The 72,089-nt window shown below is 37.5% G+C and overlaps 3 protein-coding genes across 3 annotated transcripts; all 3 read right to left on the reverse strand.

Moving 5' to 3' along the window:
* Positions 1-21,387: 21,387 nt before the first annotated feature.
* Positions 21,388-33,801, reverse strand: LOC140227121 (uncharacterized). The gene is made up of 8 exons (XM_072307553.1): positions 33,780-33,801; positions 29,140-29,355; positions 28,686-28,763; positions 26,159-26,380; positions 24,427-24,486; positions 24,080-24,089; positions 23,104-23,275; positions 21,388-22,089 (listed from the first exon to the last, which is right to left on the reverse strand). The coding sequence occupies exons 1-8, from the start codon at positions 33,799-33,801 to the stop codon at positions 21,388-21,390; spliced, it is 1,482 nt and encodes a 493-aa protein (XP_072163654.1).
* Positions 33,802-41,117: 7,316 nt separating this feature from the next.
* LOC140227123 (uncharacterized) lies at positions 41,118-53,628 on the reverse strand. The gene is made up of 9 exons (XM_072307555.1): positions 53,594-53,628; positions 52,033-52,103; positions 50,962-51,177; positions 50,535-50,612; positions 46,928-47,146; positions 45,608-45,670; positions 45,311-45,370; positions 42,725-42,830; positions 41,118-42,339 (listed from the first exon to the last, which is right to left on the reverse strand). Exons 1-9 carry the CDS (start codon positions 53,626-53,628, stop codon positions 41,118-41,120), a joined length of 2,070 nt encoding a protein of 689 aa, XP_072163656.1.
* Positions 53,629-60,003: 6,375 nt separating this feature from the next.
* On the reverse strand, positions 60,004-71,440 carry LOC140227472 (uncharacterized). Its single transcript, XM_072307874.1, has 9 exons — positions 71,419-71,440; positions 68,948-69,166; positions 67,786-67,869; positions 65,187-65,468; positions 64,048-64,269; positions 63,106-63,168; positions 62,572-62,643; positions 61,879-61,984; positions 60,004-61,279 (listed from the first exon to the last, which is right to left on the reverse strand). Exons 1-9 carry the CDS (start codon positions 71,438-71,440, stop codon positions 60,004-60,006), a joined length of 2,346 nt encoding a protein of 781 aa, XP_072163975.1.
* Positions 71,441-72,089: the final 649 nt, after the last annotated feature.

The raw sequence follows: 72,089 nt of genomic DNA on the forward strand, positions 1-72,089 counted from the left end.
GAGGTGAATCCCTGCGATATAAAACGTTTTAATGCGTAAAGAACTACATTATAGTTATAGAGAAAATTACCAATAGATCTTACTGCGAAACGTCAAAGCAGGAGGGTAGAATATCTAAAATAGAATAAGCAACTAGTGAATCGGGAAAGAGAAGAGGTAAAACTTATGTCTTGTCCATCTTCTAGCTAAAAACTGGGAAAGCCTATTAACAATAGCACGATGGCATGATCAAAGCTCTAAAATTAATCCATACATCGTTATTGTCCTCTTTTAAATTCATTTGTGTGTTTTTTTTTTGTCTCTTTATTGGGGGGGGGGATGAAGAATGCTAATTCTTCTTTTTTTTTTTGGGGGGGGGGGGGGGGGCGGGGGCATGAAGAATACAATTCAATTTTTCTACTTGATAACAATGTCGCTCCCTGACACACTTGCCGCCCCCCCAGAAGTATGTAGAAATACATATTTCATGACGTTCATAATTATGTAGATGGTCACCATCTTTCAATTGATAGGGTTACACAATTACACCCGCCAGTATGTTATTTTTCCGTTCATGGAACACCCTGTACAGGTGATTGACATGTAGATGGCGCTGTTTATCCTGTCGGTCTCGTGGGCCTTCTTTGCCTACTGTCGGTCTCGTGGGCTTTCTTTGCTTAGTGTCGGTCTCGTGAGCCTTTTTAGCTTAGTGTCTGTCTCGTGGGCCTTTTTTGCCTACTGTCGGTCTCGTGGGCTTTCTTTGCTTAGTGTCGGTCTCATGAGCCTTTATAGCTTAGTGTCGGTCTCGTGGGCTATGTTTGCTTAGTGTCGGTCTCATGAGCCTTTTGTGCGTAGTGTCGAACTCATGGGCTGTATGACTCCTGAGCCGTATAACTCGTGGGGTGTATGACTCATGGACCTAATATTGATGTCGGTCTCGTGGACCGTATGACTCGTGGGTGTCGGTCTCGTGGGATGCCCCCAAAAATTCTGGCTCCAATTCTTTGCAATATATTCCGGTTGTCATATGAATTAAGTGAAATACCAAATGATTGGCGTGAAGCAAATGTTGTACCAGTCTACAAGAAAGGTAATCGATCTACTCCTGTAAACTACCGCCCAATTTCGCTGACATGTATTTGCTGTAAACTAATGAAAAATTATGAAGCACGGGGACGAAAATAACATCATTTTCCCCCAACAATATGGCTTCCGTAAGAACATGTCATGTGAACAACAATTACTTGGTTTCACAAGCGATTTACAAAGGAACTTGGATGCAGGTCGTCAAACGGATGTTATAGTCATGGATTTTTCAAAAGCTTTTGACAAGGTTGGACATGAGCGGCTTTTACGTAAACTGGACTACTACGGTATCAGGGGGAAAAATCTGAAATGGATTCAAAGTTTTCTCAATGGAAGAAGTCAGAGGGTTGTTTTGGATGGTATTAAATCTTCTTCAGTAGCGGTAGGATCTGGAGTGCCTCAGGGATCGGTTCTTGGGCCTTGCCTCTTTCTGCTTTACATCAATGACTTACCTGATGGTCTCGCGTCAAAGGTTCGCCTTTTTGCCGATGATGCAATTTCTTACATGACCATCGACAATCAACATCATACGCAAAATCTTCAAGAGGACCTAAACAAAATTGGTGACTGGGCGAAAAAATGGATGATGGATTTGAACACAGATAAGTGCAAGGTTTTGACAATATCCAGGAAAAGAAGTAAGGTGCAACACGTGTATCATCTAAATAACGCCCCTCTTGAATCTGTTGAATCCGTGAAGTACTTAGGTGTAACCATTACTTCTGATTTGAAGTGGACCCAACACATCAATAATACTGTCAATAAAGCCAATAACGTGCTTGCATTTCTAAAACGCAATCTTCGCATAAAATCTTCTGATGTTAAAGCCACAGCTTACAAAACGTTGGTTCGACCAATTGTTGAGTATGCTTCTACAGTTTGGGACCCATTCACCAAGAACCTAATCCACCAAGTGGAAATGGTCCAGAGAAGAGCTGCGCGATTCACTTTAAATCGCTACCATAACACCTCAAGTGTCACCAAAATGCTACAAGAGCTTGATTGGACCACTCTGGAACAGCGCAGAGAAAATGACAGGCTAATTATGATGTACAAAATACACAATAATCTTACTCCTCTTTCAGCACAGGACTATATTATCAAACAGGCTACTCAGTTAACGAGAGCCTCGCAACCACACTCCTATCAGGTACCATATTCGAGAACTGAATCGCATCGCCATTCGTTCTTCCCAAGAACTGTAAGGAACTGGAATTCCCTGTCGTCAGACATTGTTTCTGCGCCATCTGTGGGATCATTTCGAAACCGTCTAACGGTTGATCACAGTGGCTAGTTGTTTTCGTCAAATTTTCTATGTGCTCGTAAATATCTGTAAATAAATTGTATTATAATGTAAATAGCACCAGTCTGCAAGAATCTTCAGGCTATTGAAGGAGGCAGACTTAACCAGAAGAAGAAGAAGAAGAAGAGGGCAGCAGACATTTTATGGCACTGGGCGCAGCCATGAGCTCAAATTGCGGTGTCTCAGCCGACCCCCCCTGCTCTCCCCCACCCCCGGGCAACATGTTAATCGCGCACTTCTGCCCCCCCACGGAAGAAAGCAGTAACTGCATAGCTGCTGAGCTGAGATAAATGCGATTTTGTGTTTTTTGCAGATTCTTTAAAAACACAGAAACATTCAAAAATAATTTTGTGGTATGATTATGCACCATACCTAGTTGTCTAACAATACCTAGGAAAAAATTATGTTTCCGTTATTTTTTAAATGTTATTTAGGAAAATGCAGTTACTGCGGTGGCTCACCCTTGATTCTGGGTAGTTTCCCCACGGAAAAAAGCAGTAACTGCAGACGGCCAGGAGTCTGCTGTTTTCACCATGGAAAAAAGCAGTAACTGCACATGTCACATGACCATAGGAGGAGAATTGTTACCACCACCAGGTTATAAAGTTCTTCTACTTTCTGGTTAGTCTAGATCTATAAGATCTAGGACCTATCGCTAGACCTAGACTAGGTCTTGTCGATTGAATGGCATTCTGTGTAAAAATAAGGTAGACACCTATGTACCCTAATTGAACTTTGGAGTGCCCGGCCTGGCCCCTGACACATGACCCTGGACTAGACAATAAAGTCAAGTCTCTTCGTCCTAAGATCCTAGTCGAACTCTGACGCTACACTTAAGCTAGACTACAGATCTATGCCCAATGTTAGTGCTAGACCTAGATCTATTACGTTAGATTAGGCCTACTGACATTTTGTCTAACACTAAACAGTTAACAATAGATTAGAATCTAGATGATATCTACTCTGTAACGTTAGATCTGGTAGACCTATTTTAAACTTTAGCCTTAGGGCCTACATCTAACATTAGACTAACGTTAGTGCATTAATACTAGTGCTCATCTCCCTTCAATATATTTTCAGCTCACCTAGATTTTCTGGTTCTGGCCAAAGCCATGGCTACCATGACTTTTCCTCTGCAATTCATGATAGATTTACAGGCATGCCTGGACCGCAGAAACTGTGTGACAGCATGGTTAGCACTGGCATGATCACTCAGACTGTACCAGACCTGCAATACTGTGCATGCAAGTGATGAGTGTGATGTGATGCAATGTTTAGCTAGTTACTGTATGCTGCAGAATTTATGCGCATGCAGCTGCTGCACGCGTATTCTGCACTCTGAGCGCGCTGAGTCTGCCAGGTTTGCTAGTCTCCAGAAAGAAGCTTTTTCTACAACTTGTCATATGATTCCCTGCGGGCAGAGTCAAGTTACTGGTGAAACAATCTTTTTATATCTACTCTCCTAAATTAATGGGAGAAACTGCTGTTTACATTGTTAAAAAAAAAAAATAGTAGAAAAAATAAATGGTATTAGGGAAAAAATATACAGGAAGGACTATACAGAGTCTGAATGATAAAGACTAAATTGTTAGTTACTGCTTTCTTCCGTGGGCTTTGTTAGTTACTGCTTTTTTCCGTGGGGAAACTTGCAAAGTTGAATCAACTGGATGCAGTTACTGCTTTTTGCAAAAGTGAAAAATTGCATTTTTGGTCACTTTCATTTTTCTTTTGGCAAAACTGACCTATTAACATTGGAGAGCATTGGGTAAACTATTCATTTTTGCAAAAAAGTAGACATTCATAAAAATGTCAGTTACTGCTTTTTTCCGTGGGGGGGGCAGACTTGTAACAAAGGTTCGCGCACTAAGCAAGCATTCGCGCACTCAGTACGAGACGCCCATTGGCTAAAGCAGTTTTTCATTCTGCGCGCGTGCTAATGTAGGGAGAGGGGTGGGGAGTGGGAAGGGGGGGGGGGGGGGGTCGGCTGAGACACCGCGTAATGGCGCTGCCCATGCCAAAACTACACATAGCGCGTCACAGAATCGGTCAATGCAGGTAATGAAAATAAATATATCGGCGGGAATTTGGCAAAAAAAAAAAACACATTTCAAATTGCGCTTAAAAGAGTAAAACAATGGAGATTTTTTTTTTTTTTAAAATTTCACAATTTACTTATAATGAATTCCAAAATCCAGGGCCGGTGTATATAAACGCATTCTGATCTAATAAGGTTCTCAGGAGGGGTAAGTGAAAGTCATTAGACCGCCTACTGGGATAATTATGAAAAGATTGATTTCGTAGAAACAAGGAATTAAAAATACTGGACAGCAAACTGGTGTTGTTGTTGAACATGTACTGACCCACTTGAAAGAAAAATAAATCTTGATTTTTACAATTTTATATTTAGTGAATAGTGAATCTGAATGAGAACGTGGCGGGACCCCACAAATAATTAATTAATTAATTAATTAATTAATTAATTAATTAATCCATTCATTCATTCATTCATTCTTTATTGGTCTATGTCGTGCATAGAAATTAAGCTTCCATTGACATCAAATTGTACCAAAATAACAACGAAGTTTTTTTTTTTTTTTTGGTAATAACAAAAATTTATAATAAAGTTTGATGGGCGATACCCAATGCTAAAATTCCGTGATTAAGATAAGGTTGTATTAAAGAAAAATACAACGTTAACAAAGAAGACGATGGAATGTGACAGTTTCTGTCAATATTACATGAAATTATTTTATTCATATTAATGATACGAGGCCTCCACGAAAGTTTATCATCTACTGTGATACCAAGAAATTTTATGTAAGATACAAGTTCTAATCGAATGTCATCAAAATGTTATCTGTGCTTAACGTTTCTATGGAATTGCAAAAAACAAAACAAAACATGTATTTAGTTTTCTGAAAATTGAGTGATAATTTGTTAGGTCTTATCCACTGAGACATTTTTTTTTTTTCAATTCAGAGTTGACGGTGTCTACGAGAGTAAATAGGATTTGATGGGAAAAGAAAACATTTGAATAATCAGCAAAAAAAAAGTATAAGTGAGAGTATGTCAGATGGTCTGCATAGGTCATTGATATAAACAAAAAGTAAAGGTCCTAATAAGCTACCTGAGGGACACCACACTTAATAAATTCGAGACTTGAGTTTTTCTCGTTCAGAGATACACATTGTTTTCGGTTTCGCAGGTAACTCCTGAACCACTCTAAGGCCTTCCCACGTATGCCATAATGAGACAATTTGTGAAGTAAAATTTAATGAATAATTGTATCGAAGGCTTTGGTGAAGTACAGGATGATACCAACAAGATGTGAATAATTATCTATGGTATGCGCGGCGTTATCAATAAACTTTAAACGAGCGTGAATGGTGCTGTTTCCGACGAAACCCGAACTGAGAATTTGTGAAAATGTTATGAAAATTAAGAAATTAACAAAATTAATTATTCTTGTGACTATTACCTTGTCCAAAATTTGAAATAAGGATGAAAGTAAATAAATGGGTCTATAATTACTTTTATAAAGATCATCTCCTTTTTTTGATAAAGAGACAACCTTGAAGATTTTCATATGATCAGGAAAAACGCCATATGATATAGACTTATCATAAATATGTGCAAGTAGATCCGCTATTGAAGATATACCTTATATCATCATAACCCGCACTATGTTTATTATTCATACCAGTAACGATATCTATTATTTCATATTTCGTAATGGGATCTAAAACAATAGAACTAAGAATAGATTTACCTTAAAAAGTAAAAAAAAAATGTGTTTTAGACTGCGATACTTCTTTCGCCATATTCTCTGTAATCATTGTAAAATAAGAATTAAGAATATTAACCATGTCGCCAGAATCTTCAAATTCAATCATCAAATCGGATATTTGTAATGCTTGATTTCTTTTATTTCATATATTTTCTTTATATCATGTTTGTATTTGTCTATCTAAATAGCATATTTCCTCTTTTCAGATGGTATAACTTTAGTTAAAACATTTGTATACGATGTGTATTTCTTTTTTGACTCTTCGTTGTTGTTTTTTTTTCATGTTGAATTTGTAATATAACCTGTTAGCTGAACAAAGAGGGAATTTTTAAATCCATGAAGCTTAGGGGATATTTTATAATTATCTGACTTATCTTTAAAGTTTGGAATATATTCATCTGAATATCTATTATCTCTAAAAATTATCAAATGACACGTTTACATCATCGTTGTCACAAACACTACACCAATCAGCCCTTTCTAAGCTGGCACCAAGGCTAGCTAAATTTTCTGGTTTGGCTCAACGTCTGGTCTAAGGAACATAAAACTTGATAACGTAATACTTAAGATTAAAACAAGCCATAATTGGGAAGTGATCAGTCATGTCGGATAGAATTATAGAAGAATCTAAAAATTGAAATGAATTGCCAAAAAATATTATCAAGGAGGACGGCGGAACGATTTGTAACGCGTGTGGGTTTCGAGATTAATGGATAAAAAAAAGAAGGTGACAAAAATATTTCAAGAAACTCTTGTGACGTATTATGATCAGTTTTTTAAAATCAAATCAGTACTAAAGTCACCCATTATGAAAATGTTTTTAATTAACACAAAGAGAAATTTTTGATAAATTTACAATACAATTCAAAAAATCTTCAGGATTAGAACTAGGGGGTTTAAAAACAAACAATACCGATAATAACGTTTTTACTTTGTGGAATGGATATTTCCACAAACAAAGACTCTATGATATCATTCATTGAATTCAATTCATCGCAAACTGTGAACTCGAATTCGTGAGATAAATACAACGCTATCCCACCTCCCGTCCTATTCAATCTATTATTAGCAATGAAATTAAAACCATTTAATACATACGGTAAATTGATATCAGCCAACAACCATGTGTCAGCTAAACATATTAATGAAATTTGTTGCTTATTTTGATTATGCAATGATATCTGTAATTCATCGAAATGCTTCTTAATAAGTCTAATATTTAAATGCAACATGGAAAATATACATTCTGAAAAAAAAAAACTTTTCAAAACACATTGATCAAATGTAACATACTTAGAAAAAATTGGGCCTAATAATATTTAAAATCAAAATCATTATATAAGTCTTTTGAAGACGAATTAACATTATTAGCAATAAAGTTATCAAAAGAAGCAGATGAGTGTAAATTATTCCGACTTAATTCTGTAGGGGAGAGTCTAAACAAATCGAAGAGTTCATCATCATCAAGGGAATCAAATGCAACGATGAGTCGATTGACCATGGAGAGAAACAAAAACTAATTGAAGGCATATCAACAGGGTTGCGAAAGAAATATATATTTTGGCATAAGCATGATAGGTGAAGCACTTGTTCTCAACTGAGGGAACAAAATACATGCACGTACACACAGATATGATTGACGGGAACTTCTGATAAGCCATTTCATCGAGGACAACACACTGGAAATATAACGAGATAGAAACGAAGTTGAGAGGAGAAAAAGGAAGTCGCTTCTTAAAAAGAGCACAGACAACGCGAAACTGAGCAAGATGATGCGAACATAAAACATCCTGCATGTGCGTTTGTCTACATAATATGGCTAATGGGTTTGACATTAATTTGTTTTGATTAGCACCGCTATTAACCTGTCTTCAAGTCTATAGACGGTAAGAAACTTTTTTTCCTTCAATTTTGTGAGGAGATCCTGCAGATCCTGAAGAAAGTCCAGTGTGAATTCATTGCATATCCCTGATACCAATAACACGGAGACAAATGTTTCTTCTAATGGAAATATATAATAAGACTTTTACAGACCAAGCAAAAAGTAGCTCAAAAAACAACAACAAAACACACACACACACACACACACAAATACACAAAAAAGAAAAAAAAAACAATTGTAATGACATGGGAAGTGGTGTGAAATGGAAGAAATTCCTCCTCTGTGCATGGAGCCATGACATAAGCGTTGCGTGTGTGTGTGTGTGTGTGTGTGTTTACGTAAACATGAACAGTTTAAAGTGAATTCATAAAATGCAAAACACAATTATCAAAACCCCATGAAAAAACCCCAAAACAAATCACAATCTCTGAAAAAAAAATCACAGAACTAAAATGATATTAGGTAGTTATACAGTTTATTTGATACTACAATTACATTGAAAAATTATGTAGAATCGTGGGGTTAATTGTGCAATAAAGCCAAGAAGAAAATGGCGTCAGCATACACTTAACAAACAATGACGAATCAATTTTAAGCAAATGTTGTGATCCATTATATTTGTTAAACTACGAAGAGTTGATGAAACGTCGCCATGATATTTTTTTTTTATTCTGTATAATGGAATTACAGAAACAAAACAAAACAAAACAAAATCAAACATAGCACTGGTATATCAAACAGCATCAGTGGACATGGTGGAAGTACAGCACAAATTGATATTAGCCAATTAGAAGTGAGAATCGAAGGTTAGCATGTTTATCTTATGCTTACCAAGTAGTCTACGTATATGTCCGGCGTTTGTCTGGCATTTACATGAAGACACCGACAACCATGAGCCTCTAGGAGAATGCGAACGGAAATATGATATAGGTCTGACCAATTAAAGTTCCAAACGGTGAGTCGAAGATAAAGTATACACCAAAGATGTGCGCATTATAGGCCTCTTGCAACTACTGAAGCCAATAGTTTTTCTTTTGGAGTTCCGCTAGACCAAATGTTGCTATAACACGAACATGACCAAAGGTTTATCAAATATGTTGAAAAACGCACGTAGGCACATGTTTTTGGGTTATTATTTTCATGTTAATTATCTCAACATGACTAAACTTATCTTACCTGGAACCACATGACTCCTTCGTCAAAAACCAAAGGCATGATATAACTAGATATATTTCTTTGATTTGTTAAATGGGAATACGATCCCGATTCTATTGTTAAAGTTTCTTCATCCCTCTATCATAACTAACTCGTGATAAGATTAAGTGTCAGTTATCTCTTTCATGTGCTTCATAAAACCTGTCCTATGAACTCTGCCAGTCCCCAACCCTAAGGAGCTTCACAAACAAACTGGTTTAGGCCTATAAAAAAAGGCTTTCAATTGGTTCTATGACAAACTTTCTCATATTATATGGAAATAGACAAATAAGTTGGACGGTGTGTAAAACACAGGGCAGCCACATAACCACAGAACCAACCTTCCGCTTTCCTCACACACAAAAACGCCCGCAAGCGCGCGCGCGCGCCCACACACACACACATATTAAACAATAAATCAGAAATTTACTCATTTGTGTGAATTCAAGAAAACAAAACAGAAAATTGATCTGAATAATTAACAACGCAGCCGTATTACTTTTCAATCTACTGCACGGCAACTTTTGATAAGTATGAAGAGTATGACTATTATCTGTAAGTTAATAAAAATTACAAACCCACGTTTGCAGACTGGAATAGCTAATATAATGACATTGAATCACTGCTTTGAACATAGCTGAAAGCTAAAGTATTGTTTGGTGGACATTTTGAGTAAAACTATATAATTCTGTGAAAACCAAATAGATATAATTTTTATATTGATAATCATTTTGAACTTATACTAAGTAGTGATGATGAAAGTTTTATCATAAAATCAATACATCATTCAGTAATAAACAATTCAAGTTAGGAAATAAAAAATGATATACATGCGGTATACATTCAAACCAAACTTATGCCAAAAATATTGTGATCGAATATTTTTATTAATATTTTTTAAACTGTTTACATAATTTTAATTACTTTTCTTTTTGGTTCCACTAACCCCTTTTATTGTATTCTAAACTCAGTTTTATTTTTGGTGTTTCATAACAGCAATTATCCAGTTTTTCTTTTTAATAATACACTTTGTCTACGCTGAATTTAGTATACATTTTTTGTCAGACTCCATGATCTAGTATCTGTTTTGTATCTGTATGTGTATCTGTATTGTTTTGTGTATATGTCTAATATTTGTATGTGATTTTTTATGAAGTTTATTGTAATTCAGTGTTTTATCATATATATGTACACAGGGCTCCCCTGGAAAGCAGTTGAGAAACTGAGGGGACTACCCTGTTTAAATATGACGGAATAAATAATATTAAAAAAAAGATATATGAAATCGAAATGTTTTAAACTACGAGCAAGCCTATGAAAACAAGGAAAATGGCAGCATAAGGAATTATGCATTGTTTTTGTTTTTTTTCGTGAGCCTACCTACGCATTTTCTACACGTCGCACTACTCAACTCTTCACGGTGGAAAAGGCCCTGCATGTCAATTAATGTACAACATACAATGTCTTGTAGAAGCAATGACATTTTTTCTGCTTTCTTTGTTCTTGCTTGTCATCGTGTTGCGTAGGTTAATGCACACTCTCCGGGATTCTGGAATCTGCTCTGTTTGTTGTTTTTTCTCCCTACATTGCATCACATACAGAATTTGATGGGAGTGTGTGTGTGTGTGTGTGTGTTCGTGTGTGTTTGCGTGTGTGTGTCTTTTAATATTTCCCTGGAGTCAGAAGGGACCTGAGCTTTCGATCCTTGCAGAATCTTCGTCAGAGGCAAAATGACAAATAGGTAGGGAAAGCTATCACATATACAAATTCTTAAACCGTTAATATTTCCCCAATATCTATGCAATATCCATTAAATAATTCTTCAAATTTATTGTATACATGTATTGCCAGATAGAGATTCTTTAGGGAAAGGTTTAAGTCATGGGATCAAAAGTCAAAGGTCAAATGTGAAGAGAAAATGCTAACATTTCACTTTTTTCCGTATCTCGGAAAAGGTATCTTCATGAAGCTTAGTATATGCAAATACTACTACCTGACAATGATTCTCTTTGGAAAATCTGGGATCATGGCGTCAAAGGTCAAGGGTCAAAGATCAGATAGAAATGCTAAAATTGTACTATCTAATGCTGAATTTACACTCTGTACTCCATACATTTGAAATTACTCAATGCATAAACTCACTCAATCCGTAACCCTTTACTGCACAATGATTCTGTAGGAAAAGATTTGGCAATACGGTCAAAGGTCAAGTGAAAGTCTTGAAATTTCAAAATTAATTTCAGAATATTATTAACACCCATATTTTGAAAATACAGGTAGCTCAAAATATTGTAATGAAAATCTATGTGAAATCTGTCTATCTATGGTCAAATCTCAAGGGGAAATGCTCAAATCCCCAAATATGTGCTCTCTTAACCCGTTTAAATCTGTGAAAGCATATCTGCGGCTTCTCCCCAGCACAAATGTCTGGCAATAGTCAGTCATTTGGGAGTGGATTTATGAAGGTTACTTTTTAATGTACGCAAGCCTAGCCCTAGCAGGAAGATATTGGGTATGTTAGGGCATCTTGCGGCTAAGTCCCACCACTTACAATAGACAGCAACGGTCAATAGGTTATTTGCTTTTTGTCCCCGCCGAACGAGTTCGAGCAGGGGACTATGAAACGGGCTCCGTACGTGTGTGTGTCCGTGTGTCCGTCCGTCCGTCCGTGCGTCCGTGTGTCCGTCCGTGTGTGCGTCCGTGTGTGATCAAAATCTTCAATTTGCTACTTCTCTGTCATTTATGAGCCAATTTTGATTCTGTTTGCTTTATATGATAGCACTACATGGGAGCTCTGAAACTTCTACACAGAATTTCAGTCGTGACCTTTGACCTTGACCTTTGACCTATATTGTACATTTTGCTACAAAATGCTACTCCTTCGCCATTTCTAACCCGATTTCGATTCCGTTTGTTTATGTGATGGCACTAGGTGAGGGCTTCAAAACTTCTACACAGAATTTTGACCTTTGACTTCTTTGACCTTTGACCTTGATTTTTGACCTGTATTGTACATTTTGCTACAAAATGCTACTCCTTCGCCATTTCTTACCCGTTTTCGATTCCGTTTGCTTTATGTGATGGCACTAGGTGAGGGCTTCAAAACTTCTACACAGAATTTTGACCTTTGACTTCTTTGACCTTTGACCTTGATTTTTGACCTGTTTTGTACATTTTGCTACAAAATGCTACTCCTTCGCCATTTCTTACCCGATTTCGATACTGTTTGCTTTATGTGATGGCACTAGGTGAGGGCTTCAAAACTTCTACACAGAATTTTGACCTTTGACTTCTTTGACCTTTGACCTTAATTTTTGACCTACATTTTTTGTACATTTTGCTACAAAATGCTACTCCTTCGCCATTTCTTACCCGATTTTGATTCCGTTTGCTTTATGTGATGGCACTAGGTGAGCGCTTCAAAACTTCTACACAGAATTTTGACCTTTGACTTCTTTGACCTTTGACCTTGATTTTTGACCTACAAATTTGTATATTGTACATTTTGCTAAAAAATGCTACTTCCGGCGGGGACATATATTACGCACCGCGTAATTTCTACTTTTCCTTGTTGAATACTGTGAAGAGCAAGTTTCAGTGCGTGCTTGCGGGAGCCCCCTTTTTTATTCTCCGGTAATATAGGCCAGTCCTGTTCGGAAAAATTGCCTTTTCATGGGCTCTGCTTATCGTCAGCGTTTCATTCTTTTACCCTAGGAAGAGAATGAGTAAGTTCCCATGGATTTCACCAAGTTAGTTTTTCAGCTACGCTAGCCTGGCTCGAAAATTTTGGGGTCTTAGGGGCGTCTTGCAGCTAACCCCTTCGAATGAGAAAATCTGGCAACGGCATTTCTTTGACTCTTGGACTACACCAGATAATATCTCAAATACTTTTTTGAGTTTTTTTTTTTTCTTCAGCTGGGCTAGCCTACATACTTTTAGGACCCCTTTTCATGACCCTTCAAGGGACATTCACGCCAATGACTAGCCAAACTTCCATTTCTACACATATTATGTACTAAATTGCTACGTAGGTATATGCATCACAGTTGGTTATACCTTCAGCTAGGTTGACCCCCTAGCAAATAACAACATTATGCTGTTTTGCCAAAATATCCGCCTCTTTCATGTAAATGCTAATGAATATACCCTGCGCGAAAATAAAGCGAAAGAGGATTTGTATAGTTGCTGTGGTGTAACCACGCAAGTTGGTTGAATAAAAATGAAAAGGAGTTGTTATGTTTTGGAGAGGACTTATACAGACAGTCACACATGTCTACCTTGGACTCCGGATGACTGCCAGCATGGACTGAACAATGACTTTAGTCGTGCACACAGTAAAAATCCGCCAAGATAGATAAACATTAACTACATGATTTTTGTGTGCCAAACTGAAATTCGCAGTTCATAGGCCCTATTATGATCTTTCCATATCACCATGGTGACATTCATCTTGGGAAATACTAAGAACCAAATTTCCACAAGTTTGAAAGCATGAAAATGGAGCTACGGTTATCATTTGAATTTAGAATTCAATGACTTTTTTTTTGATCTCATGAATAAAGGAGAAAATGATAAAAATCAGCAAAGATAAACTCCATGTTCGTATGCTAGTATTCACTCGTAACTGGGAATCTCAAAAAAGGAGTGAAGCAGTATAACACAGGAATGAACACTCAATTGTTCATAAGCCGTAGTCATGGTAGCAGGAAGTAGGTGACGTGACTACCTTTGGTTTTATACGAACTACATGTGTATCCCTGCCATGATCATCCACTAATCGCTAGTTTTACGGCAAGGAATTTCTTTAATCTGCATTTCTGTGAGACTGAACTTCAAAGAAACGCTTGTCGTGATAGAGAACGAGCTCAACTGAAGATGATGGCATTATGCACTTATTTGCCCGCTCCCTGTGCATGCTTATTAACGTCAAATTAAGACCTTTATAACAAAGTCTCATTAAAACTCTAAAGTTTTCAAAGACAAGAAGTAACAGGATTTTCAAAAACATCTTCAGAATTTCAATCATCTCTTATCATTATTTGAATAAACATGATGTACTTAATTATTCATTCATTCGTTCATGTTTCATTTTAATTTCCAAACAATTATACATAGGTAATACAAACGTAATTATTCTTGTAACATATAATGTGACATTATCACTAGAAATACATCTTGTTTCATTAAGGACTTGATGGAAATAAAAATTGAGGGGCTGCTAAAAAGCGAACTTGTGTACTAGTAGTGCAGTCCCCTCACTCACTCACGTTACATTACTACAATACATTTATACACAGCTTACAAAACTACAGTATATTTGTACCGAACAAGCTAATCACTGCCAGTATACACTTTTCATGACATCGATGGTATCATGAGGCATACGCATGTACACACACACACACACACACATACACACACACACATACACACACACACACACACACACACGTACACGCACACTCATACATACACACGCGCAGAAGAGAGTAGGGAAAGTTCAAGTTCAAGTTGATTTATTTCATTCCCAACAAACAAAATAATTGGAAGTGCAATGAAACATTCGTCTACACAGATGTCAGAAAATCAGTACCACAATGCGATGAACAGAAATAACATTGTAAAAAAGATACAGGTAAATTATCAACAGAGATACAAAGAAATAACTGTTATTTCACTGTGGTAAATGCATAAACAATACTGCTGGAAATGGAGGGGACTGCTAAAAAGCAGAGCTCGTATAATGCAGTCCCCTGCATTAGGAGACTGCAAAGAGAGGGAGGGAGGGGGAGAATTTGATAGCGCGAAGGGTAGGTCAGTATTATTCTCGATGCAAGGCAAAGAAAAAAAAAGAATAACAACAACAACAACATTTCCAAGTCAGGTAAACTGATCATGAGGTACATATCAACTAATAAAATATTTCTTTAAATCAATAGAAAATGATTTCAAACTAGTAGAATCTTTTATTGTTTTTTTTTAGGGAATTCCATAATTTTGGGCCACTGTAAACATTTCCATCACTTATCTAGTACTTTCGCATATGTTAGGAAATTAAGGGCATTATAAGGTATATCTTTTTATCATCCTAGTAATTATTGAACGATATATCTTTAATCATCACAACAGATTGTTCAAGCGTCTACAATATGGGCAGGATGAGTTAATGACGGTACTGAAAGCTTTCACTTTCGAACATGGGCTTCACAATACCGAAGTTGACTGGTTTTCCCCTTGGTAGCGAATGTAGAATATTTAATTTTGGATGATTAAACATTGTTGTAGTAATCTTGAAAATGATGAGGGTTTTCCTTTTACGTAATACATCATTGTGATGAAATAAATGCACCTTCATTATGAGTATCAATACTCACTTTACAAAAACGACAAATATACCATCTGGGTGCGCTTATTATATAGTGATTGTTTCTTTGAAAAATTTACAATGTGACTTGTCACTGATATGCATGTGTTGTACTCTCAATTTCCAAAGTTTGCGCTTTTGACTGTATCACGTTCGTTATCTTTCTTTAGAACCCACCATGAGAATAATAAGAACATTGAATGGCAAAATGCAACAATGATCACTTCACCATCGAGGCTGCATCAGTCCAGTGTGTGGAATGCCATCTATTAAAAGCAACACTATCACAAGATGCATAAATCTTTTGGCCTCTCGTACTCTCGTTCTGTTTTTATTCTCATTGTCATTGCAATTGAAAATATTCAATCAGAATCTTACAAAACAAATTGGAACTTTCAGTTGGTTCTCTAATGTTATATGAGAAATAATAATCTGTTGACAAGATGCAGCTACCAATTGCATACAAATCAACATATTTTCATATTTACATTTCTTTATTTCATTTGATATCTATGCTACTGCTGATATTCAGACTATAGTCTGGCATCTACCCTGCATATCAGTAATCATTTCTTATGAATGGTGGCATAGATGGTAAGATGTTGTAGGATCGCATGTTACGTACATTATCATCTAGCTACCCGTAGAGAAATCGGCATCATTTGGTATGAGACATTGCAGAGAACATGGAAAAGTCCTACAGAAACGTGTTACAATGCAAACCAAATTAAAAAAGAACAAATGTTAAGTGGTCCGCTTAGATTTTTTTTCCATATCTTCTTCTTTTACAAAATTCGACGTTGTAATGTTTGCAAAATATTATCTTAGGGCTATAATGGCTTAACAGCTGATAATCTACAGTACGAGCTAGGGGTTTTACATTAAAACATACATATCAATTACATCTGCAGATCAGTTGGAAATTGTTTGAGCTTAAAGGGATGGTGCAGTCAACGGCGTAAATCCATACTGAGGAGTGGGGGGGGGGGGGGGATGATCGGCGATAGTCACCATCACCACGATTACAAGCCCATAACCGAACCGGCGCAGCCTTGAGGGGGACGGGGGTGAGAGAAGCTTGGTAACCCCCCCCCCCCACACACACACACACACACTTTACAGGGATCGGATGTCTCACTCTTTTGCATGAAATATAAAGTGGGAGGAGAGTGATATATTTCTGACAAACTGTTACAAGCGAGCTTGAAAATTTTGACATTTTACAGTCCCAAAACTGCAGTTTGTGACTGTATTTTGTCCGCTTTAAAAATTAAGGGGGGAGGGCACCGGGTGAAACTGCCGGCAATTACTGACAGCAACATCAAGAGAATGGCATAACAATTAAATGCGAGCGAGCGAAGCGAGCGAGCTTGAAAATTTTGACATTTTCCAGTAAAAAAAAAAAACTGCCGTTTTGGGCTGTATTTTTTCGCTTTGGAAATTAAGGGGGCGCACAGGGCGCAACTGCTGGCAGTTCGTATATGGGCAGCAACATCAGGAGAATGGCATAACGATTAAATGCGAGCGAGCGAAGCGAGTGAGCTTGAAAATTTTGACATTTTACAGTCCCCCTAACTGTCGTTTGTGGCTGTATTTTTCGCTTTGGAAATTAAGGGGGAGCACCGTGCGAAAACTGCTGGCAATTACTGGCAGCAACATCAGGAGAATGGCATACTGATTAAATACGAGTGTGCGAAGCGAGCGAGCTTGAAAATTTTGACATCTTACAGTCCCCAAAACTGCCATTTGTAGTTATATTTTTCGCTTTGGAAATTAAAGGGGACGCACCGGGCACAACTGCTGTCAATCACTGGCAGCAACATCAGGAGAATGCCATAGCGATTAAATTTAAATTTGAATTAAAAGCCTTAAAATTTTGAAATTTTGCAATCCCAGAAAATGTCGTTTGTAGCTGCATTTTTTCGCTTTGGAAATTAAGGGGAGGCACACCGGGCGAAAACTGCTGGCAGTTACTGGCAGCAACATCAGGAGAATGGCATAATGATTGAGCGAGTGAGCGGAGCGAGCGAGCTTCAAAATTTTGACTTATTACAGTCCCCAAACTGCCGTTTGTAGCTTTATTTTTAGCTTTGGAAATTAAGGGGGGCACCGGGTGAAACTGCTGGCAATTACTGACAGCAACATCAAGAGAATGGCACAACAATAAAATGCGAGCGAGTGAAGCGAGCGAGCTTGAAAATTTTGGCATTTTTCAGTAAAAAAACTGCCGTTTTGGGCTGTATTTTTTCGCTTTGGAAATTAAGGGGGCGCACAGGGCGCAACTGCTGGCAGTTCGTACTGGCAGCAACATCAGGAGAATGGCATAACGATTAAATGCGAGCGAGCGAAGCGAGTGAGCTTGAAAATTTTGACATTTTACAGTCCCCCTAACTGTCGTTTGTGGCTGTATTTTTTCGCTTTGGAAATTAAGGGGGAGCACCGGGCGAAAACTGCTGGCAATTACTGGCAGCAACATCAGGAGAATGGCCGCTAATGATTAAATGCGAGCGAGCGAAGCGAGCGAGCTTCAAAATTTTGACTTATTACAGTCCCAAAACTGCCGTTTGTAGCTATATTTTTCGCTTTGGAAATTAAGGGGGGAGCACCGGGCGAAAACTGCTGGCAATAACTGGCAGCAACATCAGGAGAATGGCATAATGATTAAATGCGAGTGAGTGAAGCGAGCTTCAAAATTTTGACATCTTACAGTCCCAAAACTGCCGTTTGTAGCTATGTTTTTCGCTGTGGAGATTAAGGGGGGAGCACCGGGCGAAAACTGCTGGCAATTACTGGCAGCAACATCATGAGAATGGCATAATAATTAAATGCGAGTGTGCGAAGCGAGCGAGCTTGAAAATTTTGACATCTTATAATCCCCAAAACTGCCATTTGTAGCTATATTTTTCGCTTTGGAAATTAAAGGGGACGCACCGGGCACAACTGCTGTCAATCACTGGCAGCAACATCAGGAGAATGCCATAGCGATTAAATGCGAGCGAGCGGAGCAAGCGAGCCTTAAAATTGTGACATTTTGCAGTCCCAGAAAATGTTGTTTGTAGCTGTATTTTTTCGCTTTGGAAATTAAGGGGAGGCACACCGGGCGAAAACTGCTGGCAGTTACTGGCAGCAACATCAGGAGAATGGCATAATGATTAAATCCGAGCGAGCGGAGCGAGCGAGCTTCAAAATTTCGACTTATTACAGTCCCGAAACTGCCGTTTGTAGCTTTATTTTTAGCTTTGGAAATTAAGGGGGAGCACCGGGCGAAAACTGCTGGCAATTTATGGCAGCAACATCATGAGAATGGCATAATGATTAAATGCGAGTGTGCGAAGAGAGCGAGCTTGAAAAATTTTGACATCTTACAGTCCCCAAAACTGCCATTTGTAGCTATATTTTTTGCTTTGGAGATTAGGGGGGGGGGGGGGCGCACCGGGCGCAACTGCTGTCAATCACTGGTAGCAACATCAGGGGAATGGCTTAGCGCTTAAATGCGAGCGAGCGGAGCGAGCGAGCTTTAAAATTTTGAAATTTTACACCCCAAAAACTGCCGTTTTTAGCTATATTTTTACGATTTGGTTTGTTCCACTTTTATGGGGAACCATCCCCCCCCCCCCATCGACGCCTCTGCATATGAGGGAGCTTTTGTTAAGTGAAAGATATGCTGCACACTCTTTGACAAATTAGGGAAATATACGTCAATCTCAACAGTGTACGAAAGGGATCCAGTATAGCGGAGCTTTTGCATGTTTATGATTGCAATTCAACGATTTGGTGCATAGTTCTGGCGGTATTTGGACAATAATTCCATTAAGAAAGTTCGAAATTTGTCTTCATCTCGGAAATTGCTTGGAGGATAAACGATTTGCCTGCCTAAACACTTTCGTAGGGGCGGGGCAAATGCCCTTCCCCCCCCCCCCGAGATATTTTCGACGCCCCTGATCTTCCCTGGGTATACCCATAGATGTATCTTGACTGAATTATCAATCACTGTCGTTCCTCATGAATGATTCAGGAAATGGAGGGGGTTCAATTATGGCAATATAGTTTTGTTATTGTTTGTTTGTTTGTTTTCGTACATATTTTGCAGATGGTCCCAAGTTACTCTCGTCTTCGCATGTTTACATGTAGGCCTACACTATTTGACGTTGTCAACGTCTGAGCCATACCTTACAGTGTATGTCCATGTCCGCGAGCGAGCGAAGCGAGCGAGCGCTAGAGAAAATTATGCATTCGATTTCCTACAAGATAGAATACTGTTCAGCTCTGTTACTTGTCTGAAGGCCGGCGTACAAACGTCATGCAATATGCCAAAATTGATACAATCACATTTCTGCTTCCTCCATTTTTTTTTCTTCAAAATTCAGGGGGGGATGATTGTACAGGCCATCCCCCCCTCCTCCATTTCAGGGGGGGATATATCCCCCCCATCCCCCCCGGGATTTACGCCCATGGGTGCAGTATTTTTTGAGGTGAGAATTCAGCTTTTCACCTTTTGCGAGAAACCTAGAAACCACTCTATAATGTTAAAGAGCATACAATTCTAAAAGGAACTCAAGTTTATTTGACTAAAAGCGGTTTTGAAATGGCTGAGATATCCAAAAACAAAGTAAAACAAAGCAATCCTTATAAAAGGTGGGTCCCATTTGGATCGCTTTGTTTTGGGTGTCTCAGTCATTTTAAAACCAATTTTCACCAAATGAACTTTGAATTCCTCTTAGAATAAATGCTCTTTCATATTTCAAAAGAGGTTTCTCATTATCTAACGAAACCTGAATCACAACCTTAACCAAAACTACACCATCATTCCACATTGTGACCGTCAATGCTTATTCATGAAAATTACTTGAATATCTTCTCTTTTTCGAACATTGAGATAAAACGTTCCTTGTTCTTTATATCAAGGCGCTATCTTTCTCTTCATGAAGCCAACTTTAAACTTGACTGTGACAAATCTCATTTATTAAACTCTTCATGCATGTATTTCACCGCATCGGCATTTAAAGGACCTGTTTACCTTTGGGAGCAGTGATTTAAAAAATGTTCGAGATATCACAGTTGATGCATATGTGTAGGCCTGTAGTATCACAAAACATGCTACCATATGATTTTCTTTTTTGCAATGAAGTCTAAAATATAAGAAAATGTCAGTATTTTTCTCAGTAAACCGTAAGTGTAGACGGTTTAGTCTGAGAACATTGTATTCACATCTAGTGTATTAAACAATACTTAACATCGATTATACGGATTCAAATTTTTACAATGGTTGTTTCTATCCGTAACTCATATTCTAGAACTATTTCAAAACACTAATTCTGTTTTTGTTTCTCCTGCGAATGGTTATAAGAAATTAATATAGTAAATTATAACTAAACAAATACAACAATGAATTCCTGAGCAGTTTCAAAATGATCTTTTGCCATGAAGCAAGTGTACCGATGAAGTACAGAGTTTTCAAGCGTCCCAATAGTCGCCTTATATTCCAGACCGAATAGTGAACATTGGGTCAAGGGCAATTAGCCCCTGGACAATAATTACCCCGGACCATTCCCCTGGCCCTAATCCTAATCCTGAACCTAATTTTAACCCTAACCCAAACTCTTAACCTAAACCTAACCATAACCCTAGTCTTTACTTTGACCTTACCACTAACCAGTATTTAGCCGGAGGGGGGGGGGGGGGGGGGGGGGAGAGTAATTGCCCTCGGGGGTAATTGCCCAGATACGGTGAAAATGAATCACAGCAGCCCAATACTGTTTACTATTACCAGCAATGCTAGAATTCATACTCTTTCAAATCTCATTTTCATATAGATATGTTGTGGTAGGCTGCACTTTGTCCATGTTTACATATCGATCTTCGACGATTTCACCATCATATGCTTCAATAACAAGATACCCACTTTCATCCACCTCAGGCTCTTGTCTTTGCTTGCTTGAATATATTGATACAGAATATAGAGGATCTTTCAGGCCTATCGCAAGAGGATCACGTGTATTATTCCTCTCGATAGTCGAGTACTCGTGCTTACGTGACGGTTCTCTGATTGGTGCAGATTGGTCTGAAGTTGAAAGAATATCTTCGTAAACTGAACCATGAAAGTTCCCACATCTCACTGCGTTATCTGCCGCTGTGGAATCGATGGACAGAACTCTGCTGGTCGTTTCTTCAAAGGAAGAGACACTATTGTTGACACAAACCTTTGCTCTTCCAACGCTCCACGGAGGTCCGTTATTAGTAGCACCGAGTAGACTTACGTTGGAAACCGGGTAACCATTTTCGTCAATGTCTTTTTCAGTTTCAGAGGTGTTCCCAGATTGAAGAAATTCGACGTTTGCTTTCTTTTTCTTCACAGTTCCTGACATGTCCATGTAATGCTCTATCTTGGTATTGGCTGTTGCGTTTTGATACTGCACAATGTCTTCATCAGAAATAAAGTTCATCTGACTCGAGTTACCTAGATCGTTGATCATTCCTGCATCAAGAGATTGATTCTGTCAAGAAGAAATAGTGAGTAAAAATTACATGAGGATGCATCGGTTTGTTTGCCGACATTACAATCTATTCTAGAAACTTAACATGGGTTACAAAATGTTTGCAAGTTATACTTGTTGAAATTAAAATCACCTTCCTCAAGTAGACATACATCTTTGTAACTTCATTTTTCATGAAAGAGGAAGTATTTCTATCAAAGTTTTATTCTAAAATGTTCTAACACTGTTGATGTGTAAAGGAAGACAGGTACACGTACACACACATCATAATGACAACTTACCGGGAAAATTTAAAAAGAACAGTTTTGTAATACTCATAACATTATTTGCAAGATTCATTTTCCGTATGTATTTCCAAAGTATGACAGGTTAAGTATTTTTTTTTCTTTAGTTTGATATAGTATGTCAAAGAAAGTAGCTGCGGAACTGTGAAAACTGCTGCGCTTGTTGTTTGACTATTAAAAAGAGGTCACTTGGGACATGAAAAGGTCCATGTGCGGTATCAAAACGTACTTGAAGTTTGTATCTGTTATATCCCTGCTTGAACTGACAAGACTGAAACCCTGAAAAGCAGGTAACCAATTCATCAGTTACATCCAATTATTTACTGTAAAAGAATCCTTGGATAAAGTAGTATGACGCAGCTCATATTTCTTCTTTGCAATTCATGACATGTCATGAAATACCCTGTTTTGCCTTTGGCTGTCGTGTCTTGACATGTGACAACAAACGGGCAATTACTCGGAAACCAACCACTAAAACAATGACGATATATTTCGGGCAGCTTTGCTTTCAAAGCGATATAGTACAAAAACATAACTGGTACAGTATTTATTGTTGTTTATATAGTAAATGCAAAATCTTCCTTACGTCACCATACATTTAAATTGAATTATTTGGTATCTGTAAAGAGAAAAAGAAACATTTTATTTGAATGCTGATAATCTCGATAAAGGAGAAATTCGCCTTTAAAAAGGCAACTTTATTTCGAGAGTAACAATCAATTGGGATTACCTCTGCTGAGTTCTGGCAGATGTGATAAAAGCCATCGTGGTTAGCTGTAGCTTGTCCAGTTTGGATTCTCGGATGATCCGGCAAAGGGCGATGCACTGTACAAACGTCGTTATTAACTGAGTGTATTATGTGAGTAGTCGATCTACTCGAGTTTTCTGTCCTCCTACATGATCTACAGACGAAGGAGGATATGATACCATAAATAAACTGTTCTTCTCAGGTTTTTAGAGAATATATGTCGCAAATCAAACACAAAAATACGAATTTACAGCTATGTCATAAAATGTTCATAAATATTATCAACAAAATCCTCATAATGAAAACTATTTGAAATGATTTCTTTTCATAGTTTACCTTCCAATATCAATACATTTGAATGTAAATCTTTTTAAACAAAATGTATCATTTTTATAGGCATGTTAAGCACGAATGCCATACATCCAAATATCATCTTGAAGGCACAAGGTAAAAATATGACTTGTGGGATCGTTACATTAAATACACATGTACATGCAGCTGATGAGGTGAGCTCACAGATCGCCACAAAAATATGTCTGTAGCATATCCCACCCCACACACTCACATCATTTATTTCACTATTAAAGCATAACTAACCTTTTCTTGTGTTGTTTGCACCAAGCCGCGGATGAAATAAAAAGCAATATGAAAACGACACACAGAAGTGTCGCCATTGTGTATGTTTTCACGTCTGTCCCAGGACCTGAAACTGAATATTAAGTCAATATTATTAACCTTTCACTTGATTTTGAAGATCAGTTATGCACTGGATCAATCAGGAAACAGAAAAAAAATGTTCGAATCATTACTTTTTTTAGTTCAGTCTTTTTCTTATAATTGCAACTGATTTACAAAATTAATTTCCCTTCATCGACCTAAACTAATGCCAATATTCACGGCATTGAAGCGCAGCCATGACAAAAGTCATGTGTCATAGGTACTTCTGTGGGATTCGAACCTCCAGCCTCCTGATTGGTAAACAGGGGCCATATCAAATAGACTAGAGAGCCATCAGCAGCATGACGCAAGATACACCAATTTTGACAAATATGCAATACACAACCGCAGATATACGGAATTAGAACCATCACTGGCTATCGAGTGAAAGGTCACTTTTTGTCTAGTGGTAATGATGCATGTTTATATAGCAGTTAGAAGGTGTCAAGGAATTTGTCAATGTGTTGCAATGCGAAATCTATTATTACCAACATTAATTGCATTTTCAATGTTTTTGATTACCATTGACTGATACAAAGAAAATGGAAGAAGAACAACATTGACCTGAAAGTGTTGTCATCAACTCACCTGCAGTAGATGTAGTAACAATCCTTTTCGATGCAAATTCTTTGGTGACATGAATTCCACCTAATAAGAATAACAACAACAAAAGACATCATGGGCATAGGTAGAGCGCATGCTAAACAATGCTAAAGAAAACTAATTGTCATCCGTTTTTCAATTGGAGTCCATATTTTTCAAACCGCTGCATACCAAACATGGAATGACAACTTGCGTACAGTTTCACACTGATGACGGCAGTTAACACCATGTGCGCAATTCATCTCCTCTGTTTTCTTAAAAATACACACTCACACACACACACACACACACACACACACACACCCACACACGCACGCACTGCAGACAAACATACACAAATACGTCGATACTGAGCTTGCACGATTAATACTTACTTGAAGCATTGCTTGTATTTGGAGTTGTCGTTGTGTAGTTTGTAACATCTTGAAATTCATCCTCTGAAATCAAACAATAATGCGTCAACAATGTGACTTGCAAATTTTCTAGTTGTGTACGGAAATATGAAGCAATAGTGTCAAACGCAGGTAAGGCTGACATCTTTTTTAAAGCATACTGGGTGTCCGTCAGGGCTTCTGAAAGCTGCTAAAAACAGCACATCATGCAGCTATTCTAGCTTAGATATTTTCTTGGTTTAGGAGAGAAAACACAGTGACCACACAATACCACTATCGACTATTCGCGGATATTCATCGCAGAGAGCAGTGCATTTGACCCGGTGAAGTGGTCCCGCCTTACAGCCAACTAGAACCCATGAAGACCAGCCTGAATAAGGGCTATTCAGCCATCTTCTCATATGGAAAAGGAACAGTCAAAACAAAAACAACAACAAAAACATCTGTAAAGGGAGATGACAGAAACGGGAATTGTTATTTAGAAGAGCTATAATAGATGACAATACCATACAGTCCCTTTTATACATGTTAAACTATTGGTGTCAGATGTCTCTACTGTGGCCCATGCTTCATTTTCTTTTCTTTTTCACTCTTATATTGATTTAAGGGAACTTGCTTGTGACGAGGTTGTAGTATACTGTTAAATGGATTTGGAACCTTACGGCACGAAACCTAGAATAAGTTATAATCATGGACTCTTTGGAAAAAAATGAAAGGAGGGATCCAGAGCTTTTAGACATGATAGCTCATTAAAACTGGATATTGCTTTCCAACTATAAAAGCAACCTCTACTTTTACTACATTATGAAAAGGAGAGTTGAAATAAAGTATTGACTGAAGTGCACTCATTAATGGTCGTTTATATAGAATATGAACGAATCATACATCGAAAGTAAATACTATGAAGGCATTAGATATAGGGTAAGAAAAAAAGGGGTACGGTCAATGTTTGTTTTCTTTCGATTTCTTAAAGAAATCAAGCGTTTTCTGGATTTATCCTTGAGGTTTTGGTTTCATACTTTATCAATGAAAACGGAGAAGATGAATCTAAAATGCAATTTCCAAGTATAGAAAAGACGGTATTATCGTGCCGATCATGTGTTAAAAGCTACCTAGTCATCAAGATAAACGTGTGTGTTTTGTCTTTCTTTCAGAATATATTGAAACTGAAAACAAAAACTTTGACTTTTCGTACCCTTGTTTTTAGGCCTTTAGTGGAAAATCGACCACTGTACTATTCCGGATATTGGATATCTACGGCCATATTTTTATTCTTTAATCAATATCTTTTTTTTTTTGGGGGGGGGGGGGGGGGCAAGACATACCACTTGTTTCATTTTCGACTTCCAGGCAAGACGGAACTGACGCGTTCCAAACCGGGAAGTAAGTCGACCATCCAGGTAGTCCCACACACTGCAGTGTTCTGCTGCCGATGAGGATGAAACCCTGGCAACAGGTAAGAGTTATCTCAGACCCAAAGCTCGTTATATTGGAATCCCAATAACCGTTAGGCACAGGGCCGGGATGATCACAAAACCCGAGAAAATCTATCAATATAGAAGTAAGGTGAATGAATGGGAAACATTGTATCGCCAAAAAAAGAAAAAAAAAGAAGAGGAATAAAAAAAAAATTGATTGCCGTCAACACATTAACTCTTGCACCGTTCGTTGTGGGGCTTAAATGATTTATGCTACAACATAATGTAGACAAACAATATAAATCGCCCTAATACACAAAAGGGGGTATTGTACTCTGGCGTTTTCAGGTCTTGATAGAATTGCCAGGTATGGACAGCGGTATAGCTTCAATGATTCGTGAATCAATACCAGAACTTATTTTTAAAGAATGTGATGATTGCATGATGTCGTTGGTCTTGGCATGACGAAGATTTGACTGGAATCATCAATCAGTTTGTCGTTTCTTTGTCTTTCCCTTATGTCACATCACTAAACTCTTTACTATAATACACACTGTTAAATGAATAATACACGAATTGCCGGATCCAAATTGTGACTCGTTTTGACACGTCCATTCCTGACGATACCTTTCGTCCGATATAGAAGTGTCATATATTTCTGATGTAAAACACATGCCCTCTCCTTAACGTACAAAAACAATTTCATGATTTTTTGGCTTTCCTTTTACAGGTAGACATACACATTTCGTTAGAATGAACGCCTGATTCATTCTGAAGATAAGACAGGTATTGTTGTCCATCGACTTTGAAGCATCCAATATATCCAGGTTCTGCGTAGATTTAGACGGTTGTGGTTACAAGGATATAACTTTCTCCATTTGTTTGGTAAGTCATATTTCACCAAGTATTTTTTTGTTGTTGATAAAGTTAGATATGTCATACAACTGTTATAGAAATCTCGGTATTACGATTATGTTAAATAATCATGATAATACATGTTATAACACCTAATAATATGATATATATATATATATATTAATATGTATAATTATATATATATATATATATATATAGTTCAAAATGAAAAAAAAAGTTATGCTTTAATCTAGTCATTTGTGTCATTACTTCTCTATATCTGTCTGTATTATATAATAGATGTATAACTACGTATATAATCAAAAAGTAAATTTCTATAAAGGGGAATGAAATATTCAAGGATAGATTTGTGTGACAGAAAAGAACGGACAGTATGCAATGCAAGACAAAGATGACCTAACAGTGGCAAGAAGGGCACAACCATGACATAAAAAAACTAAAGATATAGATAAAAGGAATAGATTGTGCTTATCAAAAGAAGGAATTTGAAGTCAATTGCAATGTAATTGCTATGACGGAATTCCGATATAATCCGAAAGCCTGGCATACTTTAATTGTACCCGTGCACCTCATCCTGTTCCCCACACTAGGCTTTTGTTGGGACCTACACTCAACAAGCTTTGCTTTTTAGTAGGTTCCATCGTATTTCTCTTTGCATCCTTTACTTTGATTGAAAATGACACATCGACCGCTATGTATTATGTTTGTATTCCTATTTCTTCATGTATGTATCCCAGCTAGACATTCTGTATTATTATATTTTGTTATATGTCATATATTTTCCATCGAGAAATACGAAAATAAAATTCAAATTGAAATTGAAATTGAAATACTGTATAGCTCTTCCAGTGAATCATATTTTAATCTCTGAATGATACTCTTGCTTTTAAAACTTCATTTATTCATCGTTGCATCTAACTGAATATTGAGGTATAAATTAAACTCTTGGTTTGTTACTCATGTGATTTGAAATAGAGAAATATAAACTCCATGGTAGTAAAAAAAGGTTAATAATTGATTATCCACACACTGGAATGCAAAATAGAAACAGAAGTCATATGCAATCTAACGGCTTCAAATCGATCTAAAATTAACAATGTCTTTCTAATACATAGGCCTAATTTGAGACCCGCTGAAGCATTTTATTTTTTATATAATACATTATGCATAGTCAATATCTGACTTCTCCCTCTTCACTTTGTCTAAAACTAATCCTACAAAATGAAAAAAAAAGAGGAAAGTGAACAAATTGAAACAAATATGAATTTCGATCTATACATGCAGACAAAAATGTCCACACGGAAATAACAAGAGGGGAAATTATCACACTTATAAACATTTTATACCTTGAAATTCGGATGGAATTTGGTTATCAAAAATATCAATCTTTAGATAAATTCATCTTTCTAACGGTATATAAACATTCCTTCCGCTGTTGGAGTGTCATCGTTAAGGTGATGAGTGAAAATGTACATAACTATCACACTCCCATACGAATAAGAAATTCACATACTCATAAGTTATTCAAAGAGTTTCCTCAAAGCATATTCAATCTCACCTCGGCATTTGAGTCTGACAGTCAACATCCTGGGACAATCGGTTCTATGTGACAGACACTCCTCTAGACGTATATAACCTGTGCATTGATGGTGAAGTCATAATTTAGGCAAACTGTGCAAAAGTTTGATCAACTCATTGTGTCCCCCAACTTTCAGCACAAGAAGAGCGGCATATGAAGAAAACGATTGATAACGAAAACAACATAGGACATACCAACTTTGACTCTGAAATGCATGGCCAAAATGCAGATTATGCGGAACGTGGAATTTCCCGTTTCTTAATGTTCATTCATTCATTCATTCATTCATTCATTCATTCATTTATTTCATTTCATTTCCTACAAAAGTATGAAATAAAGCATGACAAATTCGTTCGAAATTTACGACTATCTGTTATGTAATGATTGTAAACATTTATTCTTTTAAAGGAAAAATGCGTAATGCTGTAGTTACCATCAAGACATGAAATCCATTGACTTCTGTTCCACGTTGTGATACTTGGAGGTATCTGAGACGAATAATCCTCTGCCGCTGGGAAGCCGAGTTCTCCACAGACAAGTTCAGCAGCTTTGTCGTTAAATCCATCATAGCAGACATATCTGTCTGGACTGAGGACCAGTATGCCTTCCAGGGGAGAGGGTCCGCCAATCAGCTTTACCGATGATGACGCTTTAAATGAATAATGAAATCCAGAAGGTGAGTGAGCCTTTTGATGATTTATACAACTGTGAAATTGAACCATCAGAATAGAAGGTAGCATTTTTTTTTTGTGCATTTCATCAGAATTGCAGTGTCCACTGAGTTCAGAGTCGAAAGAATGAGCCAAAATCAGTTATTAATCAACATTATGTCATTTGCTTGAATCGTTATCACATTAATAGAATTATGTTCTTCCGACAATTTATACAAAATTTTACAAAATGATAATAGTAACAACAATTATAATAAAGGCAATGATAATAATGATGATAACAATAATAATATAAGTAATAACAATAATTACAATAATCGTAATCATAATTATTACCACAATAATAATAACAACAGTAGTCATCACAATACCTAGCTCTTTCATAGCGTATTCCAGACTAGCAAGGGGCGATCACACATCGCCGGTTTAGATGGCGGTTCATGGCGGTTCTCAAACCGCCGTGAACCGTGTCCCAACGATGGCGGAAAGCACTTAAATGCGATTTTAAACGTTCTCAAGACGTTTTGAACACGGCGCTAACGCGGATTGGCGCGATAGTAACACGGATCTCCTCGAAAGGTGGAGGAGTCCATACCAAGCCCTTGTAGTTGGATGCAATTTAGAGCCCTTTCACTCGTCTTCAATGGGTTTAACAACAAGGAGGTATTACTTTGTTAGGTACACACAATTCAAAAGAAATCGCCAAACGTTGTAACACCTTGTGTATTTACAGATTGACATATGTGATGCAATAAGCAATTGTCTTCAAGTTTCAACATTTATCTGCTTTTTTTCTCTCTCTTTTAACTTTTAAAATATCTGTATTAACTGTCATTAAAAAGACATACATGTCAAAGCAAAATCCAACATAGTTTACAAATTTCCTGTTCATTTGCAGGTTTATATATGTGACAGTGCACCTCAAAACAAACAAAAAGTCGCCAGACATGAATTTTTAGTTTAGACCATTTTCTGAAAGAGCAGACTTTAAGCTTTAAAATGATATATAACTCAAATCAAATGGACTCTCCTAACCTATCTAAATATTGGAAAGAAAGCACAAACTTGGGAAAAGTGTGAACTGAGAAAAGAGGCTCTGAAGTAGAGTTTTGTACAGTGTCTATTCAAGCGCTTAATCTTTACCAAACCGTGCTGGCTGTGCGATGAATGGGACAAAAAAACAGAAAGTAAACCACCAGAGTAACAACAATGAAGGGATTATCAGATTAAACTGAAATTGAGCATTCCTCATTAACACATTCTGTCCATAATTAATGCCAACTTTTAAAGCAGTAGCACTATCCTTTCAAAAGTTATTAGAGTTGAAAGTGAAGAGTGTGGACAAGGTTTTTCAGAAATGAAAAAGGGATTCTAAAGACACACCTAATCACACTATTCTACCCAATATGTTCGAGATAAACTGCTGAAAAAACAAACTGTCCTGCCCGTTTTATGATACCAAATTTTAGCATAATGTAAAAGAAGACCCGCTCTTTCAGAAAATATGAAGAAGTCAAGTTCGGCTAGGTTGACCCGTTTCACTTATTTTCAGTCCTCACGCAAAATCAGTGTGTGCGACTTTATGTTCGTTTTGAGGTGCACGGTCACATATATCAAGTGATGTACAAGTACTTGCTTGTTTCAACATCTCTTTTTTTCCTTTCTTAATTAAGTTTCACATACATCTCTAACAGCAGTCAATAAAAAGACATACATATCAAAGAAGAATATAGTGACTATATCTACGTAGTTCCCTGTTTATCTACAGGTTCATGTAACATAATAATGGTGTTTTTTTTTTCAAGTTTCAACTCTCTTAAGTTTCAACATATCTGTATCAACATGCACTCTTACAAAAAGGCATGCATAATCACGAAAGCAGAACCCAACATATCTATTTTTTAAAATTCATGTTCCATTTTCCACATTCCATACAAGTTTTATATTCCATTTGGTTTTGAAAAAGAAATGTTTTTAACACAATGGTCAGTTTGAAACGAAATTGCACAAAATCATGTATAAGGACGTATAATTGACGTGTAATATTAACATAAGTCTTCTGTGTATAACTTACAGGTTAACGTAAATGGCCATCTTTTAAGCTATCAAGCTTTAACAAAATTATGAACACCCCTTTTAAAGTAACTGATGTACTATTCAACAAACCTACCAACTTTTTGAATATTTGATTTTCTTTGCAACTGATTGACAAATTGCCCTACATCGACGTAAATAAGCACTGAATTGATCAGTGTGTTAGTAGTAGCCATGATAAAAAAAAAAAAAAAAATCATGGGCGTACACACTCGAGCAGGACTCAAACCTGCGACGTCTTGATCACCGGACAGGCGTCATTTCCGCTAGACCACCGAGCTTTCGCCCGACAGCAAGTGTTGGTTCTAATCCTTAATATAGCATGCAGCGGGTACTGCGTAATTATTCAAATTCATGAAATTCTTCCGTCGAGACCTTTTCATTGCAACTGATTGACAAATTGCCCTACATCGACGTAAATAAGCACTGAATTGATCAGTGTTTTAGTAGCAGCCATGATAAAAAAAATCATGGGCGTACATTTTTTTAAAATCATGGCTACTACTAAAACACTGATCAATTCAGTGCTTATTTACGTCGATGTAGGGCAATTTGTCAATCAGTTGCAATGAAAAGGTCTCGACGGAAGAATTTTATGAATTTGAATTAAATTTTCTGTGTTACTCTGTGTTAAAATAAAAAAGTAATGAAACTGCAGTATTCAATATAATATTGACCTGATCTTGTATTATGGGTTCATCTTTGCTTTTTTCCCCCCATTTTTTTTTTTATTGCTCCGCTACAAAGTGTCGCTGGAGGCATTATTCTCTTTTAAGTTCAACATTTGCTTTTGCATGAAAATTCATGGCCGTGTTAACACGGTATTATCACGGATCTTGCGGTGCAAACACGGAGGAGCCGTTTTTTACGCGGTGGACGGCGTTTTGAACACGGTCCATTTCAAACCGCCAAGACCGCCACGAAAAATTAAATATGTTTCGTTTTTCTAGCGGTTTTACGCGGTTCTCGGGGTTTATGGCGGATGAGTGACGGATGACCAGGGTTTGCGAATGTGGGACCGTTCTGAAGCAAATAATTTTCACATATATATATATATATATATATATAATGTACTCTTGAATGAATCCCACAAGAATTGGAACAATCATCCCCCGCATTCCTAATGATTCCCACTGATCAGTTACTAGCTATCCCCTTTAAGGGTGCAAAATGCGCTTTACACACTGTCATTACCAAGGCCACTATTACATTATTTACAACCAGCACTGACAGTGCTCACTCTTCACTCCCTGATACCAGCCAGTCGCTATTTTACAGTCGCGGACATGCTGACCAACCGTAGACGTATATCAAACTCTAGGTGATCAACCAATATTAACACTATTTTGGACCAGTTCAAGGGATGCAACAGTGTTGATGTGTATAGGTTGGAACCCCTGGCCAATGCGAATTCTTGATATATATTTTTATCTCATCATATATGCCAAGAGATTGCGCTAGTATACTATTGAATGAAAAGACATAACAGAATGTCTATGAATACTCAACGTCTTAAAACTTTTTAATTTAAAGTGCTTCAATGAACTCCAGTCACTGAAGGTAGAATAAGTTCAATGTAATACTTCACACTGTTGTTTTCAACAAGCAAACATATTTAATGAAGGATATATTCATTGTCAAATTGTCAAAGACAATAAATAATCTCATTTCCCGCTTAAAAACGACCGTCGCTAAGTCCGGCGACTGATGCAATGACGGTAGCGAATACTAATTTATTTTGTTCGAAGGGCGAGTGTAGAAACGAAGGCATCTTTAAAAACTCTGGTATAAGTAGGTTATTCATTGTATTAATATAATTGTATCAACATCCATAATGCATTGACTGCTATACAGGTGTTAATCTAGTTGTTTTCACATAAAAGTTCGTAAAAATCGCACTTGAGAAAAAGTCTTTGCTAACCATTCGGTTTAATCTCTATCTCCTTCTCTACTGACAACAAATTCTTATATCACTTTGCGTTTGCATCAAAATAATTGTTGACATTAACAGCTGTTATACCGTGCCTTTATGATAAAGAGCGGAAATGCTTGGTCATGACACACGAATATGCCATGTTTTGTTTGTTTGAGGATTCTGATGGGTGATATAACGTTAAAAATGAAGTCCATGATAACATGATTGTTAAAATGTCGAGAAAGAGAAACCCCGTTATACGTGCGGAAATGATATAAAGCTATCATTGTGCGAGATCTTCTAAATTGTAAAGAATAACGTGATGATCATATTGATATAATGACAATTAAATGATTTTGATAAATGATAATGGTAATTATCATTGGCACTTACCTTCGTAACATTTTACGGTCATGGTAAACTTCAGTGGGTAGGTATATATACCATATCCAAATCTTCGTCTGGTGGGCCATTGACAAATGAGGGGAAGATTGGTTGTGATCCTTAATCAATATCAGGGACGTTTTGTTGGTAATTTCATCACGTATATAATAAGTAATAACTTTGTTGTTGATAGACTCAATTTCTGTGAGAATTCGACGTCCCCGAGGCGCCTGTACAACCCAACTATCTCCTTTAGAGACGCATCTTTCATCACACCATATCTCCTTTACCAGTGGTCCTCCCGAACAGTTCAGAGTTAAATCTGCGGGACGTAGAGAGCAGAAAGGGGTACATTGAAAATGAATGGTTCATTTTTTTTATATATTCCATGTAGGATAAGTACGAGCATTGACCCTCAACGCACACAAAGTATCAATGTAATGGTCTATACAGCTGCGCTGATTCATTCTCTTTTGTCTAAGAACAAAATAGAAGATCAACTCCATTGCTTCGACTGTGGTGACATGATCACATAACCTTAGACTTTGAACACTGAATATATAGCATTCTAACCCTAGCATTTTTTTTTCAAGTATCATATAAACTCCACGTTTTCGAATCTTCTTTCAGGTAGCTATTTCTTCCTTCCCATACCCCATTCGATCCAAAATAGAAATGAAGGGGAACAACTGTCAGAAACCCTTGCGTATATTTAATTTCATGTTTAAATTTTTCAGATTCACGCTAAAGAAGTTGACATCTGTACCGCAAATAAATCAGTCTCATTCCAGTTTACCTAATATGTTATTTGTAGGCCTAATGGCACATTGATGAAAATGGTAGAGACTAATCCTTCGATCTATGGCAGTATCTATATTATTATGTATAAAATAAGACTGTTTGCCTCCTTTTTCCAAAAATGCAAATATCCTAAAGTAAATGAGTTGATTAGTGATAAAAATGTAATAGATAGATATAAAGGATACTTACAAGTCGTATTACTTTCCAGAGTAAGGGAAGTGAGGAACAATGTAGGAAAGATGAAGAGCCCAAGTGACCATGCCACCAGGTATGCCATTTTCCCCTGATCGCAAAGTCATAAGCCGTGGAAAATGTTGATTTATTCTTGTTCAGCGTAATATAATGTTGTTGCGAAAAGGTAAAGACAAGTTTGATTGTATGGAGTCGTCGCTAAGGCGAAGTCTGCAACACACTGTGAGAAAGAGCACAGGCGAGTTTCTTCTTGCCCGGTAGAGAAATTGGCATTGTTAGCAGGATTGCGCTTAATGATGTCGTGGGGAAAGTGAAAAGTGTGGACGTGACGAAACTGCGCAACTACAGTACTCGACCACTCCCTGCAAAGTGGCAATTAAACTGCTCACTCAGTTGCAATTGCGGCGTCTCACTTCAATTCCCCAGGCTTTCAAGAAAGCAAAACCATATGATTATTGAAAGGAAACTAAGCGTAGTCATCAAGCTGTCCCTCGCTGTTTCAATCACTAATATATAATATTTTTAATTTTGAGTCTGGTGATATAGCCATGCTCTGTCGAGTACGGTATCAATCATTTTGTCTTTCTCCTTGAGGAACTTTATGCATTAATAATCGCGCTAGATTCTACTGTTTAAAATACATTTTAAAGTGAAGCCTGGCAAGGAAGGGTGATTTGATTTTTTTTGACACTTAAAGATATTTTGTAATTATTGCTCAGTGAATGATTTAATGACCAGCAAGTCACCTCTTCTATCAGAACTAGCCATTATGTGTTAATGTTTGTAATAATTGCCATTGTTGATTTGTGTGTGTGTGTGTGTGTGTGTGTGAGTACTACAAATGACAAATCGAGGTCTGGGGATTGTCTTCATTTATTTATGCACGTGCGTATTATGTGACATGATATCTTAAAAAAGCTAAAAAGTCATTGGAACATGCAATAAAAGGATTACATTAACAGCCCTGAAATTGCACATTACACATAACATTTGGATGTTTCCAGCGTAGTAGAGTATGCAATGGAAAATTTATTCTGTATCAATATTTCATCGGGGAAATAGCTTTTCGAGAGGTTTTCATATGGAGATTAATGGGTCGTTAGAGGCTTTCTAATAGCCTTACTATAACAAATTGAACCCGAGAACGAGAAAGCCACTTACATCTATCTGTAGCTCAAGCACATAAGCTTAATTTGTTCATGTAGTAGATAGGTACGGCATACATCGGGTAATTCGAATCACCAACAGGACCATTATTTTTTTTTGGTGTGTGTGTGCGTGTGTGTGTATTTGTCTAGCTATTTCCTTTGATTTTCAGAAAATTAAAACAATATGTCAGTTGACAGATAGCCATTGATTCTTGGTAGGTTTGGAGAACTTGTCTACAGCTTTAACATGTTTAAACTGTATGAAGAGAGCATCTGTTGTGTCATATTTCCTATAGTTTCGTACAGGACTCTCTGCAGACCGACACTGAGAACTAGATGTACTGTCTAAATCAATGCCATTGTCATTAACTTGTAAGCTGAAAGAACGTGCTTTAAGTCCTCCTTCTCCTCCTTCACCATAATATCTGAAATGTTCATTCAAATATCCGGCTGAACTCTGGATATCTTGTTATTGTCAGTGATTTATTCATCGAACGAGGGATATAACGTTGATATCAAATTTGAAGAGAAGAAGATTAGCTTTAGAAAAGAGATCCTAGTTCTACATGTAAACGTTTTAAACAGACTTATCTCGGCCAACTGCTACAGGCCACATGATAAAGATATCGTGGCGGTGTTAAACAGCGAACACTATGATATTATTGCATTTTATACAACGTCCAAGTAGATCCTTGTAATTTGATTGGAGGATTGTTGGTGACGTGATATTCAATAAGTACTCCATTCAACGCACCGTGCAATTTTTGGTTCTATTTTTGCGTGCAACTTGGTTCGATTTTTTTCGTTCTATTCCACGGTTCGAGATTGTACGGTACTGCATGTACTTTGTGTTGCATATTGAGGATCGCATGCAGCTAGCACAGGTGTACGTGTGCGGTACATGCATGCGCGTATGTAGGCCTACGTAGTGCTAGTTTACGACGCGTCGTGTATGAGCGCTAGTCACATATAGCTGTGACCTGTATCTACACTGATTGCACAAGCCAGAAAGAGAATCGCAGTGGATCAACATGTAAGTATGGCTATATTTTTCATACATATATAGACTTCTAGGCCTACTTAGACCTACCCAACAATCCTCCAACCAAAAGGATCTACTTGGACGTTGTATAAAACAAATAGTGTATGGTCTTTACTCTTGCAATGGAACGAGATTTCGCACTCTGTGAAAGATGAGGCGCACTATTCAACTCGGCTTCGCCTCGTTGAATAGAGCGCCTCTATCTTTCACCTCGTGCGAAATCTCGTACCATTGCACTCGTGACCATTCACTATTTTTATAGAAATTGATGTTACCATCCAACCCTTCGAACTTGTATAAGTTCCCCCATTTTGAGAAGGGCAGGGGCTTTGGGTGTATACGATACATGTATTTTTAATTTTTAATTTTTAAATCCGCAAAGACCTTTTCCCATAATGGCATAATCAATATTAGATGACTTCACCACAATCGACGAGTGTACACTGTGTGACATGGCGCCATCTCGCGTTCGTAAAATGTACATTTACACACGCCAAAATTTTAGCAGTGGTCGAAAATGATCCCATAATGCACTTGTATGAAATCCTCTTTTTTTAAACCGTATTACCTTTATGATGGCAATGATATTACTAATAATTATTATAATTTCGATAATGTCTTCAGAAGATGCTGTTACAGTTTTGAAAAGTATTTCAGAACGAGATCATTTCCATGCAATGAACCTTTCCTATATGATTACTTACTTCACGTCTTTGATTGGTAATGCGGAGTCATAAAAGTGCAGTGTATGCAGCTTTATGTGTGAGTGACAGTGAAATCACTAGTGTAGTGTTTGTGGTGAAAGCTGATGTTCTGATACTGCTGCACTGCTGATCTCATTGTTGTCGTTAAAAAGTGTTTATTAGGTAATAGCTTTGAACATTTTATCCAAGGACTTAAATGGGTTGGTTTTTCGGTTGTGACAGGGTTCTAGGTTTAATTTAATGCAAGGATTCAGTTAGGTTTATGTTTGTGGGTAGGATTTATGTTTGGCGTAGCATGCAGTCATTTCATTTGGGGCAATAGTCGCACGAGAAAATGTCATGGAACCCTTTTTTTTCTACTTACCTAATTATTCTTTTTACTAATTTACTAATTTCATAACACAAACTCGCATAGAGTATTCTACTCGGCTGGGTTCTTATTGGTAAGGAAAACCGATAGTATCTTATCATTAGCCAGTCTGGACACAGGATGAAAAATAAGGGGAAGATAATGGACCTTTTGAAGAAAAAGCGTTTTTGCATTTAGGCCACTTTGAAAGAAAACAGGAATTTCATCTGAATTTTAAAAAACAAACTTAAACTTTGAAGTTAGACTGCCTGGACTGCATTGATGTCAGTTTTATAAACATGGTGAATGTGAAGAACTACCATATCATTAAAAATTGAGACACTATTGCAAGTGTAATAAGCTGTTCATTATTTTACAGTGCATTAGTCAGTGAATGAGCTCGTACTGTTTAATAGAACGACATACACACACACACACACACACACACACACACACACGCACACACACACTAACGCAGACACATACACTCCAGGGCTCTATTGCCCAGTTAAAGTTGTCAAGCCACCTACTTTGTTGGTATCTTTATTGCCCAATTGGGCAACTACAATTCAAAATGGATTGCAATGTTTGTCAACATTTAAGATTCAATGATTTTTAAAAAAATACATGTATTTTTATAATTGTACATGCATTAATGTATGTATGTTCATGTATATTTGTATAATATTATGTGCATATTATAAATAATACATGTAATACAAATATAGGATACGTGTAAAAAACGTGTATAAGATCATTAAAGCAAAATAAGTAATATTTCTATAATGTGTAACAATACCTGTTTACGGGACAGCACAGGTTAATAGCCAAAAGAGGGCGCACAGACGGCAGCCTTATATAAAAAAAAAAGAAGTAATTTTCTCTCGCTCGTTGAAAGGAGAGCTCGATGGCTTGATTCAAGGAGTCCATTCCCACGAAATAATTTTATCTAATAATTTCCTTACTTTTCAAATAAGGCTGAAAAGCACATAGGACCGATTTCTGACAGAGTAATATCCCCACTGGAAAGAACACATGGTGACTGAATACATTCACACTGTGTCAGCTTGTGTTCTTTTTTGATGACCGATATCTTCTATACGTTATAATCAGAGCTTGTATGACCTTTCTCTCTTACTCTTTTTAATTCTATCACTACTCTATTGCACATAATATTCAACCCACGTATGTTTGCACAACATTGTTGCATTTATATAGGGCACGACAATGCCTTTTTATTTTCACCAGGACCACACTGAAATCAAGCATTAACAAAGTTCCTTCACTTTCTCTGTGACAACTCCAAAGGTATATAACCAGGCAACCGAATACATTCTTCCATAGACCTGTGTATATTGCTTCTTGAACGCTGCATAAAATTCATCTTGTATTATGATTGATTGATTCTTAGATATCGAATAGGTACAGTATTTCGCTCTCGATAAACTCTCAATCCTGCTTAATATGCAACATATTTTCAAATACATTCACCTCATTTCATTTATAATATTGTACACATGTCTGGAATGTTATTTACACATCTTTGAAGAACATCCTACAAGCCATGCAAAACTGTTCAAGAAGTTAGGGATATACATTTGCTTTTAATACTTTTCATTCATTTCCTCACAATGCTTTACTTAAACAATGTCAAGTTGACCACTATGGTAACCAAATGAGTCAATTTTCGCATACAATCTGATTTCATGCATTAATGCTTTATCAGTCTTATAAAATACAACGATTTTATGTTAGTGCAGTAATATACATAAATACATTGAAAGTTATAGAAGGGACCTGTCGGGCTTAACAAAACTTTTTATCTGAGCTTGTTCAAAACAAAATATAAGCTATGCATCATCATGGTTTTCATGAAGAGAAAACCAAGGATATAGATAATGACATTTGTCGAATTTCTCAAGCATATGAATTCCGTGTGCGACTTTTTTCTCTTTGCCCACTGAAATGATACGAACCTGTATAAACGATCAGTGTAAACTGGTTCCAAATCATCGGGTCTACGTACTGTATTGAAAGTAGTACACCGTTGGATTTACGCACACACCGAGTATGTACCGAGTGTTCCCCCAAAACTACAACGGGACCCTCTGCAATGATAACTTGAAAAATAAGGAATCGTCCCAAATGAAATTTCAGGGTACGAAACCATAACTCATTACCCACATCTTACAGAAAACCCCATTCGATTTGCTTCAGTGGTCAAAGAGAAATGAGGAATTTTGTAGAGCATGTCAGGAATCTCTTCTCTCTAAGTTCTGTCTATTGTGTTCACACACAAGAGCATCCAAGTGGTAAACTTTAAAGAAAATCAGACTCATGACATGCTTTACAACAATCTACATTCTCTGTGACCGCTTAAACCAATTGAATGGGGTTTTCTGCAAAATAGAGCTAAGATGTTATATTTTAAGACCCTGGAGTAGCACTTAGACAGTTAAATCATATTAGGTGTATCAATGCAAAAATCTGATTGTATTATTATTATTTTTTTTTGGGGGGGGGCATAGTGTAGAGCATGTACAGACTAGCTATAAGATTACTCATGCATCCACAATAGTTGCGACTTGATACATGCATTGCAAGGCTCGATGTTACATTGATTTTAATACACGAGTGATGTATTTTTACAGAGCCTCGACGTGGCAAACCAGCTGCTTTCCTCTGTGGAGTCACTCAGTATCATTTTTCGAAGACCAAAATAGTATCGAAATAAATGTTAATGAGTGACGTGTGTGTCATATAGCAACAACAAAGTACTTCGTTAGTGCCCTTTTAGGTAATCACGGTGCACTGCACTACTACACGCCATTTGCTTCGTCGTTACCAGAAAAAGGGTATCTCTGAAGATAAATACAGAAGACATGGAATTCTTTTGAGAACATTAAATGTTAAGTTGCTGCCTTTTTGTATTTGCTTCATGTTTTGTAAAGCCACGTGCAATGCTTACAAATATACTGCCTCCGAAGTTGTGAATTCTTACAACTGAATGTTTGCAATGGAAATAAATTTTGAAGAAACAGGACAGAATGTAGGTCATGTGAGTTGGTTCCACTTCAGTACATTTTATATTTCACCCTCTTTTAAGGAAAACTACGTGTTAATATAATTAATGTACAGTTCCTCATGCAACGTGCCTGTTGTGTCAGGAATGCATGATTTAGGTCTTTTGTCCACCGTTGCATACAGTTCCTCGAACATGACTGCCTTTTCTGGTGAGGGTCCCGACACTTTGTTCACCTTTGCGTACAGTTCCTCGCAATTTTCGGGCTTTGAGGCGGAACATGTTTGGTCCATCGTGTGATGGTGTCCTTTGAATCTGTCCATTTCAGGGGAAATATTACTGGAATTTTCTTCAGGATTCAGAAGAGTGTAGTCTGTGGAGTCGAAAGCGTCAGAATATTGTGGCTTTTTGCTGGTATCAGTCTCATTGCCGGCCGCTGGATGTAATTGAAAGTAGAAGACCTCGTCAGAGGGTACAGCTGATAGGGAACCCAGATTGGAATATGGAGTGTCATCTGTTTGGTGAGAGCAATCCTTGTGATTCACAACCGGACCAGTCGATGTGAAAGCTGGGTTGAGACTTCGTGCCCTGTTGTCGTTGGAGGTTGGATTGATTTGATCGTATTCGTTGTCTCCACAGATAAGCTTACCTACCGACTTGGTAAGTTCGCCAGATTTACACAAGTCTGAATATTCACTGCTCTGTTCTCTGTTTCCATCAGACTCATTGACATTTCTCTCTTGAGTGGGGTGCATTTTGCTGCTGCTTGGATCCTGTCTTCCGGTGCAAATATCGTCAAATCTTGTCAGTGAATTGTAACATGTATCATCAAACAAGAACGCCTCATCGTGAGGCCTGAAGGCACTTTTCTTCATCATGTGGCTTCTATGAAAATCTTCACAGTCCTCGTAGCTACTCTCTGTTTGATCGAATGATGTCTGTGGGTTAACGCTTTCTACACCACGTAGAATAGTCGGAGCGCTGACTGTTGCTTTGCCGTTGCTCTTTCCAGGAACAGTACAAGAGGAAGTTTGTTCTATGCCCGACGGTTGGCAATATCCCTGGTTTACCTCCGCAGCGTCTTGGTAGATATGATCTGGGTCCTGTTGCTGAGCTATGGTGGTCTCGAGTAGAGCGACAGGATGGTTTGGAAGATGGTGACCATGTGCTCCAATGTCAGTCCTTGCAGACTCTAACAGAACATGTTCCGTTGTTCTCGGATTTTCGGTTGAAGTATCTACAGGATACATCTGGACTTGCCTGTCATTTGGGTTCTCATTTGACGGATTGGAAGCTTCAGTAGGCCGACCTCTGTTACAGCATGAATGACGAAAGAAAAATATCTAAATCAATGTATATTTTCACTATTTAAAAACTACACATTATTTCCGATCAACACAGCCATAAAAATATAATATTAGAGAGTACGGCCTACATAATATTAACACACATGATTTCAATATTTTGAAGAACATTTATTATCATTATCGACATTCTTAGGACAATGGTCATATCCAAATATCATTTTGAATAGTGTGACTGCATGGTTTGGATCCGCCTACTGCGTAGTCTTGTAGCTGATACTATGAAATTTACGAGGAACAAACAGCTTAAAACAATTTGTATCTCTAAAACTTACCGCTCTTTCGCTATTTCCCCTCCCCACACACTAGTCTTGACGAAACAAACACTATACCTTTTCTTGTGTTGTTTGCACCACGCCATGGACAGAATGGAAAGCAGAATGAGAACAACACACAGAAGGGTTGCCATTGTGTATGTTGTCACGTCTGTCTCAAGACCTGAAACTGAAGTACAACTTGTTATTTCCTCTTTTCGTTAAAAGAATCACAAAACAGAAAACTTTGTGGAAATGAATTATTCTTGCGGGTATATGTAGTTGCGTTAAATCACAACCGATAGATAAATTGCCCTTCATCGACGTATTGAAAGAAACACCAACAATTCATTGTTTTCAGTAGTAGACATGACACAAATCATAGGCATGTACATTATATACTCAGGTAGGATTCGAAGCCAAGACCGCCTAATTTCTAAACAGGCATCATATCCACCAGACTACCAACCTTTCGCCTGACAGCAAATTATGATTCTACTCCCCTATGGATGCAGGTCCTCAGTATGTTTCCTTTTCCATCTAATAATTGAAAAATTGCCCTTCTTTTACCTAAATAAACACCAAATATTCAGGGCATTAAAGCGTAGCCATGATCAAATCATAGGCCATGATATGTACTTAAGTAGGATTCGAACCCAATACCTCCTGACAGGCGTCAAACCCATCAGACTATACCAAGCTACCGACAATATTTAACGCAAGAATCATTAATTCTTATAGTTATGCAGTATACGTACACCAAACACGTCTACTGCCATAAGGGATCAGAACCACATCACTGGATATCGGGCGAAAGCTCAATGGTCTGGTGGATATAACGTCTGTCTTGCAATCAGAATGACTTGCGTTAGAATTCGTTTTGAGTACATGTAGTCAATAATTTTTTATCATCCCTCCTGATAAATACACTGAATAATCGGTGTTAATTTATGTCGATAAAAGGCAAATCGTCAATCAGTTGCAAAAAAGTACGATGTAAAAAAACTATATATAGGTTTTCCCGGTCAATTTCATACTTTTGTCATTCAAGTTCCTGTTCCGAGCATTCGATTTCACGCATTCCGCGCTTGCAGCACTGAATCAGCAATCAAATTCAAAATCCGGTCATTCGAATTCACTATCCGAGCATTCAAATTCACCGTCGGAGCATTCAAATTCACTATCGGAACATTCAAATTCACTATCGGAACATTCAAATTCACTATCGGAGCATTCAAATTCACTATCAGAGCATTCAAATTTAAGAGAGGAGCATGCATTTCATCAATGAGCATTCAAATTCATGTCAACCTGGGACGGAATCTCGTCGGTCATTCAAATTCGTGAATAGGCAACCATGTTCCAAATAACTGCATTAAATTTAAAAAAATTCCTGAATTTAGTTAGTTTGGGACGCCTACAGTAGGGCATGTGTTTTTCATTTGGCTTTGAATATATTGGGATTTATGATGATTATTTCTTTTGCAGTAGAGATCCACCTGTTCATTGAAAGTTTTGAACTTGCGCTTAGCTGAAAAGAATAACTATATAGGCACATGTCCCTCGGAGTGGACATAAAATGGAGGTCCCATGTGTGAGAGAGTCACAACTCATGCACGTAAAAGATCCCACTTCATTTATTCATCGCAAAGAGCAGGGTGTTTAAGGCTTACATCCAACTGGACCCCATATGGAAGACCAGCTATTGCAGCTGAATATGGGTTATCCAGCCATCTTCTTTGATGGAAAATGAAACAAACAAACAAACAAACAAACAAACAAACAAACATTAGGCATTGTATAGGCCTACAGACGAGCATAATACGGAGGGTTGGTTGACACCTTAGAGGGAAAGAAGAACAATTTTGACTATATTGAAACTGATACATGAACATTTTTTGTTCGTTGTGTATTGCGGTCTAATTGGTTTACTTTTGCGAGACTATGTGAGATCATTATGTGTCAGTTTATCTTTAAATTGATGAATTGTCATTATGTGGTTGATGTTGGGGTGTTGTCAGCATTCAGTATCATCAAGAAATATGATTAAATTGTCGTTGTGTTGTTTGGATGCACTGCTGATTGGACATTACAATTTGAAATTTATTGAGATTAAAAACAAAGAATACATGAACAGAGAGCAATGTAAAACCTGTAAACAATCATAATTACACTATACGCAAGCCTTCATTGCTTGTGTTGGCCCTTTTTCCTTTCTTATTTCGTCGTTAAATTGATTGCACGAAGTAGAAATTGAACGCTCCAAACAAGCTCATTGGGACTATCACGTGACTATCACATGAATTTGAATGCACGAGTAGGAAAGTCGGTGCTCGCATTTTGAAATTGAATGCCCAGTCGTGAATTTGATTTCACGAAAACGAAATAGAACGCCCATAAATGAAATTGATCGCTCGGATTCTGAATTTGAATACCCGAATATTTTTGCGTGCGTGTGCTGTGTGAATTTGAATGCACATTAATGATTTTGAATGACAAAAGTATGAAATTGACCGGGAAAACCTATATATATATATATATATATATATATATATATATACTTTCAGTGCTTTCTATGTAACCACTGCCGGTACAAAGAAAATTGAAAAGTAAACAATTAGTATGACAATAAGTAATAGTGTTGTGTTGTGTTCATCAGCTCACCTGAAGTTGATGTGGCAATAATCCCTTTCGATGAAAATTCTTGGGTGAGTTGAATTTCACCTATTGACAATAACAACAAAAGACAGCAGCGGCATGGGTAGAACGCATAGCTTGAAATATTTCTTTTCCGTTTTCCATTACTAGTATTTGGCGTCCATTGGAATTCTTCATGTTTGCATACAACAAAGGGTTTCAGACTGATAACGGCAGCAAACACCTTGTCTGATTCACCTTTTCTCTTCTTAAAAAAACACACACACATGCGTCGATACTTAATTTGAATGTTTCGACACTTACTTGTATCATTGTTTGTATTTGGAGTAGTCGTTGTGTGGTTTTCAACATCTTGGAAATCCTTATCTGAAATCAAACAAACGCGTTAAGAATGGAACTAGTGCAAATGTTCTAGCTATGTACAAAAAATGAAAACATGATGTCTTTATCAGTTTTGACATCTTTTTGAAGCAAAGAGGGTGTCTGTCAAGGATCCTGAAAATTTCTAAAGCAATTGCACATCGTGCAGTCATTCCAGCTTACATATTTTCCTGATTTAGGAAAGGGAATACTGTGAGTACACATCATAATACTATGGAAACATCATTCCAATCGTAAATTGCGAATTAGGAGATTTGAAAAAAAGGGGGATGATACCAGTCCATTTCGAACATGTCAGTTACTGAGTGTCAAATGTCTCTTTTTTGTTTAGCCCAGAATCTAACTGAAACAATTGATTCCCAACATTGTCATATATTAACACATACAATATTATAAACAATTAGTTCACTTGAAGCATAATAAAGTTCACCGGTGAATACATTTTACTGAATTTGTCGTCATATATAAAGTTACCTATTTCTCGATACAAAGCAATCAATTAACACGATGATTAGTGTCAGAGAAAAAAAAAAGAACAGTTTTTTTTTTTAGCTACAGAAAAAAAGACAGATGATGGTTAATTTTTCATGCTCTATTCGAAAAGCAATAAATGCTTCATATTTTGTCCCTATTTAGTCTAACGACATCGATTTAGATGAACTTGCTCCAAACGCAGTTACAGCATACTTTCTGCGCCAATGAGTTGAATGTGCACAACTCTTTGTAATACACAAAAACCTATAAGCAAATAATGTGGCACGCAAGGGTTAAAAGGGATTTATGACCTTACGGCACTTAACTTTAAGTTAGTCGCAAACTAGATTCTTGAAAAATGCCCTTTTTCGAAAGGAGCGATGCATACCTTTATGATAATGATAACTCTTAGAACTGGATATTACTCTCCCACTAAACAATTTGTAGCTATATAACATTCCGAAAAGGAGGATTGAAATCTAACGAACACAAACGGTCCTTTAATATTTTTTATTCATTAATTCTGAAGTAGCATATCAAGTGCTGCTTATTCTGTTTCTAAGCTTTTGATTCATCTTCGCACATTTATTTCTAAGTTAAGAAAAGGCGTTCTTTGGTTTATTGATAGTGTCCTGTTTCCAAGCTTGACATCAAGATTAGTTTTTTTTTTGTTTTTTTTTTAAAGGTCTGTCAGGGGAAAAAAAAAACGATCTCTGTACTCTTTGACGATTTTTGAATTGCATCACAATGTCTGGAAAGGAAACTTACCGCTTGTTTTATTTTTGACTGCCCGGCAAGATGGGACTGACGCGTTCCAAACCGGGAAGTAAGTCGACCATCCAGATCGTCCACACTGTAGTGTCGGGTTGCCGGTAAGGATGAAACCCTGACCACAGGTGAGAGTCATCTCAGACCCAAAGCTCGTTATATTGGAATCCCAATAACCGTTAGACACGTCCCCAGGATAGTCACAAAACCCGTGGGAATCTATATGAATGGCAGGGAAAAATTAAGGCAATTTAAGGAAAGAACTGATTATAACATAAAAAGGATATACAATTATGTCCTTACTCGGCTGCTACTCCTGCCGCGTTGTTTGTGAAGCTGAAGTGATGTGTTTAAACACGCATATTATGCAATTCAATCTATGTTCTTACATTTTGTTTATAGTAGAGTATAATTTTGTCTTGGCGCAAGATATTACAAACTTAATGACAGCGGCGTAGTAGGGAAATCGGGTCTGTATAGCTAACTAAATTTACATATTGAGGTCTAAAGCAAAAAAGCTGAAAATTTTACTTGATTTCTCTTTTAGGATAGATTATATGCCCTTTGTTAGTTGGAAAGAGTAAACAATGTTGTCAGTCAAGTAAATATTACTAACATTTTACGGAAGTGATAAACCTAGGATTTTGTAACAACTTCCATCGCTGTAGAAGTAAGTTGTGACAGCATGTATGGTGTAGACAATGTTGTTCCAATCTAGAAAATATGCATAAATCGGGCAAAAGTAGACTTGTTAATAGATAATTTATATAGATTGTTTACCTAGTTGGGTGTGCATGTTCGTGAATATGTAAAGGGATACGTGTATGTGTATAATGTGTGTTTTTCTGTCTGTGCGTGTGCATGCACGATTGAACATTTTTACATTAACTCGTACTCTCATGGGATACTTCATATTAAAACATCAATGGATAAGACGTACAATCACATCACGAATAAATGGAACGATTTAAGTTAATTTTCACCATTTTGCAGTGATACTTCGTTCGCATCGAAGTAGGATCTACATGATATGAAGTGACAAACATTGATACATGCTACACAACACAACATGTGTTCAAGAAATTAAATGCTCAAAATAAGTGTAAATCACTGATTTAACTGATTGCAGACTGCATCTTTTTACATCATAAATATGCTTGACCGATTAATGCTTCTGTGCAATACTGGTTGAGGTGAGGATTCAGGTTTACAGCATATAAAATGAGATAATGAGAAACCTCTTATGAAATATGAGAGAGCATGTAATTTTAAGAAGGATTCAACGTTTATTTGATGATTGGTTTTCAAATGGTTGAGATATCCAAACAAAAGTGATAATAATAAAAGGCGACAGGCCGCGCCTTTTATCAGGATCTCTTTGTTTCACCTTGTTTTTGAATATCTCAGCCATTCCAAAACTGATTTTCATCAAATCAACTTTTGATACCCCTTAGAATTCTATGCTCTTTGACATCTCAGAGTGGTTTCTGAATATCTCGCAAAACCTAAATCCTCACCTCAACGAGAACTGTGCACCCCCTTTACTGTCCATAAGCTTAAGGTATTGAAGGATAACACCATGGCATTATAAATCAGACCTTCTGTCATAAAAAAATACATCTATCCTGATAATTCATTAGGGTAAGTCCTTATATACCTCTTTAAGTTTCATCTGATGGGGCAAGTTGTTACCAGGTTACAGTGAAACATGAAACAACTTGACCCTGTGCGTGTTTCAATAACTTAAACAAGCGTGGTCAACAACCTCTTGAAAATAAGACGTTGCTATACTCCAACCCACAGATGCCCAGGACACACTTCCTCCACCAATACTTCAATCCTTTACTCGAAATGAATGGTTTTGATGAATAAAAGAATATCGAAATCTTTTCCTTTTTACATTTTACTCAAAGAAATGAAAACCTAATGTTCACCACATTTCTGCATGGGATTTTCAGGCATGATCAAATTTCACACGCAGATATCTTCCATGTGTCTTTTGGTATTAGGTCTTAATGTGAAATGTAATACTAAGTATCTTACACATATAACAACTACACTCGGTCTCCTCTACCATCATACTCAAATAAAACCACTATTTATGTTGATTATGCTGCTACGAAGGTAAATGTTCATAAAAAGTAAAAATGGCCACAGTCATGAAAGGAATAGTCAAAATTAATTTCAGTTCAATGCTGCTAGGGCAGATTCGGGAAAATGTTATGGGACCAGGAATGAGACAATCAGGATTAGAATGGTTGTTGATGATGCAGACTTTATCATTATTTTTTTTTATAATATCTCTCTTTTTTTTTTTTGCTTTGTCTTTTCGCTAACTCACTTCTACAAAATCTTTTCTTTTGATACTCCTGGTTAAACAGATTATACACGAGCCGGCCAGACTGAAGTTGTGACTCCTTTTGACATGTCCATTCGTGACATTTTCTGTCGAGATATAACAAATTAATTGGCATATGTTCCTGATGTAAGTCACATGCTTTCTCCAAAACGTTCAACAGCATTGCCATGTTTGCTTTCGGGGCTTATTTCTACCGGTAGACTTACACTTTTCGTCAAAATGAACGTTGGATTCATTATTGTGAAGAGAAGTCTGAGCATTCAATTTCGCACATGCAGCAGTGAATCAGCAATCAAGTTCAAAATCCTGTCATTCGAATGCACAATCGAATCATTCAAATTCACCATCAGAGCAATTTAACAACAAGCAAGACGTATGCAATGTTCATGTTATCAGTTTCAATTTGTCAAAATCATTGTGCTTTTTCCGAAGGTGTCAAATGCAACCTTCCCTATTATGCTTGTCTGTGGGACTATACAGTGCGTAATATTCCTGTATATATTCCTTTTCGTAAAGCCCGAGTTCAAATTTTAGAACGAACAGATGGACCTAATCTGCAAAATAGACAATCTTCATTCAGTGCTGCGAGCATAAAATGCACGATACTGATTGCTCGGAATAGGAATTTGAATGCAAAAAGTGTGAAACTGACGGTGAAAACCTATAGTAAAATACGTATAACCATACACTTATGGCACGATAGTCAAGTTTTCGGCTATTACGATTATATGAACTCTCCTCCCCACCTCCACCCCCGAATCAAGTGGGCCTACCATTACTTTCATCTAATCTGGGCTAAAAAAAAAGTGTATCTGACTGGTCTTCATCCTCGAAAATATATGTCAGTAAATGAGTATATATTTACTCAAGCACATAGACACTTTTCAGAGAGAAAAATAAAACAACAACAACAAAGCAAACAAAGAGTAACCAATATGCAAGCAGTCAGGTGTCCGCTCGGAACTAATGCGATTCATCAGAACTGATATTTTTAGAATTTGCAAGATACTTTACACTTTTATTCGCGGATGAAATAAAGTGAACGTATCAATTAACTTTCTATCGTGTAAGAATGCTACTTTCTTATTTTTTTTTCATTTTATGCCTTCGATAGGTTATCAAGGTCTTGTCGTCATGTAATCTCAAATGACGAATAAAGTATTTATTGCGTGTGTATATCTATAATGCACACATAATCATAAAGGCACTTCATGAAAAAGATATGAACATATGCACATCTAAACTTACCTCGACACTTGAGTCTGACAGTCAAGATCCTGGGACAGTCGTTTCTATGTGATAGACACTCCTCTAGACGTATATAACCTGGGTATTGACACCATTGATATTGAAGATTGCAATTAGAAGCTGTGGGGGTTGATCACTTAATTATAGAAAGGAGTTGTTTTGAAGGTCATGTTAATGCAAAGGGGAAACGGCGAATATGCTCTTCACTTTTATTTTATCATAGAAGAAGGAGGTTGTGAAGAAAACAAATCATAAGGAACGCAATCATAATTGCATACTTGCAAACCTTGACTCACCACTATTCAACATTGCAGGAAAATCAAGGTTTTTCTGTTTCTACATTGTTGCTTCATTGAGTTTTAAATTTACTACTGTCTTCTTGTTGGTATTGTGGTTTTGTGAATAAAAATCACAACTCTTCAGTCACCGTCAAGACATGATGTCCGTTGACGTCTATTCCATGTTGTAATACTGGGAGGAATCTGAGGCGAGTACTCCTCTGCCGCTGGGAAGCCGAGCTCTCCACAGATTAATTCAGCAGCTTCGTTGTTAAATCCATCATAGCAGACATATCTGTCTGGACTGAGGACCACTATGCCTTCCAGGGGAGAGGGTCCGTCAATCAGCTTTACCGATGGTATCCCTTAAAAATCAACAAACGAAGTCCCTGAAATCTTTAAATATCTTTTAAATGTTTATGCAATAGAGTTCTACGTATTTCTGATATGAACAAAACAGTAGTTTTAACGTGATAAATCGTATTTTAACCAAGTAAAATTCGAAGAGGTACTCTTCCCACATACAAGCAGCATATTCCCATTCTTCATGTCACAATTACTTGTGTCCAGTGGGTACAAGGAACAGAAGATTAGTAGCTAATGGCGTGAAGTAAAGATTTCTTTGGTCTATTTGATATCATCTTGAATACATATTGGAACTGTCGCAGTGGTCAATGTCTTAGCTCTGCTCAGAATCATTATATAATCGGTCGATATTTCCGTCGATCGGCAATATGTAAAACACTTGTATTGTTCTTAAGCTCAATATTAAATGAAATTATGTTGTACAAAGAATTGTGGCATCACTACTTTATTCATTTGAGTATTTGAGTCATTTTTCTATCGGCCAATATGGGAATACATAAACAAATTTAAATGTCACGCCACGAAACTGTATTCAAGCCATTCCTGTTTTTTTTTTGTTGATTATTTGTTCTTTTGTTTTCAACACTATTCTATTTAAGTCAATGTTCTTCGAAATTTCGGAATATCGACACAAAGAAATCACCATATTATGTAACATATAGAAATGTTTAAATGCTATCATCATGCCGGGAGAGAATGAAGTAACAATTCCTGATTACATGTCACTCTCCTAGTAAAGGACAAACAAACAAACAGAAAAGAAATAGAAAAGCATAAAAACATTATAACAATATAACATGTCAACTTCATTCATATGGTACATTTATTATTGCATCAGTGCCTTTGATACCTACCTTCGAAACATGCTACGCACATCTTCAACTTCATCGGCAAGGTATATATGCTGCCATATCCAAAGCTTCGTCTGATGAGTCAGTGATAAATGAGGGAAAGACTGATTGTGATCCTTAATCAAAATCAGGGATGATTTGTTGGATATTTCATCGCGTATATTGAACGTCATTACATTGTTGTTGATAGATTCAATGTCCGAGAGAATTCGACGTCCAGAAGGCGCCTGTACAATCCAACTTTTACCATTGGCGACGCATCTTTCGTCACACCATATCTCTTGTACCAGTGGTCTTGCCGAACAGTTCAGAGTTAAATCTGCTGGACGAAAAACGCGGGGTGGGGTATATTGCGATTAAGTGGTTCCTTTTTTTCGATATTGCATGTAGACTAAGTGCAATTAAGAGTGACCCTGGATCTCAAAACCCATATTGTAACAGTTGCAATGCCTGTACAACTGATTCAATCTCATAGTCTTTGGAACAAATCAGACTCCATTGCAACCACTATGAAAACCATTATTACCATATAATATTGAATTAATTAATACCAAAAAACTGTCCATCTATCCCTGATATTGTCACAAGTAACTCTTCCAAATAACTGATGTATTTTTTGACAGTAAGTTGGCATGTACATCCACACGCACCCGATACGTTCAAAACGGAGAAAAAAGCAACAATGTAAATATTGATGTAAAAACAGCCAATAATCAATATCATGTCTTAAAAGTTCAGATGCACATTAAAGTGGTCACTGTGACAGCTGACATTGATAGCGCACACGCATGACCCAAGTCAGTGGAGTTTCCTATCAAACAAGATTAAAAAAAGCTTTATTTCTTATGCCCAGTTGAAAACTAGCAAGTATTACAGTGCTATTAGATTAACCGTGACTATTACCGCCAGTATGTAAATCATGTATATTATGACCGTTTGTCTTCTTTTACCCAAACACCTCCCTGGTAATATATCAATGAGTTAATAAAGTTAATGCATATGGCAGATACTCACACGTTGTGTTACTCCCCATGGTTGATGAAAAGAGGAGTAAATGAGGAAAGATGAGAACACCAAATGACCATTCCAAGTATGCCATTTTCAATGATTTGTAAAACCAATATAAACAGATCCAATAGTGGTCATAGGCCATGTATACTGTTGAAAAATTCTGATAGAATGCAAAACAATCTGCAAAGGCCGGACAATAACGTTTGAAGTTAAAATCTGCGATATTGTATTACAGACCTTAACGGGAACATGTCACGCGCTGTATACACAAAAGTAATTGTCACTGTTGAAAAATTGAGATTCCAGCTCCTGAGGATGTCGTGAGAGAAAGTGCGCATAACGAGACTGCGCAACAGCTGACCACTCCCTGAGTGTGCTTACGTGATCAAGCTGACAGTTTTATAAGACATGTGAGATACTCATTTATTTTGAATAACGATGTCTCACCAGACTTCCCAGGCTTTCAAGGAAGCGAAACAACGAGATATTAAACGGAAACAGAATGTGGTGAGTATACGCCGTCAATCATAGCTTCGATTACATACCAACTTACCTGCTTACTTTTGAGTCTGAGCCCATCATCTGCATGATCGTTCGTGAAGAATGAATATTGATGTATGTTTTCCCGCAGTATGCATGAATTTTTAATGGTGCTAGATTCTTGTTTTGAAAGTACATTAAAGACTCGACCTTTTAGCTTTATCGCTATGATAAATGCACATCGAGCATATAACAGGCAAATAATTTCTAGCAGGAACTAGCAATTACAATATGTGTTTGCTACCGTTTGTAATCTTTGTAATTCGGGAAATCATAATTATACATTCTGATTAAAAAAAAAAGACAGATGGGAAGCTATGATGCTTTGTCTGGTTTTGTCTGTAGTCCCTTTTACAAAATGCGCCCTCCTGGTGGCCGCCAGAGTCGAGGTCGCTGTTGTTGTTGTTTCCTTATTATAGGTCTGATTATCTTAATACATATATATATATATATATATATATATATATATATATATATATATATATACAATCAATGCAATCAGTATATAATCAAACCTATATAGATGTGGCCGAGCGGTTAAGGCGTTGACGGTCCATGCCAAAGACCCGGGTTCGATTCCCGGCGGAGACCAATTTTTCAACTCTTGCGCTTTTCCGAAAAGGATAAACAGTAAGAGGAATAATGGTGTCAAAGCTACGCACCGATTTCTTCTTCCTTTCTCACATGTATAAACATACATACTATGTGTATTATATATATATATATATATATATATATATATATATATATATATATATATATATAAATATACATATATACATATTTGTGCGTGTGTGTGTGTGTGTGTGTATGTGTGGAAGGGGTGTATCAGTGCGCTTGTTTGTTCTTATATTGGTTTTCGTAACCGGAAAATAACGTAACCTGGTTAAAAAAAAATCCTGAGATTCGATAATGTCGAACATAATTTCTGTTGTTGTTTTAGCTACTCTTTGCATTAGTTGCTGGAATGAGCTACTTGCAGATTCGAATGTATTTCAACTGAGATACCATGCTACAATGTGCTTTATCTTTATGATTATAGATTCAGTAACCTGCGCTAAGTATACAATACTGCTTTGCTACTACATCGTAGTCGTTACTTAATATACTTAATATTTGGATCGATTCATGTATAGTAAATCATTTACGTTCCACTTTATAACTGGTTCTTGTTGTTCATTCTTGATGCCTTCAGTTATTTCCGTTCTCTTCAGGATTTCCGGGAAACACTGACATCCGAAGCACACAGTTTACTTTGCGTGTCATACTGGCTTACCATGTGCTTTCCCAATGACACAACTGTATATTTTTGATGTACCACTGAGAGGGTGGACAAGTGGAAATATAATCATGATTCTTTGTTCATGCGATGCCCAATTCAATTTACACAGAATTATGTAGGATATCAAAGGTCTTGTGTTTTTGAATTTTTAAGGATATTTTAAAGAAAAAAATACCAGTATCTAATTCAAGACAACCTTTAACTAGGAAGGGGAGCGTGAATATACTATATAGAAAATGTTTAATCTGTTTTACACAAACATGAACACGAACACACACACACACACACACAGACACACACACACAATCACACAAACATCTTGAAAATTCACGTATTGGCTCCAGGGAGAAATGACTCCTTAAGAAGGCGGAGGTCGCTGAAAACTTTGAAAAAAATTGAGTCGAAAAAACTCATTCTTTATTGGCAAAAAAAAAAAAACGTTACCAGTCTATTTGTTGATTTATATATATATATATGTATATATATATATATATATATATATATATATATATAACCTCAAAGTTCTTCATTCTCTCCCCTCACCTACTTAAAATTATCATTCAGCGCCGCCTGTACAGTTGTGTTTCTTGCTTTTGTTTAGCCCTAACGCTAAAGCCTAACAGTCATCCAACTTATAATTGAACTGAATATTACGCACATGTGATAAAGAGATGAATTGCTTTACTCCAAATTTATTTTTCCTTTTATTTCACATCGATATTCATCTGAATGGATATGAGATATATTTTATATCATTAAAATCTTGGATAAATAACATTACAAGCTCTGGATTCAAAATCAAGACCTCGGTGTACGGCGACTGTACTCTGGACATGCGGGGTGAAGGATTACATATCACATCAATCCAATTCAGGGGAACTTAACCCCCCTTTTCCCTTGACCTTTCATATTGAATTTAAAACATTCCAGTACAAACAGTTGCAATGCATTGCTCTCACATATATTACATTATCATGTGGGGTTATTTAACCATTTGTCACACAATATAGGTCTAGAATCATTCCACCGTGTCTAAGGGGATGATATTGATACGCTCCGAAGCAAATTACCACACTTATCATACATATTAACAATGCTTTTCATTCTTCCTGATGGCGAGAATCTTCACAAGTACGAAACCAGATAATTGTTGGTATATACAATGTATTCATGTTTATTTTCTCATTATCAATTTGGAAAATGGTTCATGAACAATACTGAGACGTTTTGTATTTCAGTGGCTATAGTGGAGAACAAAGTGCATTGACTGCGGAGTAAAGAGATGGACGATCAGGGGGCTTTTCATGAAGCGTTTTGTCAGATATTTCTTCTGACAAACTGTTAAAAGCTACTGAATTCCTTGCATCTGATTGGCTGAAAGTAAATTTGTCCGACAAGTTGTCAGACAAAATGCTTCATGAAATGCCCCCAGGTGACAGTTTTAGCTGATGACATTTTTTACTGCACCGTTTTGAAGGAGTTAGACATCTTTACAAAATATTCAAAAATCATTATGCTGAACACAACTTGAATCCGTGTAATTGTGGAATTTCTGCTACTTCTAATAAATCAATTCTTGCTCGGTCCGGCTCTATTATATAATTCTGCATATTTAGAGAAAATGTTAACATACAATTTACAGAATATGTCAATGCTAATTGGTCTTTGTGAAAGTTTTTTTTTTTTAAATAAAGTGCATGTAATTATGGAGAATATCTCACATGGATACTTTGTTTAACAAGCAAACAAATTCTTAACACTATACGGTGCAAGGAAACAAATTGCATAGCAGAAGCAGTGTAGTCGGGGTCATCCCAATAGACTGACACAATTAGTCATCAACCTACGAAATCGACATTGAAAGCAAGTCCATGAGTCATACAGCTCACGAGTCATACAGCCCATGAGTTCGACACAAGCCTATGAGTTCGACACGAGGTAAAAACAGCCCACGAGTTCGACAGATACAACGCGGGGCTTGTGTCGGTCTCGTGGGCCTTGTTAGCGCTTAGTGTCGAACTAATGGGATGTATGACTCTTGATCTGTATAACTCATGGGCTGTATGACTTGCGAGTTGTACGACTCGTGGGCGTCGGTCTTGTTACGGCACATTTTGGTAAATCGGCACATTTTGGTAATTTACCAAAATGTGCAGTTACTAAACTGTGCCGTAACTATGTTGCGGCACATTTTGGTAACTGCACATTTTGGTAATTTACCAAAATGTGCCGATAGTGCACCTATACCTGACGGGATCATTACTGTTACCAAAATTTGCAGTTAAAAGTGGATTTGCCTGCACATTTTGGACAATCTGCACATTTTGGTAACTGAACTGAAAACCCATGGATGGGTCTGAGATTTATAATACTAGTACGGTCAAGGAGTAAAGGTGATATGGTCCTGCAATAATGACAGGCAAGCCGCTTACTTAGCTCACCCGAGCTGAAGGCTCGACGTGAGCTATTGCGATTGCTTTTCGTGTGGGTTCTGCTGTGTGACCTGCGTGCCAGGTGCGTGGGGCTTAGAACTCAGTGAAGGAATTCCTCTGAAGGAATGGCAGAAGTGCCACAGAATGTCATTAATTTGGTCGCATACGGGAACTGCGAAAGACCTGCGTGGGAGTTGCCTGCGAGGTGCTGCCGCTAAGGGCCTCCTACAGCTACTGGCGTTCTGCGTGTACTTCTGCGGGCAATTCCCACGACTCACCCGGAAAAATTTTGGTCATGCTGTAAACTTAGCTGCGGGTAAATCGGACTTGCGTGCGCACCTCCGGGAAAATACAGGCGAGATGCACGCGCTAGGTACTGTCAGGTGCGGACCAACTGCGGAGAGCTCCGGGTAGCAAATTTGCTTCCCGGCATGTCAAACTTCCCCAGATACGGTATGACAAGGCCTTGAGCATGTTCAAAATGTGTTCCGAGTGAGTCGCGGGGGTACACGCAGAACGCCAGTAGGAGACCCTTACCGGCAGCAACTTGCAGACAACTCCAACGCAGGTACTTCGCAGTACCCGTAAGTCACTCGTAACAGAAAACGGATCGGTTTCAAAGTTCTCACGCAGGTCAAACGGAATACACGCAAGTAGAAGGTAAGTAGCACGCGTCTAGCAAATAAGACACTAGTGCGAAACTCGAAAACTTTCTTGTCCGCCCGCAGAAATTTTCCTGCGTGCTGAAAAATCCCTACTCGCAACAGGCCCTCGTAGCTTGCCCGGAAAGGTGTGCCTCGGCCTGTAAGGCCGTGTCACATCTTTCCGGGAAAGCCATGCGCGTGCGACTTGCGAAGAACAATTTTTATTACCCGGGGGTCCCCGCAGATGACCTGCACATAACAGTACCTAGCACGTATGACTCACCCGTAGTCACCCAGAGGTGCGCACACAAATCCTTTTTTTACCCATAACCATGTTTAGGCCTTGTCACACCTTTCCGGACAAGCTACGCGGGCTTGTTGCGTCTGAGGATTTTCAGCATACCGGACAATTTCTGAGGGATTTGGGCAAGTTGTGCATGTGTACTTTGCTGGATACGTGCTACTTATGTTCTTCTTGCGGGTATTCTGTGTGACCTGCGCGCCAGGCGCGTGGGGGCTGACAACTCAGAAATTCATCTGAAGGAATGGCAGAAGTCCAACAGAAATGACAGAATGTCATTATCTTGGCCGCGCTGGCCGCACATACGGGGACTGCGAAGTACCTGCGTGGGAGTTGCTTGCGAGGTGCTGCTGAAAACTTGGCTGCGGGTAAATCGGACATGCGTGCGCAGCTTCGGGCCACTACGGGCGAGATAATTTTCGTGTGTGGTGGAAAAAACCTTACTCGCAACAAGCCCGCGTAGCTTGCCCGGAAAGGTGTGACACGGCCTTCAGGCTACCGAACTCATTCGGTGGGGACAAAAACCAACTGCACTTAACAATTCGTTTTGAATTGTGATGATTGTGGAGGAGCACAAAGTTACCAAAATGTGCCGTCAATGTCCTGCACAAATGTGCAGTTACCAAAATGTGCCGTAGCATAGTTACGGCACATTTTGGTAACTGCACATTTTGGTATTTTACCAAAATGTGCAATTTACCAAAATGTGTCGTAACAGGTCTCTTGACGTGCACCCGTGCAGTCACTTCCATAGATACATTTGCATGGCGAAGTGTCAATCAATGATACAGTATGAAACCAATACCTCCAGTATTACTTCTAGATGAGCGTCAAAACAATACAGACCACAAGGATATGTAATTGTTCAAGTGCCATGATATCGAACAAACATACATGATGCATATAAAGATTATGTACAGAAGTACTCGATGTCGTCATAATAATCAACTTTGTGATTCCTTTCATGGCGACATGGCCTATGCATCTATCAATTTGTCGATGCGAGAACGTTACAATTTTCGTGCAGGAATGCTTTACCTTCCTAATACTAATTGCAATTGTTACTCAATGCTGGCCTCATCGGGGGAAATAACGGTGTTGCTGGTCAATCATATCATAATTGTTGTCCATTGCATGTTTACGTGCACGTATGACGTATGTACATGTGGTAGATCAGTAGATACACACGTTTATGAATCAAATGGAATATGATGATCTCATATCATAATTATCAACATAACTATATAAATTAACTAGATCCGAATAGTTCCAGTAAGCTCGTGTTGGGTCCTCTCCCTCAAAAGTGGGTAACTACAAATTATTTAAAACGTGCTAAAGCACTCATGGTACCACTTCTAAATTCGACGATCACGACTGGTGAGGCTAATCACTTGTGAGTTATCTTAGTTGATAAGAACATGCAAACCTACACAAAACAATGTTCTATACCTGAAATAAAGTACAATTGATGTGATGCACGTGCATACATTGCTTATACAATATGTATATGGTGAGTGATGCAATATGATATACTCGTACATTTACTGCAATATCGCCTGTCTAGATCAAGTAGATATTGTCACGAACCGAACAAGCAGAGATTAAGTTGTTTAACAAGAAGATACTTGAATTTACTGCCAGTTAAAATCGAGAAGAGAAGAGGGTTGTCAATACTTGAAGGATAAGAGTGAACACATTAGAGCGGCTTCCGTACAAAAACGGTAAGCGCACCACACACTTTCGACGCTCTTGAGATTAAGACATTTAAATGTCTGTGGCATCCATATACATTTCCTCATGCGAAGCTGGTTCTGCGTCAACATTGCATGATTCACGTGTTTTGTCCACCTCTGCGTACAACCCTTCGCACATCACCGGTAACAGAGATGGCCCTACCGTCTCTTTCACCTCTGCGTACATTTCTTCATGCAATCCTGTTTTGTCATCAGCATTACAGGCTACTCGAGTTTTGTCCACCTTTGCATACAATTCTTCACAAATTACTAGTTTCTCACTGATCGGTTTCTTGGTGTCCCTCATGCTATCAAGTCCTCTCACATCTGGGAGAAGGATTTCATTGGGTTCTTCAGGATTCAGCAAACTATAATCACTCGAGTCAAAAGCGTCAGGGTACACTGGACTGCTAATGGATTTCATATCTTTAGATTCTCCCTGTTCTAACTGAAAATAGAAAACGTCTTCAGAAGTTGCGCCTGTCTCGGAATCTATATTGGCATGGGGTATATTCCCTTTTCTGTAAGAGTGATCTTTAGATTGCAAAGTCTGCCCGTTAGATGGATGTGTAGGGTAGTGAATTTGTGTTGTGTCATCATAGTACGCAAAATTAATGTGATCGTAGTCATGGTCTATCAACATATCTGTAGACTTGGGAAAGTCTCCATGTTTATGTGGCTTTGTGTATTCGTTTTCCAGCCCCTCGTTCGCATCAGACAGATTGGTGGGCCTACTACAGGCATCCTGCCTTTGAGTACAAGTGCTGTCGGATCTTTTGGTGAAGGTCAGTGAATCATAACACCTGTCATCAAATAAGCGCGCTCCTCCAGGGGATCTAGAGGCACTCTCTTTCACCCCATCGTTTTTATCAAGGTCTACGTCTTGGTAGTCCCAATCCTCGTAGCTATTTTCACTTTTATCCAGTGATTCATCCTGTAAGCCATTGTACTTTTTAATGTGGGGGATATTCACTGAGGTCAATGATTTGCTGACCAGGGTATTGTCATTCCTCTCTGCAGAAAATGCACTAAGAGGCATTTGCTCTACGCTAGAGGGTTGGGAAGCCATCTTGCGCAACTCCGCAGCGTCCTGGTAGACATGATATGGATCCTCTTCAAGAACCGTGACAACTCTGCGTGTGTTGCCAGGGTTGTTTGGAACAAGGTGACCCTCTGCTCCCACGTCAGTACCGGTAGTGTCCAATACAGCATAATCTGCAGAGGTCGAATTTTGACTCGAAGTGTCTACAGGATACATCTGCAATTGCCTGTCATTTAGCTGATTCGAAGCTGGTGATGGTCTATGTCTGTCCCTGGAAGGATGAGATATGTACCGTTTCAAAGAAATAATATATCTATTGTAAATTCTCAAGATTTAATGAAAATGAACATCATTGACTTACTTTCAATTTTCTGAAACAGGTTTGTTTATTTTGAAATGTGAAGGCATGATCCGGTTGCAAATGTTATCTCTTACATAATGAAACAAAAGAAAAATTATTTGTTGAACGTAATAACATCTTTTTGACTTGTAAAGAGAGAGATAGAGAGAGAGAGAGAGGGGGGGGGGAGGGGAGAGCGAGAGGGAGAGAGAGAGATGCATTCAACGTAGTCAGTGGCGGATTCAGGCAGGGGCGCACCGGGCGCGCGCCCCTTCCCTTGTTTCTGTTAAGACAAAAGAAATAAAAAGAAACAGAATTGGGGGTGAGATGCATGCGCCCCCTTTAATTTTGTAAAGGCGCCCCCTCTTTCCTGGATTCTGCCCCTGGTGGTAAATATCACGAGAAAAGGCATTCGTAAAAATGCCAAAAAGAGCTTACCTCGTATTCGCAACATTCCACAAACATACTTACACACACAAACACACACCCACACACACAAGCTTCTGAACTATACAAGGTCTCACCTTTTCTTAAGATGGTTGCACCAAGCCACCAAAAGGATGACAAGCAATATGAAAACAATACACAGAAGAGTTCCCAGGATGTACACAGTGATGTTTATTTCTCGTTCTCCAGGAACTGAAACATAATGGAATAGGTTGAAATTTTAATTCACCAAAGAATGATTGATAACTTTTAAACAATGGAAAGGTGTTTCTACAAGAAATAGAAAGTAGTTTTTATATACTATATCCTCTTCATGATGTCACATTTCATGATTACGAAATGATTAATGACATGACAATGAGAATTACTTAAAGTCCATTATACGAAGTGGATATTTTTTTTTTCTATTCATGTATGTGTATCATATTGTTATGTGCAGTTGAGTACATATGAACAATGAATTGAGAAAGCGTAACCTGTATAATGTATACCTGTTCGAGCAAAATTCAGGCTCCAGTGATATACAGCCTACGTCACATTGCCTCTCGAAATGGTATACTCAAAAAAAAAAATAAGAATGCTGCCATTTTCATCCCAATACCACCGGCTAACTGCAGTGAGAAATCTTCTTGTAAGTCGAAAGGAAATCTGCGTGAAGAGCAGCGCAAAGTGCAACAATAATCATTGGAAATACAAAAAGAAAAATTAATATACGAGGAAAAAAAAAACAGATGACAAAAACTAGGCTCGTTTGTTTGGTGGTAAGACACGGTGCTCACCGGAAGAAGTCATCACAATCGTTTCTTGTAATGTCGTCAATTCGTCAATTGACTGCCGTTCGCCTATGCAAAGAAAAATAAAAACATGTTAGTGGTGTACGCACACAGGCAATGCAGACACATCATTGAATCTTTGTCATCAGTATAGAGTTAAGTCCCTTTCTAGTCCAGAAGTCTTCACACCTGCATATAGCTACATAACAAAAATCCAGTGAGCTTTTATGCCGTCAGTTTATAGGTACGGAAACGTGAAGCAAGAATCTGCACTTGTCGTTTGCTAGATTGAATATGGTGTGTCAGGCCATTGCCTATTGCAGATCGCATGTTCTATTTAGTTTCAGTTTATTAAGTTATTTACAAATTGATTTATACAGACAAACAATTTAACAAAGTCCTGTTTATAATAGGACGTGAATACAGGTTCAATTGTTGTAAGAAGCACTGTTTAGAAATCTGCAAATGTATAATACCATTCAATGATGTATAACATTTTATTTCAGACAGTGTGCGTTTTGCAGTACTCACTTGAAATTAAATCTGTAATTAGCGACGGCGTTATGGTGATTCTGGCATTGTGCCACTCATTATCTGTAACAAGACACACAAACACATATGAAGTTGTTACAATGGAAATAGTGTAACAAAACCAAGACAAACATCTCTTACAAGAGAGTGTATTCTAACATGAAACATAAGGATGCATCCCTCGGGGATTTTGAACAAGGATAAAAACTGCTCATTGTACATTTCCATCTACGTTGGAACTTCCTGGTTTAGGACAGGAAATGCCTCAACATTTTATTGACATTAAAAACCAGATAAGGACTTATCGATACTGATTAATGAGTCATCGCATTGGTCAAATATCACTTCTTAACTGCGACATACGAGAAAGTCATAAGCTCCTTTGAGATGACATTTCAATTTCCAGAACGTCACGGTCATACTTAACAAGGATATTATACCATTCATTCCCTTGTAGGCAGCTAGTGCATATGTTTGAAAATATGACAGCTGAATCTAATTGAATGGAAATCATGCGGGTGCTCTCTTTAAGTTATTGATACGCCAATCAATCAAGTATTAAGTGAACGAAACCATATCCTGAAGGAGGTGAAGTGTCAATCGATGTACACTAATCGCATACACTAATCGTATTCTATATCGTATATTTTGGTATATAACCTAGAATTTCAAGTGACTTTACGTGTGTCCATTTTTATTTTACCTTTTAATTCTAATTCATTTTTCTTCTTTTGTGTACGGGAAGACGTGGAGTAAGGATTAGCTGTTGTCAGATGATGAAATCATGATACAGTTCAGTTCAGTTCAAATTTATTTTGTTGATGACACCCTGTACGAGGCTGGATCTCCTCATGTCGGTTATACATTCTTACAGTTTAGAAGAGTTTGCTTCTAGTTGCACAATGATAATGATGCAAGATAGACTGTATTTTTGGTACGGACCGTCTGTTGCATTTTCGACTGCCCGGCAAGACGGGACAGAAGCGTTCCAAACCGGGAAGTAAGTCGACCATCCAGGTAGTCCCACACACTGCAGTGTTGGGTTGCCAATGAGGATGAAACCCAGGTCACAGGTGAGAGTTATTTCAGACCCAAAGCTCGTTATATTGGAGTCCCAATAACCGTTAGACACAGGGCCGGGATGATCACAAAAGCCTACCGAAACTAGTATTTAAAGAAAACAGTGAAATTTCATCAACGTTATTAACTTCAATTGGAATTTGAGCAAAAAAAAAAAAAAAAACAACAAAAACGAAAAAGAAGAATATCAATTCGTCTTAGTCTGCATAGTCGCAATGTCATTGCAATTGTATACTTGTATACTAGTTGGAATACCTTGGAACAGTTACATAGTTGTTTTAAGAGAGACAAAGAAAGAGAGAGAGAGAGGGAGAGAGAGAGGAAGACCCAATTGACTATTCAGAGGGCTACTAACATTATAGCAAAAACCCGTCCGACATAACAATTAAAAGAAGAGAGCATGAAATTAAAATACAAAAAAATCATAAAATGAGAGCTTCATTCCTAATATAATAATCCGAGAGCTTATATACCATATTCAAATCCTTCGTTGACAGTATACATGTAAGTGAAAACAGATTACGGTCTGTCATTTCTGCAGATCATGTTGAGAGTGTTTGTTGAAGCACAAGTAATAACAATACTATGTCCTGGAAATGGTGACATAAATGGGTGTAGTAGAAGTCTGGAGATTATGAGTATCATTTCCATTTGCATGGTATCGACCTGACTTCATATTAAAAGGTATTTGAAGAGAATGTCGAGAATAAGAACAGTTTCTTCCAATCATGGATTCAATGTCTCTGCACTCTAAAAAGACCAGAGTCAGAACTGACCCGGAACTGGGTCCGTTGGGGTCATACACCGTTCCGGGTCAGAAATGACTTTGAATTTGGTCATGAAGACCCCGAATGGGGTCATCCTGACCCGATTCATGACTCTGAATGGGTCACATCTGACCACATTCCTTGTCATTTCTGACCCGGAACGGTGTATGACCCCAACGGACCCAGTTCCGGGTCACTGTTCTGACTCGGCTGTTTTAAGAGTGTGTTACTCACGGTTGAATAAACAATGAATTTGCTGGCCGGATTCAGGTTCTGCCTTGGTTTCAGGAGTCCAATAATGAGTATAACTTACACCAGAAATAAAATTGGCATACTCGTCTGATCTATAACACATGCAGTCTCCATCATGAACAATACCAATGTCATGGTTTCCTGTTTTCAATCTACAGGTGGACACACACTCTTCATCAGAATGAACGCTAAAGCCGGAAACTATGTCTTGTAAATCCTGAAATGTGTGAAGATCTCCCTGGTAGCAGCCAAGAAATCCAGGTTCTGCGTGCATAAAGAATAAGATGTAGGCAATTTGTCAATCAGTTGCATAAAAAAAACCCAACTCTCGACGGAAGAATTTCACGAATTTGAAGAATAAGATGGTTAATACTTGCAGATATTTCATTATTCCGAACTGACATTAACAATTCGCGGCTCTTTCCTAATTCAATGAAAATTATATTCCTTTGTTACTCACAATTGCCGAAATACTACAAGACAAAAAACTACAAGACCAATGACTCTACAGCTGGCTTTGTTTTCATTCAGACCAATTTTATTTTCATCAAAATACATGGAACAGTTCCCTACAGTCACGACAGTCACCTAATCTGTCAACGGAATGATGAAATTTCAATGAAGAAGGAGCTATAAAACATTGTCATAAAATAAATGTAGACGGGCCGATATTTGCACTATAACGAAAGGCAGAGGGTGATGATCATGAAAAGAGAAATATGGGGGAAAATAATCACTTGTACCCTTACTGGGAATGAACCCTATGTCACAGGACTTTCAAAATAATCGCATGTAGTGCAGTAGGTATGTAAAACGAAGTCAAAGTAATCAACTTTGTGTATGAAGCTGTGGGGGAAAATGTCTGCATTGTTCAACTGAAAAAAACCTTCTATCAACGGAGACTGCTTTTGATCAATGATTCTTATTTGTCTTTTTTTAAATGATGAAACCTACTCGCGCACGAGAAAACAAAATTAAGATGCCACCAAAGAAAATCAATGAGACTCATAAGATGTGCTTGAATTTCCACAAAATTCGAGAATTTGAAACTTTTTTCTGCTTGTGTAGTCTTTGCTAATTTGCATGTATGCTCTCAGTTTGACTATCTATAAAGTTCGATACTCAATGTCATTTTGGCAGAAAATATTAGTTATTTGTTAGCTCTAAGTAAGACTAGACTCAACAAAATGCACAGACAAAAATCCGTGCGTGATATTACTCCATGTAGCTGGAGGGAATGAAAGACAAAAAAAAAAAAAATGGGACACCAGTGATTTTTAAGAATCACGAATCGTTAGATTTCACATTGTGAAAATATGTCCTTGATTTATTGTAAATACCAGGTCAAGTATCCTAATTAAATTACCTTTCAATTCTTAAACCAACGCCTCCTGGGTAAAATAAGTAGGTGTGATGTAGAACGCTGAAGCTGTTTTGCTAGATTATATTACTTTCTTTGGAGATTCATACTACGTTACGCCACGAAAAAAAAAAATCACAAAAAGTCATCATCATGATTATACAGACAGACAGACAGACACACACACACACACACACACACACGCACACACATACTGACACAAATCACACGATTTGCTGCAGAGTATAGGTCTAATTTTAGTATGCCGATGGACCAACCCGGGTTTTATTTTTAATCAACGGTTTTCTCATTTTTTGTTTCTGATATTAAGGTTCGAAGACGTGATGTTTTGCATGTTTCATTGATTGTATTTTCTTGCGAAAATCTAAGCTTTCAGTATAGTTTTCTTGAGTACATAAATCAGCATCTTATAGAAAGGTAATTAAAATTACCCAATTAACCTTCTGAAATCTTTGAAGGCTTCCGTGGCTGTAGAACGTTGGGTGGTAGAAGGCTTAACGTTGAGAACGGCGAGAACATGCTCGCCGAAACGACGGGACTGGGTAGGCCCTTTTCAGGGCCAAACACATTCCCTTGAAAGAATACGTGGTGCACCGTTAAAGTGATGGTACAGTATTGGAAGAGATGAGAATTGGGCTTTTAGGTTTTTGCGAGATAGCAAGAAAACACTAATATGAAATAGTACAGAGCATACCCTTTTACGAGGAATTAAAGGTTTTTAAGATGAAAATCGGGTTTGGAATGACTGAAACATCCCCCAAAAGTAGAACAAACCGATCGTTGTATAGTGTGGGTCCAATACTTTATTAGAATCGTTCTGATTTGGATATTTCAGCCATTTCAAAACCAATTTTCATCAAATAAACGTTCAAATTCCTCATGGAATAACCCTTACATGCTCTTTCATATACATAAGAGGTTTCTCATTATTCACCAAAAATGTTAGAAACCTGAAATTAGGTCTCAACCAAAACTATACGATCCTTTTAAGCTTTCTACCACCCAACAATTAACCTTCTATCTTTGACAAGTCCCATTTTATCTTACTTATACAAAGCAATTATAGTATTTTGCTTACTTGCAGGTTTTTATGTCCACGATTTTGTCAGAATAACGTGGTAACGTATCAAATTTCTACACTTCCACTAACAAAATAATAATCACTATAAATGTATGAACAAATAAGTTAACTTATCTCACCTCGGCATTTTAGTCTCACAGCCTTGTTCCAGGAACACTCAGATCTTTTAGACAAACAGTCTTGAACACGTTCATGCTGCGAACCTGCGCATTGATATTTTTATATCTTTTTATTCATTTATGTAGGTAGTATTTTTTTTTTCAAAATACACATGGTAGTCTGATTTAGTGCCAAGGGGCCAGCTTTAAAACAGAGCCTCGTGACGTTCATATACATTACACAATTATTATGCTTTGAAGATTGAGGCGTACAAATGTGCGAGTACTGCAGAAACCGTAAATAAAGCACAACTCAATTGAAAAAAAAAAAAAATGTTATACCTATAAAGCCATTGAATGAAAAGAATTGATAATTAATGGTAAATTATCCATGTTATCTACGCATAAATCATCTTTTGAAATATAAAATACGGGTATGATATACGAAATTGGGAACAAATTTTAAAAAGAGCCAAAAAAGCAGGTAACAAACACCAAACACGCATTGAAACTGTCTCACTACTATTTTTGGAGTCATTTACAATCTATTTAAAGGTTTGGTATACTCGTTGATCTGAAATGATGTTGTTTTGATATTTCAGTAATGAGAAAAACACCAAACACATTGTCGTAGGCTCTTGGTGGTCACTCAAATAATGAGTAGTGGACACTCAGAAGTACGTTCCATATTTTATTCAGTGTAAGTGAGGAACGACAAGAAAACCCAGGCACAACACCGACTCGTCACGTGGACCGACGAATCACTGGATTCGATCCCAATGAAGGAATTACACAATTCTGAAGAGTAACGTGTTGAAGCACCAAATGCTGTCTACAAACTCTAAACTGCAGAACTATCTGGTATGATGTTACTCTGTAGACAAGCACAAGTCGGAATGGATCCCCAAGTCCCAGCCCGACAAATGCACTTCACAATGGAATTCTGAAATTTTAGATGGGAAAGCGATTACCACAAGTGACAGTGATTTGATCTTTCTTCAGAATTGAGTCAAGTCATTAGAACCTTCCTTAATGTTCAAATCTAATTTGGTGCATGAAATTCAGATTTACAAAACCTTCTAAGGGTTATGTTTCTTTCAATCTAATATCTTGAAAATCACGAAACGCTGACGCACCCATTTACGCACTACTATCATCAAATTATAAGCAATACTTCAATTACCGTAAGGACATGAAAGCCGTTGAGTCTTGTTCAATCTTGTTGCAGATCTTGACAAAGTTTGAGCTGAAAAATCTTTCACTGCTGTGAAGCCGAGCTCTTTGCAGACTAACTCAGCAGCTCTGATGTTAAAGCCATCATAGCACACATATCTGTCTGACTCCAGAACCACTAAACCATCCATGGGAGAAGGTCCATCAACCAGCTTTACGAATGGTGTTTCTTGAAAACGAATGAACATTATATATCCCTTAGTTACACGTTTGAACTAATGATTTGTACTACTAGTATTGCTTCTGACGTAATTGTGAATACAAAAGGGCATTATACCCAGGGGCTGCGGAACCGGGAAAAGGGGGGCTTGGGGCCCTATTGGGCTGCAGCCCCCACATAGAAAAAAAAATAAGAGAAAGAAAAAGAGAGTCATGACTTTCCGAGGATTCCGTCCGGAGATATCTTGTCAGTATCCTTTTGACTATGAACATTTAATTAATGAATGATCAGTAGCTCAGGCGACACGCAACTGATATTTTAATGTATTTTGAACTACAGTGATATATTACATTCCTTATACTCTCCAAGTTAAAAAGTTAAGGTTTTTCTGCTTGTGTATATAACATTTAAAGTAATTGCTTTTGATAGATATTATGTTTCCGCTATAGTGGAAAACTATTAATGAAGAAAAAAAATTCTTTTCATGATGAGGTGCTCGCTATGTGAAAAACAGAAGGTAATTGCTCTGAGAAATTCCATACTTCACTCATCATTGATGGAAATTATCAATGAATATGACCCTGCACCATAAATTCACTAAAATGTCGCCTAACATGAATTTTTCGTTAAGGGCAGATTCTGAACGAAGAGACCTTAAGCTTTGGAATGACATGTAACCCAAAACAAATCGACTTACGAAACCTAATTGACGGAATCAACGTATACCCTGTGGGAAAGTGTTTACTGAGAGAGGTGGGTTCGAAGTTTAGCACATGTCATGTGCTTACTTAAAACCATAACTCTGGAGCAACAACAGATTAACAAAACTTTTCCACTCATTAAACTCACTCTATTAATGACTGATGGTACCTTAAAATACACTAGTGTCATCATTGCAAAAGCTTTTGGAGTTGAAAGAGTATAGTATGTACAGGGGTTTCTAAAAAATAAAAAGGGAACTCTAAGACATGTCTAATCAAACTATTCGAGAAAGAAGAGTTTTGATAAAAACGGGAAAAACACAATTTCCCATCCGTCTCATGATCCAATATTTGAGAAATAAACAAAATTAGGAAGAAGAAACATTACTCTTCCAAAAATATGACAAATACCCTCAAGATTGACAATATGTTTACCCATTGCACCTAATTTGAGTCGTCCACGCAAAATTGGTCGTGCGAATTTTTGTCCCATTTGCGATACACAGTCAAATTAAAATGAACTACAGTGTAGTATCATAGTCTTAGCTCTTTTCCTGAATGCATTTCGCGTGTCCTCTTGTCGAAGCCAGGAAAGGAGACGAATAGGTGTAACAAATATGATTTAGTTTGACACATAGATACTGAAATACACGAAATGTAGGCTCGAATTCTTTACAAAGATTTGCCCAGCGGAAATCCAATAACTAATCCTCTCTCCTGCTATGATTAAAAGGGGAGCAGCAAAAAAAAAAAAAAAAAAAAGATAATTTATTGTCAGTTCAAAGACATCTTGAGAGGCATTATTACCAATGTTTATCGTATACATCATATTTTCTTTTTCATCGCTTGTACAAAATCAATTTCGAAAGTCTAATGTGTCTGTTGAATCATATGAGATAAAACGTATACTTGAGATACAAGTACCAAGGTGTATATTGCTTATCCAATCATGAGATTTACACAGCCTAAATCAAATGTTGAACAGCTGCTGAGCGATTAAACAAATACCCTACTACACAAAGTCCATAATATTTTATTATAACAGTAATAGAATTATGACAAAGGATTTTTGCATAAATCACAAGGCAATGTACTTTGGCATAAAGGTGTCAGTAAGTCCGACAGTGTTTGTTTTGTATATACACTGCGTGATGCGGAGAATGGAATTCACAATGTCAGTTTCAACATTCATTTCGTTCATTCATTCATTCATTCATTTTTTTTCCATTTATAAAAAACATATGAATATTTTACAGAAATTGAATACCTACGATTACATCACAATACACAATGAACGATAAGTTTGCAGAATATTTTCAATTGAACGGAAATACTGTAAATGGGGAGGAATGCTAAAAAGCAGAGTGGAAGGTGCATTCCCCCACAAGTGCCCTTTTAATGACTCGATTAATGTGTCGCCTTTAATCAACATGTGAATGCATCTTATTTCGAAAGAACGAAAAAAAAAAATAGATGTGCATTCATGTTGTTCAAGGAATATCCAGAGTATAATTAAGAGCAACAGAAGTCTCCATCGTATAGGAGGAAATAAATACTTACCCTCGTAACACTTCACATGCATCTTGAAATTCAATGGGTAGGCATACGCTCCATATATGCAGTTTCATTTGATGCGACAGTGACAAAACGGGGGAAGACAAGGTATGATTCAGAATCAGAGTCCGAGACGTTTGGTTAGATATTTCATCCAGTGTGTGAAATCCCATCACTACATTGTTGATAGATTCAATGTCAAAGACAAATCGTCGTCCAGGAGGTGCCTGTAAAACCCAGCTATCATCGTTGGCAATGCATGGTACTCTATCACACCATATGTCGAGATCTAGTGGCTTTCCAGAACAGTTGAAAGGGAAATCTGCTGGCACAAGGATCGGGCACAAAGAGAATGTTACAAGTGAAATTAATCAAGTGATAACATGATAAAAGATTGACATTATTTGGCATTCATAATTGTTTAGTGTTTTGCCGCCTTAAAATTCCTCAGCTATTGTCAAATGGAGAAATGGGTTTTCGTAGGCCTACTAATTCTATTGTATTTTAGCCTATTTTCTCTATCGAATTGAAAGATTAGAAAAGGGTATTATGATACATAAAACCAAATCATTGGTGTAATTTATTTGAACCAAATGACAAATTATGAAAAAGAAAATAAGTGCCTGAATTGATTAGGTCAGGCTAGAACGCTGCTAGATGAAATAATTCGTCTTTCA

This window comes from Diadema setosum, chromosome 4 (genome assembly GCF_964275005.1).
Source record: "Diadema setosum chromosome 4, eeDiaSeto1, whole genome shotgun sequence".
NCBI classification, from domain to species: domain Eukaryota; kingdom Metazoa; phylum Echinodermata; class Echinoidea; order Diadematoida; family Diadematidae; genus Diadema; species Diadema setosum.

Excerpts from the sequence above, each read along its gene's own strand:
- LOC140227121 (XM_072307553.1), bottom strand. The coding sequence starts at position 33,801 with ATGACCGTAAAATGTTACGAAG. Across the intron at positions 26,381-28,685 it reads TGTCAGACTCAAATGCCGAG|ATTTTCTCGGGTTTTGTGAT; the intron begins GTGAGATTGAAT and ends CTATATTGATAG. Across the intron at positions 22,090-23,103 it reads TCTGCCAGAACTCAGCAGAG|AATCAATCTCTTGATGCAGG; the intron begins GTAATCCCAATT and ends TCTTCTTGACAG.
- LOC140227123 (XM_072307555.1), bottom strand. The coding sequence starts at position 53,628 with ATGCAGATGATGGGCTCAGACTCAAAAGTAAGCAG. Across the intron at positions 51,178-52,032 it reads GTGCGTAGCATGTTTCGAAG|GGATACCATCGGTAAAGCTG; the intron begins GTAGGTATCAAA and ends TTGATTTTTAAG. Across the intron at positions 50,613-50,961 it reads ACGGACATCATGTCTTGACG|GTTATATACGTCTAGAGGAG; the intron begins GTGACTGAAGAG and ends GTCAATACCCAG.
- LOC140227472 (XM_072307874.1), bottom strand. The coding sequence starts at position 71,440 with ATGCATGTGAAGTGTTACGAGG. Across the intron at positions 63,169-64,047 it reads AGTCGAAAATGCAACAGACG|ATAATGAGTGGCACAATGCC; the intron begins GTCCGTACCAAA and ends GTCTTGTTACAG. Across the intron at positions 62,644-63,105 it reads AATTACAGATTTAATTTCAA|GCGAACGGCAGTCAATTGAC; the intron begins GTGAGTACTGCA and ends TTCTTTGCATAG.